The 62,311-nt window shown below is 39.7% G+C and overlaps 2 protein-coding genes across 8 annotated transcripts in view; both read right to left on the bottom strand.

Moving 5' to 3' along the window:
- ogdha (oxoglutarate dehydrogenase a) overlaps positions 1 to 14,832 on the bottom strand; it is a 39,730-nt gene extending 24,898 nt beyond the window's left edge. For 3 of the 4 annotated variants that reach the window (XM_078250438.1, XM_078250436.1, XM_078250439.1), the window contains exons 1-3: positions 14,723 to 14,832; positions 10,831 to 11,227; positions 3,682 to 3,858 (exon numbers count right to left, since the gene is read on the bottom strand). In XM_078250438.1, the coding sequence (XP_078106564.1) occupies positions 3,682 to 3,858; positions 10,831 to 11,070 (417 nt within the window). In that variant the 5' untranslated portion in view covers positions 11,071 to 11,227; positions 14,723 to 14,832. Of the gene's footprint in view, positions 1 to 3,681; positions 3,859 to 10,830; positions 11,228 to 13,749; positions 13,931 to 14,722 lie in introns of those variants that run through there. The other variant, XM_078250437.1, reaches the window with a different exon arrangement.
- Positions 14,833 to 23,372: 8,540 nt separating this feature from the next.
- Positions 23,373 to 60,682, bottom strand: adam9a (ADAM metallopeptidase domain 9a). 4 transcript variants are annotated; one of them, XM_078250441.1, is made up of 25 exons: positions 60,613 to 60,682; positions 60,194 to 60,535; positions 53,301 to 53,401; positions 48,351 to 48,409; positions 46,098 to 46,176; positions 42,923 to 42,999; positions 40,002 to 40,209; positions 39,840 to 39,905; positions 39,019 to 39,090; positions 38,435 to 38,604; positions 38,239 to 38,320; positions 37,849 to 37,982; positions 37,545 to 37,716; positions 36,485 to 36,577; positions 36,228 to 36,332; positions 35,893 to 35,983; positions 35,360 to 35,465; positions 33,842 to 34,025; positions 33,613 to 33,693; positions 33,421 to 33,526; positions 33,109 to 33,256; positions 31,031 to 31,133; positions 30,059 to 30,088; positions 28,820 to 28,878; positions 23,373 to 26,900 (listed from the first exon to the last, which is right to left on the bottom strand). In XM_078250441.1, the coding sequence occupies exons 2-25, from the start codon at positions 60,267 to 60,269 to the stop codon at positions 26,831 to 26,833; spliced, it is 2,472 nt and encodes an 823-aa protein (XP_078106567.1). In that variant the 5' UTR covers positions 60,270 to 60,535; positions 60,613 to 60,682; the 3' UTR covers positions 23,373 to 26,830. The 4 variants fall into 4 exon arrangements, with proteins under 4 accessions (XP_078106567.1, XP_078106568.1, XP_078106569.1 ...); XM_078250442.1 differs by lacking the exon at positions 30,059 to 30,088; XM_078250443.1 differs by lacking the exons at positions 60,194 to 60,535; positions 60,613 to 60,682 and adding an exon at positions 55,372 to 55,497.
- Positions 60,683 to 62,311: the final 1,629 nt, after the last annotated feature.

Genomic DNA, 62,311 nt, shown 5'->3' on the forward strand with positions numbered 1-62,311 from the left:
CTCCTCTGACCTCTAAAATCAACAAGGCATTTTCTCCCACAGGAGAAAACAGGAGTTGGTCTGGCACCAACAACCATGCCACGCTCAAAGTTGCTTAGATCACCTTTCTTTCCCGTTCTGACATTCAGTTTGGAGTTCAGGAGATTGTCTAGACCTGGACGACACCCCTAAATGCATTGAAGCAGAGGCCATGTGATTGGTTGATTAGATAATTGCATTAAGGAGAAATTTAACAGGTGTTCCTAATAATCCTTTAGGTGAGTGTATATCCAGACTAATAAGGTCCAGGAGGGTTCCGGTGTGTTGCATGTTGTGTTTATGAATAGTATAAAGCTTATTAAATAAAGTTTCTTCTTCTAGAGTATGTTATTAGAAATATCTGTTTCCATTGTTTTTTCATTTTACCGACTCAGTTATCGACTAACCTAAGAATATGTCTGATTTGATTCAAAGATTCAGTTTTTTTCTCCTGATTAAAGCTTCACTCGGTGCTCTGAGAGAAGTTAGCGATGTGGAAATGATTAAGTTATCTAAAATATGAATCTAGTGTAGATAAACCAATGCTGAGCTGTTTGTTATGCGGTGTTGTTGATGCCGTGTACACTGCCGTGAGGGTTTTCATTAAATCAGATCTCACATGAGTTTAATCTGACCTAAGGCTGTGCTTTTACCTGCAGGTTAAACTCAGATTTCCTTTAAATAAACCAGACCTGAACCTGAGGAAATCAGACTGACCTGTTTGCAGTCGTGGGGTTTGGGGGAGTCTTCCAGACCAGTCCAACCTTTTTTCCTTGGCGTCCCCCCCTATTCATGTCTAAGAAAAGCTGAGCCCCCCCTGAAACCGAAGTTGAGGTTACTCTCGAGATAGAGCCTTACTTTCTTTTTTGATATAGAGGAGTTATCAGCAACGTTTCTCCACCATGTTTCATTCATAAAATAGTGATGCCGTGGCGGCAGGACAAACGAGGATGATAGCAGCTAGCAGCTGACCTGATGGCAGCAAGGGCCACAGGTTAAGAGGTTTGGCCAACTAAGTAGCCTGCCTCCAATTTTAAGCGAGAACAAAAATATATAGTTTTTATACAGACTTTTGTATTCCTTATATATTCTAGTGTATTATCCTAATTTGTTTAACATGTGCACATTGTTTTTTTTACCTCAACCTCTAACCAGATAAAGACTTGCGCACCCCCTGTGATCTTTGCCGCCCCCCCTAAGGGGTGCCCGGACCCCAGGTTGGGAACCACTATTCCAGACCATAGTTTCAGACCTGTGAAGACCTCCATTACTCAACCTTCTTTAACCAGCAAACGACAACGGAGGTAGGATTTCATGTATATCTGAGCATTTTTGTAATTTCATGTTCAAGGGCACAATGGAAACTTTGCTTTATCACATACAGAAATGTATGCCTTATTTGCAGGCCTTTTAAGTTTGCACGCAAACTAATAACTGAATAATCCTACATTTATTTTAGAAATCTTAGAAAACACATTCTGCTTTCAGGCTGAGAAATTCTAAAACTACTACTTAGAGCTGGGCAATATATCGATATCGTGATATGAGACTAGATGTCATCTTAGATTTTGGATATCATAATATGGTAAGTGTTGCCTTTTCCTGGTTTTAAAGGCTGCGTTAGAGTAAAGTGATGTAATTTTCTGAACATACCAGACTGTTATAGCTGTTCTATTATTTGCTTTTACCCACTCATTGTGTAAATAACATTTTGTTAAAGCACCAATTATCGACCCTACAATAACGTCCCCATTGAGGTATTTGGTCAGAATATCGTGATATTTGAATTTTCTCCATATCGCCCAGCCCTACTACTACTACTATACTATATTAAACAAATCATGAGTTTATAAATAACTTACACATGCTACAACTGTGTTCGAGTATAATTTAAACAGAATGATGAATATATATCAACCTCTAATAATAATAATAATAATAATAATAATAATAATTTAATGATCACCAAACTTATTTGTCCCACATCAACAAATAACGGTAAAATATCAGAAAAAGAACAAAGAACAAACACAGTTTCATTAATCTGTTGGCTTCACTGAGCTTCATGTTACATGAAGTTCTGTGGGGGGGAAAAACACATTAAATATCACATTATACAGTCATGGATCCGGGGTTAATGCTGGTTAAACAATCACCAGAAAATACATTTTGAATACATTTTATTCCATTTAAAACTGTGCAAACTAAAACCTCAATACTGGACATATCAGCAACACAAATTAACTTAATTTAATTGATTTTTAATTCAACTTAAAACTAAACTCAAATGACTTATAGTTAAAGAGCTAAAACATAAAGAGACACCCGTTTGGTCCTTCAATATTTCCCTTTAAAAAGGCCAGTTCACCCAAACTGCAAAGTCTAGACAACATCTCAAAACCTGGACAAATGAAACCAACCATCCAGAAAAAACCTCCATAAATCCACTTGGAATTCATAGGAAAAAAGAGGCTGCAGAACTTGCCTGAGAATCATCATGTTTTATTCAGTATAAAAGTAACTCAGTGATAGCCGTCTGTACGTTCATGGGTACACTGCAAACAGGAGCTGCTGATAGATCGTTCTGCAGACTTTGGGCGTTTTCACACATACCTCATTTGGTCCGGACTTTCAGACTTTTCAGTTTGATCCGAACCAGAATTACAGGTGTGAAACCTCCCCCGGACCACGGTCCGGACCAAAAGACCAAATTTTGGTCCGATAAAAAGACGTGGTCTCGGTCGTTTATAGTGTAAAAGCATTTTTTGGATGGTTCGGTCTTTCGGACTAAAGACAAGAAGCTCTGGCAGGCTGTCCTCGTGTTACAAGACCGGGGAAGCTCCTTTAAGGAATAGCTTGGTGCTTAGTGTGTAGGCTACATGAGAGAGTGACGATGTCAGCGCTCAGAGCAGACAGCTGTCGGCTATCAGAGCTGAGAATACATCAGCAGTTTATTTGTTAAGTGGTATTAAATGTACAGTGTAGGTTTCCGTTTGTCTCTGAATAAATTCTCCAGAAAGAAAAATCCCGTGTCTTGCTTCTCAACAAAACCAAAAGAGCTGCGGCAGTAGGGGAGAGCAGCAGTCAGCTGAAAAACCTCCGACACAGAGAGAGGATACGAGAGGATGGGGAAGCCCGTCTACAAACCAATCAATTATAAGTATCTGGAGACGCAGCTCACGTATGTGATGACAGCAGGACGTAGTTTTGTCACGTATAGATCTTTAGTGCGCTTGCGTAACTGCAGTGTGAAACCAAAAGTTACCGGATCAAACGTATACAACGTAACAAAAACATGAACCTTGGTCCGGACTTTCATGTGTGAAAACGCCCTTTAAATGGAGAAAGTCTGACTGAATGAAAACTAATTCATACATGGGGTTCAAGTTGTAGCCCAAGGCTAACTCACTGAATTCATGGCAACATTATATTTCCTGTTTACATCCCCCAAAGAATTATGGGCACTGTAGTTTCAAACCCTGTGATTTTGGTGAACTGACCCTTTAAGACATATTGGAGTCTGGTACCGTGTCATATCATCCTAGCCTCGCATCCTGCAGTGCGTTATCAGCAGTTACACGAAGGCCATAATCCTGTGAGAATGTGTGTGTGAGTGTGTGCGTCAGTGCGTGTGTGTGTGCGTGTGTGTGCGTTAACGTGTACCTGGTAGGCCCTGATAAGGGACTGGACAGCCAGATGATCCTCCACCAGCTTCTCCACGTTGGGCTGAGCTCCGACCAGAGAGGAGAGCTGAGGAACTGCAGACAGAGCCAGAGGAGACTGGTAGGCTGCACCGGGAGGAGCACCGGCATTGGCGTTCCTGAAAAATACATCCCATGACTGGACAAGAGGAGGAGGAGGAGGAGGATGAGGAGAAGGAGAGAAAAAGGAAGAAGATTTTTAATAAAACGATCAAAGAACCGGTCTATTTGTTATTGTGTGTCTAACTAAGTTTTGCTCAAGAACAAGATTTGTTGCCAGAAGACAACAGTGAGTGAAAGTTGGAGAGAGAGGTGCTGAAAAGAGTTTGTTTTGTTGGAGGACAGAAAGCGTAGCTTAGTGTTATTTAAAATACCTTCAATGTCATGGCTGAATACATGTATTTAGATGATTTCGACAATGTGGACCACCGGCCGCCGCACATTGTGTTCCGTTATTTATTTTTTTTAAATGTTATTTAAAACACGTTCAGCTTCATCTCCTTTCCCTCCTCTCCTCCGTCTCTCTGTCTCACACACACGCACACACACACACACACACACACACACACACACACACTTCCTCCCACCGTGCGGTGTTTGGTGTTTTTAGCCCCCAACGTCGCCTTCCAGGCAGCGCGGCAATGGTTATGTTTAGGGTTAAGGTGAGGGTTAGCTGCCTGGAAGGCGACGCTGGAGGCTTAAAACACCATCGAGCCCACCGTGCACACAGCGTCGGTCTCCATAAAAGGAGAGAAGACAGCTGGCGAAATTCACAAGTTCACGAAAGGTTTTATTTCTATGTCGAGTCCTTTCCATAATCTAGTCAGAAACTTGTAATAACAATCTGAGCATGTCAGTGGCAAAAACAGCACTTTTAGTGGCCGTGCATTAACGTGTTGTAATTCTCCCGAAGAGCCCATTTCGCGGCAGTCGGCTGCAGCACTCTCGCTCAACACTGGACCAAATTCAAACATTGTCACTTAGACACTAAAACATGGGAAAATAGGGTCCAGGCGATATAGTATGCAGACATTTCCCTTTTGAAACCGGTATGCAGGGTCAGTGATTAATACCATGCAGTACCAAAAAAAGGGTGCGGCCATGTGCTGGTACTACCAAATGAGAAAGTTGGTCGTACTAGCGCTACCAGTGAAAAAAGTTATCTGGAGCACTTTGAACCTTTCTCTCTTTTTTTCTAACAACTCACGTAACTTTTTCAATGTAAACTGAGTACAACACCATAACGGACTTCCAGGAGAGACTTCTGAATCATTCATGGTGTCTCAGGCTTTTTAGTGTGGCTTTTCTGAACAGCTGTAGACACTTTTGCCTTCAGATGTGATTGAACATGTATGAACTACTTTTTCTACTATACCCCCGCCCTGAGTGCCCTCTGAAAGTCTGAAACCAGAGGAGGGTTGCCTGAGAGCTGATATACCCCCCGGCTGACCTCCTTCTAAAGAAGAAACAACACAGAAACAAACAGTATTTATGTTCTAGTTAGAAGGCAGTGGTTCTCCCTGCACATACAGCCTGTTTTCTCTGTTACAGCTTCAGCTTTCCACTCTGTGGTTCATTAATCATTCTTGACTCATGAGTCACAGACTCTCTCCGCCCTGCTCGCAAACATTTCATTCCCAGTATCAACTCACTACAACAACAGCAAAACACACTTTACATTTTACTCTCTTGCTGTAGTTCCCAAATGTTCTTTCAACTAGTATCACTTTAGGACATACATGCATTTTTCCCACTTCACATAAAGGAATATTTCACTGGGAGATCATGACAGTATTCAGTACACATCGCAGGTCAATACTGCAAGTGGCACCAAGCAGAAGTCCCGGAGAGTAATCACCCTGCAACTTTCTTGACTTGCAAAATTATCTTTCAAATAGATGAACATCACATGTGTAGTAATTCCATGGCTCAATTCAAAAAGGATCAAAAAAGTATTTCTCTCTCCCCGTTCCCTACAGTACAAATCTTTTCCGAAATAAGGTCCTATGCTGGTCCACCGGAAGGGGAAGGGGAAGGGCTTTGTCTCTCTATTTAAGGGACTTGTTCATGCACCACTCTGCTCGGTTTGACCTTCTCTACACAACTCATGTCTCTACATACAGCCTGTACATGAATCCCTTCAATCTGCAAAAAGACTCCCGTTTAAAGCCGTAAAGTGTCTCTGAAAAACCCTGCACTTAGGAGAATATAAAGAATCACGAGATGGGACATGAACTTTCCTACTGATTCTGATCTGTAATAACTGGACGTACTGTATCTACATGCATGTGTCCAAACAGAGAATGAATACATATATATCTAATACAATATATATCTAAATACAGACGGTCAGTGAACAGGTTCAGACAGACCAGGGAGTTTCTGACGTACGATTGCAGTTAATGCAGACTCATCACTTCCTGCAGCTGCTCGTGTGTCACACTGTCAAAGAACAGTTGAGGGCTACATTGTTTTCATGTTATAGATTTGATGCATATTTATGCAAGTGATACATTTTGTAGTTTTTTGACTCCATCCCTCAGCCCTATAACATTTTAAGATAGTTTTAGGGCTTTTTCCTTTATTAGAGCAGCTAAAGAGAGACAGGAGGCCTCGGGTTGGATTCAAACCTAGGTCACTGTCAAGGACTGAGCTGACATGGGGCGCACGCTCTACCGTGTGAGCTGGAGGTTGTCTCAGCCATACAATTTTAAAACACAGGAAATATGTTTACAATTTAGCCTAACTTGCACTTCTACATTAAAAAGAAAAGAAGCCTGTGATGCTTATTTGTGGAATGAGAAGAAATGTAAGGTCCCAGCCAGGGTCAATTCTGACAAGTGCTTTTATGCAATAATGTCATTTATCTGTTAACTGATATTCATTAACTGAATCATCAAGAATCAAATAGAAACAGGACTTTCGGAATCAAAATCAGAGATCAGAGCCAACATCAGCGGTCAGCAGCACTAATAATAACTTTAACAGCTACAGACTGCTGCTGTCCACCTACTGTCATCTCATCGTGTAACTAAATAGAGCTTACAGGCAACGGTCAGCAATATGACATTATGGTGTATTAGCTCCTGCAGCGTTTTCCCCTGTGTGGTTTCTGCTGTTGCTATGGTAACGCAATTAACATTGTGGGCAAGTTGAAAAAGTATGGCAAGCACTTTACATGGAAACAATAGCAGCGGCGGCGGTGATACATGCTCGCGTTTTGAATGAAAGGATGTGTTTTTGTTGCTCCTAAAGTGTCTTAACACAGTGATGTTTACGGACAATACCTGATATTACCTATATATTTTATTACATTACAATTTCAGCCAAGTTGATCATACTCTGACATTTTCATATAATTATATTCCTGTTGCTATAAAACGACATTATTACTGTGATGTACAGTAAGGGTCGGTGTCAGGTTCAGTCCTGCTGTGGAGGTTCCAGATAGTTTGCTAAGCTGATAACAGCAGGGCACAGTGTCTGATCTTTACATAACAACTGCGACATATAATATGATGCACGTGCGAGCACACACACACACACACGTCAGCCATAGGTTTTACTATGACCTCCACGTTCACCTCCGCAATTAGAAACCACATATTATCAGAAATATTGAACAATTTCACTCACATCTGTGGCAGAAAAATATGCAAACATAACATGGATTCTTCAGTCATTATTCAACAGTCCAGTTGAATAATGGCAATAATTTAATCTCTAATTGCTTTTTAATCTCAGGATGAAGAGGGTTCACCAAACTGCAGCTGCCAGATTACCTTTTATATCAAAATGTTACTGTTTGTTTGGAAGGCTAAGTCCAAACATTTTGATTGAACAACATTAAAAAAAAAGGGGATTATGCTGATCTTTGGTTTTGTTAAATTCAATTAAGATACTTTAAAATCTTTAAAATTTAAAAGAAAATATTTGTTTTTATATATTATCATTAGTTAAACATCATTCAAAGTGACCTTTAATATAAATAAAGGATCTACAAAAGGATCTACAAATGATTAGATGATCAATCATCAACACCACTGATAAAGTCTAATGTGTTTTAGATGAAGTCTGTGATGGAAGGACAATAGACCTATAAAGTCCTTGACACCTGTTCCTATAATGGCAGACTGGTCACAGACCAATCCATCTTATTAATTTATTTTTGTATTCTTTAATAGTAAAGCATCATGTATATTACTCTTCCATGTGCATTTTATTTCTCAGTACACAATTTGTATTTCGTCCAGTAAACTGGGACTATAATTTGGGAGGATTGTACAACTATAAAAACCTATCCTAATTGGACAATCCTACCAAATTATAGTCTTAGTTCACTGGACCAGTAACTATATAGTGTAGACTACTGTACATTAATGAAACAACAGGGAGAGGACACCTCAATGGTTTTTGACCTTATATTTAGCTGGTGGGAAATAACTGATGAATACAGTCATGTTTACAGTGTGCATTGAGTTTATTACTTAATTATAGTCATAGATTCTAGATTTTAGAGTCCTATTTCTTCAGTGTCTTACTTTTCTATGTCCATATATACGAGGAAGCAAAGCATATATGTGAAGAAGCGGACTCGGCCGCTATAATAACAGCGAGAAATTGCGTGGCTGACAATAGCGAACGGACTGACTGAAAATATATACATTTATGAACCACTGCTCTTAACTGAAACCATCCTGCTCACTTTTAAGGCAACATATACAACTGTTAGTGTGCAAATGATTAGTAGCAAGAAGGTAAAGTCTGCGGGGGGAGACATCCATAACCTCCTACTCCAAAAGGGAGACATATTGGATCGACACTCTACGTATGCTACAACCAGGAGGACTAAATGAGGCCTTTGAGATTGTACTTTTCCTTTAAGTACTAACACGCCTTTGATCCTGGCATGGTATTTATATTGATATTAATGATATTTGTATTGAACAATGTCTTTCGATTTTGAGTTATAAGAGGTACAAACACTCATAATCGGCCAATAGAGACATAAGAAATGAGTATAATGCCAATACAGTGAGGCGCTGGCTGGCTGAGCATTAGGGCTTTGGCTTTTGCCCCAAAATCATATTCGAAGTTTGTTAATATATTTGAATATTTATTAATATTATTATTTTGACCATTAAATGCCTTCAGTAAGACCTATATTGGTATAAGTTGTATATGTTCTGTCCACCAGAGGGCAGTGTATCAGTCAATGTCAATAGGCAGACAATTATGTTTTCAGAAGAAAAACACATTGCTGCAACTGTTTTTTTTTTTTTTTTATGAAAAGTCAGACCCTGGATTAAACACAAACAGTAGCCTATGCTTTTGACAGGAATTTCGGAGCTTTCACCGTAGCCTACGTAAGTGGTCTGATGTTCATACTTGTGCGCTGGTGTGTGCATCGAGCCGGCGTGTGTGTGCGTGTGTGTCTGTGTGTGTGTGTGGGGAGTGTGTGTTGTGAGACAGTGATTACCGGTAGCTTCAGAGCGAGTAGCGACTCTAGAGTTATAGTGACAGAAACAAATCGTCTCCCCTGTGTTTTCTGGAGCGGGAAAAGTTAACCCTCTCCTTGATTTTACGTTGTTTATGGAGAAAGAGAACCAGGAAATGAGTCGGGGGGGAAATGCACTACCAAGCCGCGGCCAAGTGACGTGCGTCGCCGCGACGTGTAGTTACATTTTGAAATGTGTGAAAAAGCCTCGGAATCTGAATTGAAAACAAGGTTTACAAGCAAACACATTTACAAAAAATAATGCCCATAACGGGTTCGAAATTCGAATATTAAGGGCTGCCTAATATTCGTTCGAATATCTTTTTTTTTATATTCGAATAAGGAAGTTCGGAGTCAAAGCCCTACTGAGCGTTCATTCACACACACACACTGTGTTGGTCGTCAATCGTCAGACAGTCCGGGGAAAACGCAGGTCTTTCCGTTTGTTTTGAATGCCTGCGGCAAAATGTTAAGTCCAAATCAACTTTGGGAGAAAGGCAACCCGACATCAACTCCATGTTGAGGACCTGCCGTGGACAATCAAACGTTGGCTTTCCCCGCCGCTGCCACCACTGCCGAAGCTTTGAACATTCGCTGTTAAAAAGCACCACAAAAATGGTTTTCGGTACAGCTATTATTCACCTAGTTTGAGGTGAGGGTTGTTGAGAACAGTCATGTCCTCTAGTGTGTTTTAAGACTGGCCTCCCCTGCCTTTACTTTGGAAAGCTCTGTTATGTGACTGAGCTTCAAGCGGCTATTATTAGTCTGGCTGTCCTTTAAGACTCAGTTAAAATGTGTATGTGCCTGAAGACACCATCAGCTTCATTCATTCCCACAGGGGGCGCTACCTCTCACCAACCGTACTGGTAGGCAGTTTAAAATATACCTTGGGAAAACAATAATTGGATTTTGCCTTTTAAATACCTGATACTGATAAGAAAATAGTTTCTACACGAAACTGCTCACAACCAGGTCTGTGAATTGAGCTGAACTTGAGTAACCGGGTCATGGTTTCTGGAAAGAGACATTGCTGTTAAGTTTTCTAAATGTATTTTTGGCGCTTTGAGCACCACAAGCCGAGAGCCATCTAGTTCCGTTATACTGCGGAGATGGCAGACATCTATACGGCCGATATCTCTGACAGTGAGCAACTCACACCAAAACAATATAGATTGATAAATAGCACTATAAGTAAGCGAAAAATTATGTATTTTGGGGTCCCTTTGAGATTTCTGGTAATGTGTCTCTTGTTAACAGGTACTTGTCTCTTGTACATGATTGTACTGCCTGACTTAATTTTTGAGTTAAATACAATGTAACATATTTTAATAATTAGAAGAAAGAAAGAAAAACCTATTGAAAAAATATAATTTAATACAAAGTTGTTGGTAATCCTGAGTTCTAGGATTTAATCTAATGTGAATCATTAAAACCTTTGTATATATTCCTCAAATAATTACTGAAAGGTTTAATCAGTTAACTTGTGATCATCATAGTTATGTTTTATATTTATTTTAGAGGTGCCTTTGTAACCTGTAAACCCTAATGACAGATCTTGGTATGTAGTCGTCCCCCCCCCCCTCCAGACCAGCAGCGGGCTCTACTGCTCCTTACCTTGTGAACACTCTTGGGGTTCTCTAGCCAGGCAAAGTACATCTCCTCCACGTAGTTGGAGCTCGTCCCGTTCAGGAACGGCTCCGAGGCCACAGGTGCCGTGTAGCACCTGATTGGCTGAAACGTCCTTGTGCTACCCGTGGAGGCAACTGTTAGTGGCCGCTGCGGGCCGACAGTCTGAGCTGCCTGTGAGGCAGTGAGCGGGCGCAATCGCGCCGCACAAGTCCTTAAACGATGCATCAGCAGTCCTTAATATGTGGTGGTCAGGCCGACGGGCCAGACGTCCTCAACCTCAAAACGACAACGGGATTAAAAAAAAACTCACTCCACCGAGGTTAGTCCCAGGACAGAGAGGGATAAATGACTTGCTTCCACTGCCCACTGTTCTGTTTGTCCACTGAGAGAGAGAGAGAGAGACACACATTGTTTTCAAACACCACTAACAGGAACAGGAAACTAAACAAGCTCATCACCAACATGAATTTTTCACTGTTCTTGTTTTATATTTTAACTTGAGAGAAACATTTGCAGTTATCTCAAACTGTAGGACTTCACTATCATTACTGTTCTACTATCATAGAAAAGTGTTAAGAACAGACTGGTGTAACAGCAGAGGGGTTTACAGTGTGAACGCAACACAACAAGAGGCAAAAAAAAAAAAAAAAGTGTTCGAGAAATAAAAAAGAAGGGCAGAGGGGTGTTATCAACAGAAGGAAATAAATGCACGGTGCATAGAGTGAAGTGACACTTATACCTTAAAGGGTAACTTGGTTTTTTTCAACCTGGACCCTATTTTCCTACGTTTTTGTGTGTAAGTGACTGATGGGAACAACAATCTTTGATATTAGTCCACTATTTAGTGAGAACGCTGTGACCAGGTTAGCAATGTAATCCTATAGGGCAAATGTGCATCGTCAATTTTTGTCTACTAAAAGAGCTGTTTTTTCAGTAATATGTTTTTATTTCAACCACACCAGAGTAGTGATTGTTGGAAAGACGAACCAAAATGGCTTTTCAATCCGTTGACTTTGGATAAATTGTATTTTACAATGATACAATTACTGTTTATTTACATGGAGTCTGGTGGGTTTAGGGATAGCAATTTTGCGGACGTTTTTATGTTTAAAAAAGGGATCTTACTCTTTAACAGAAAGGTCGACCTCTGTACGAATCCTTTCCATAATGTTGTCAGACAGACAATAATAATCTGGCAAAACAAGCACTTTTGTGGACATAAATTGAAGGTGCGCAATTGCCCAATAACTTAAATTGTAGCTTGTTTCGCCGAATGCAGCGATCTTGCTTAATACTGGACCAATGTCAAAGATTGTTGTTCCCATCAGACACAAAAACAAAGAAAACAAAAACATGGGATCCTGACACTAAGCTGACGTTATGTCTGACGTTAGGTTTGCAGCAAACATTTTGTTGCCAAGTCAAATATCCAAATGTCATTTTTAGGCTAACCATGTGTCTGTAAGTTAAGCTAAAGGCAGCTACATACAGAGCCGACGGCCGACCGTTGGCAGAAAAGGCAGTTGGACTGATCAGTCTCCCCGAGTTGGTCAAAAAAATGCCTCGGAACACACCAAAGCGATGAGATGCAATACGTCTCCATAACAGCAGGCGGCGCTAATCTGTATTGTCGCCCAAAAAAATTAGAACTGGCAGCTGATTGGACGAACACGTCACCTGGGTCTGGCTGCTGCTTCTGGATTTTTCAACCGGCCATTAATGGCGATTCATTCAGAACACAATCTCATATTGTACTAAAATATTTCACCGAAACATGTTTCTGAAAACATTTTAAGCGAGAAATAGGCCATGCAGTTGCTGAATCTGTCTTCATTTCAGATCAACAAAGGTCCGTTTAAAATATTTTCGTCAGATTTTGAGAGGCTTAGTCACAGTCATCCCGCTCGCCATTTCCGGGTGAGTCCAAACTGCCCTGTCTCCGACTGAGCATGTCAGGTCGGCCAAAACGAAGGTCGACAGCTCCTCCAACAGACGACGGCACGGAACACACCGAACAGACTTGAGTCACTGACCTCGCCAGACTGTCCCAACGGCCGATTATCGGCCCGGTGCGTAACTGCCTTAACACACGTAACATCGGACATATCGTTAGCTTAGTATCAGGATCCCCACAGTCTTTCCACTCTTCCTGCTGATTCCTCACGTCTGTGTCCACTTTTGTCTTCATAAATGCTCAGTTTTTCGGTTCGGCAGCTTAAACAAAACTTAAGTTATGGGTTCTTCACATTGTTTGTAGTGAATATCACCACACAGAGCAGCTTTTAGGCATTTTTCTGTTTTTGCTAGCTGACAGAATTGACGAGGAGGAAACCTTGTTCTTGCTTTTACATGTCTGCATGCCCATGATAGCTACCCCGCAAAGCCTGCTTTCCTTCAGCGTTCAGGGGGGTGACTTCTGTATTTTAATTTGTCAGGGTTTTTTTTCAATACAGCTTGCCTTCAATATCAAGTATTGTGTTTGTATATATATATATATATATATATATATATATATATACACACACATACATATATACACACACACACACACACACACACACACACACACACATATATATATAAAAAATATCAAGTTTTGGCATTGGTACCATAACTCACACTAGCACCAAGATCGAAAATGTTCAAACAATACGCATTCCTACTGGAATTAAGAGTTTGCCAATCATAACTCATAACCCAGTAATGGATTTGGCGTGGATACCATCACATAGTAATGCTTGTGACCTGAGTGTGATATACTTTTTATATACACATTTATGGGCGTCACGGGGGCTCAGTGGTTAGCGCTGTTGTCAGCAAGAAGTCGTACCGGATTGTGCATACATGTATGGCATAATAAAAATATTTATTTATAGAATATATATAGAATATTTAAACACACACCTGAGGTCATATTAAGAATACCAGTGTTTCCCTGCGGCCTGAGAACCTGTACTGCCAACTTCCTGATCTACATTCCACACACAGCCAGAAGCAATAAAAACCTTCAGATTACTTCATTCCCAAAAACAGAAATGTAACTTTAGTTATTTCCAGTCTGTCAGAGCTGAGCAACCTCCGCTCCGTGTTCATGTGTTCCCCCAGTTGGAGTTTCCCCGTCTGTGTTTTGACCTTGTTGGGTCTCCACTCCCTGCCTTCATTCTCCTTCCCTCACCCAGGCCTGGACGCGCCCACCACCTGCCTACCCGGCCTCTTCATTGGCTGTCTGCGATAACACCCGCCCAAAATAGGACTCCAAAGGTTTAACTATTTGCTACACCAGCTGTCGGTCACTTTGTCCTTCCACGAGTCATGAGTTCCCGAAAATTACAGCTTTATCAAAACATTGTAAAATGATCTACTCTGAATGCAGCTAAACCATACAGACTGGAAGCTAAATAGAGCTGATTAACAACGTTAATCTGCACAAATTGGCTACATGATTAGCTTGAGAGCTAACGTGTTAGGTTATGTAATTAGCTGGTTAGCTTCTACTTTCTCTATTAATTGCCAATAGCACGTTTGGCTAGCGGCTAGAGTAGTGATAATGGATTAAGCGGTTAGGAAGCGAACTTCAAGGTTAATATCCTTTTTTCTTCTATTGAGTGAACCATAACGTTCACCAGCACCGACAGTTTCAGCGAGTATTTTGACAGATGATCTAACGTCCACGGTAACATTAGTATCCCTAGTGTGTGTGTGTGTTAGCTAGCACGCAGCTAACATGCTAACAGGTTTTGTCTTTCTCAGAATCCTCAGGACGGATTTTAGTTTTCTGTAAACTGAACCCGGGTCCCGTGTGTGTTTAAAGACCAGATCAGATAATCGTCCTGGCAAGTCCCACACCTCCTTAAAGTCTTAAATCTCGGTTACTGACCTCGAGAAACGAGTTTCAGTGGCTACCCTCTCGTTCGGTATCCCGGATGCCCTTCGCCTCAGTCTCGGCCTCTCCCGGTGAAATGATGACAGCTCGATGCGCGGACCATGGAAGCGACGCCCGTGTGGAGGTGACGTAACGTGACGCAGGGGGCGGGGCGGGGCGGGGCGGGGCGTGTCTCTTTCTTTCTTTTCTACGTTTAATAGCGGATCGCAACCAACTTGTTTAGGTGCATACCGCCACCTACTGTACCGGAGTGTGTAATATCAAGGTTTTAGTACTTCAGGTTACATTTTAATAATAATAAAAAAAATAAAACTAGACTTTACGATCTAATCCTGTAGACTTAAGAAAACTAAATAGCGCTTTGCAGCACTCCCTTGAGTCCTTACCCATCCCTAAAATCCCTGCTAAATTCCATCCCCGTTCTAATTCATATATCTTGTCACGCAAGATGTCCCTCTCTAAATCATATTTACTACACTTCAGGATGACATGCTCAACATTTTCAGGAACATTACAGACCTCACACTTATCAGACATACATTTTGCCATTAAAAAGAGCGTAGCTTTTAAGCCAGTATGTCCAAACCTTAATCTTGAAAAGACCACTTCATCTCTTCTACATTTCCATTTGAAACCCTTCGCCTTAATTAATTTCTGTTTGCTGTAATAGTGTCTCCCTTTAGTGTCTGTGTCCCACTTATTCTGCCATACATCACTCACTGCTTTTCTAATCAATGACTTGGCCTCTCCTTTACCAAAGGGAACATTCAGTATTTCACCATCCTTTAATGTCAACGCTGTCTTTGCAATCCCATCTGCTGTTTCATTCCCCTCAACACCAACATGAGCAGGGACCCAAACAAATCTCACATCAACTCCAACTCTTTGTATTCTCAACATTATTGTACACATTTCAGTCAATAGATCATCTCTCACCGTTTGTTTGGAATTCAAACTATGCAGGGCTGCAGTAGAATCCGAACGAATGACAACTCTGTCTGACCTCACCTCCTCTCTCCACTGTAGCCCTAAAATAATAGCAACCATTTCTGCTGTATATAACTACATATAACTACATTAAACTCAGGTATATACACCCCCGAACCTACATGTTCACTCCCTGGATCTTTAGATCCATCTGTAAAAATTAGCATATAGTTGTAATAGTAACTCCTCACATAATCTTGAACCAAATATCCAATATTAGCCACATTACTTTCACTCCATTCTTTCTTCTTCTCTAGTAGCTTCAAGTCCACAATGGGCACAGGAAATATCCACGGAGGAACATTATCCCATACAATAGCTGGTCCATATTCTACGCTATTTAATCCGTACTCTTCTGCAACTGCATTAATAGTCCAACCAAATCCTTTACCTTTCCGTTGTTGTTCATATTCCCAACAATCACACACAACCTTTGTTGTAGGTTGTTCCTCTCCAGATCCTTTTAACTTGACCAAATATGCCAGTGACAACGTAGACCGTCTTAAATATAGTGGCAATTCATCAGCTTCCACCAGTAGCGCATTAGTAGGGGTCGTTTTCACTGCACCTATACTGAGTTGCAAAGCTCTGAACTGTATTCTGTCCAGTTTTTCTAAAATAGTCTTGGCTGCTGCTCCATAAACCATGCATCCATAATCAATACACGGTCGTATTAAGGCTCTATGAAGGTCAAGCAGAGAGTGTTTATTTGCTCCCCAATGATAACCGGAAATGGACCTCATGAGATTCAGTACCTTTTTGCATTTTGTTTCAACCTGTTTAACATGATTCCTCCATACACATTTCTCATCAAGCCACAATCCAAGATACTTGAACTCTTTCACTCTTACCATATTTTGTCCATACAATGTAAGCTGAACATCATTAATCCTTTTCTTTCTGGTAAAGAACATATAACATGACTTTGCAACCGACATCTTAAATCCCCAATTATATGACCATCTTTCAACTTCTAATATAGCACTTTGTATTCTATTAGTCACATGTCTAACGTTTTTCCCTCTTTTCCATATAGCCCCATCATCAGCATAAAGTGATGACCCAATATCTCTACCAACACTTACAAAAATATCGTTTATCATGATATTAAACAGAATAGGGCTTATAGCACTAACTTGAGGAACACCATTTACTATACTGAAGTCATCCGACACAGCATCTCCAACTTTAACACGGAATGTTCGGTTAGACAGGAAGTCCAAAACCCAGTTATATAGCCTTCCACCAATACCCATTTTATGCAATTCTATCAACAAACCTTCTCTCCACATTGAATCATAAGCTTTCTCAATATCAAAAAACACTATAGCCATGACCTCTTTTATACTAACCACCTTTTCTGCCTCATTGCTAACTTTAACTAAAGCGTCCACCGTAGATCTTCCTTTACGGAATCCACTTTGATATTTATTTAAGAGTCCCCTTTGCTCTAAATAAAATGTCAATCTATATACAATCATCTTTTCCATCCATTTACACATATGCGAAGTCAAGGCTATAGGCCTGTAGTTTCCTGCATTAGTCATGTCTTTACCAGGTTTACCAAAAGGCAGTATCAAAGCACTTTTCCAACTATCTGGCAGAACACCTTCTCTCCATATCTTATTAAACAGTTTCAGTATAATTGCTAAGACTTCATCTGGAAATTGTCTAAACATAGCATAGCATAGTTGATCTTGTCCAGGAGCAGTATATCCACTTTCTTCCAGGACCATTTTTAACTCATTCAATGAAAAGTCCATATCAATTGCCGTCCCAGTATTATCTTTTTTCTTTGTTACATCACTATTTGATCTTAAAATATCCCTTTTCCGTTGTTTATGTATTTCATCCAACTGACTCCCACTATGTACACTCGCAAACGTCTTACCTAATAGTACAGCTTTGTCCTTATTTGAAATTGCCAGGAATTCTCCATCAATCAACACTGGGATTTTAGCAGGTTTTCTTTTCCCACTCATCTTTTTGATCATTGCCCAAATGTCACCCAATTTAACCTCTCTACCAATGGAGGAACAGAATTGCCTCCATGCATTCTTCTTAGATGACTTAATTATTTTCCGTGCCATAGCTCTCTTTCTTTGATAGTCAATCAGATTATCTTGTCTTTTACAGCATTTTTACACTCAATGTTCCACCAGGGAACTACTTTCTTTCCCCACTCACTGTGCTCTTAGGGATGCATGATGTTGCTGCACTAATAATCATAGGAGTCACTGCTACTGCGCAGTTATTTACCTCTCCCTCTATCGATATACGTTCAGCATACTCAATACAAAGTTCTCTGAATTTTACCCAGTTAGCTTTAGGAAAAAGCCATCTCTCTATTACATAACCCTCCTGAACACACATATCAAAGTTCATGGAACACAATATTGGAAAGTGATTACTCCCTATGTTGGTATCATTCCTCACATTCCATTCACATAGGTCACTCATATGTACAGAGACTAAAGTAAGATCTAAACAGGAAACCAAATTTCTTGTAACATTAACCCTGGTACCCCTTCCATCATTAAGGCAAATAAGTGACCTCTCCTCAAGTAATTCTTCAACTACTTCCCCATTAGTGTCGGTATGATCACTTCCCCACAGAGAATTGTGAGCATTAAAATCTCTACGGCAAACTTCTCTTCTATCAACACGAGAGATCATGAGATCTCATGAAAAGTTTGCATTGACTCTGGGACTACACATTTCTACTATTACACATTCGTACTCATTTGGAACAGTTATTCTCCTATATGCTAAAGTATCCTTAATAAATGTCACACATCCTCCACCTTGTTTTCCAATTCTATCACATCTAACCAAACTGTAACTGTAGGACAAAGTCCAAATGTGGTTTCAACCAAGATTCTTGGATACACACAACATCCGTCCTAACTTCCATATCTGTTACAACCTTCTTGAACTCTTGTCCATTTGCAATCAAACTTCTGGCATTCCAGTGTAGGATGTGAAACACCATAAGGAGGCTGTTCACCTTGAGACACTCCATCATAATTAATCGGGTTCAACATCCCATGAATCAGTTCAGCTGTAACTTCTGTGATCCCCAGAATCTCTATAGCTGCCTCTACAATTGTCTTGATACTATCACTTTTTTTCTTTTGCTGTATTGCCACATTCACAGTCTTACAGATGAATGCAACAAAGTTGGTTTTACCCACAATCAGCGTATCTTCATTAATCTTCTTCATCCACGGATTTATTTCTGATTCCCTCTGACTCGACGGCGGAGATAAAGCCTCAACCATCCGGTTATTCACAGACTTTTTTGCTCTAGTTGTTACTTGTGAAGCACCGGGTCTGCACAGGTCACTTTCCTTCACTTTTCTTGCTGCATCAGCATAAGAAACCTGATTAATCAACTTATATTTCTGTACCTCTCTAGCTTGCCTTTGAACAGGGCATCCTCCAAAAGCAGCACTATGTATATTGCAACATTTAACTTTCATATCCTGACCACATTCACCATATTCATGGTCACCTCCACATCTAGCACATCATTGTTTTCCTTTACATTGTCCAGCATTGTGTCCCAGCCTTTGACATTTGAAACATCTAAACGGTGCTGGAATAAACATTCTTACATCATAACTCATATATCCCATTCTTACTCTCTTTGGCATAACTTTTTCAAACTCAAGGACTACTGATAGGCTATCAGTTTTCACCCCTTTCCTTTGTGATTGCAGTCTCGTGGCTTTCGCCACCTGCCCTCCTTTTAATCCTGAATTAACTCTGCCATTGTCATTGCCAAAGGTACGTCTGAAATAACACCTCTAAGCTTTGCTGCATTCCCTGGGATATGAGCACTGATTCTTTCATCATTAAGTTTCTGCTCTGAGAAATCTCTCGCTTTGCTGGCGGTCTGTAGCAACGACCAACAGCCTCCTATTACTCAAATATTTGGCTTACCCATTTCTTTCTCAATTGTTTTCGTTACTTTCAACGGATGAAAATGCCCCCCCCCCTCTTTTTTGAACGTCATCATCACTTTCCATTCAGTGTGTTCATCCTCCTGTCTCACATTCAACATTGCAGACCTCACTTTTTTGGACACGTCGCCTACCTCTACATCACAGTTTGAACTTCCAGAGCTATCGCGCCTATCCTTCCTCTTATTATTTACATCCTGCCATGTCATGCTATCACCATCCGTACTTTTACCCATGATTATTACAGTCACGGTACAGTTGTCACTAGATCGCCCGACCAAAGCTCACGTCTATCTCCCTGCTTGACTTCCGAATCCTGATAGATTCTGCTTTGCCGCAGCTTTTTTAAGCTGGAACGTTCTCCAGTCAAATATATTTTGAGCCGAGCACGTTGTTAACGGGGAATCCCCACCGCTTCGTGTCTTCGTACCTGCTACGAAATAAACAGTCCCCGACGGGGCGTGTCTCACGATTTATTTTATTTTAAAGAATAATGCTAACAAATAAATACAAATTCAATAGTTTAATTACTATTTTATATATATCATTACATATACATTTAAATCATGTTGTTAAATCATGTTGTTATATATATATATAAAAAAATAAAAACATTAATTAAAATGTTACCAAATCAACACAACTATTTTCTGTTTTAATCAAGTTTATTAAATTATCACATGAAGCTGCAGGATGTCATGTTTATTGTCCCAGGATGAATGTATCCCAGCAAACAGCACTTTAAAATGCAGCACAGGTTTGGGGCTCTATGGTTCTGCTCCATGGCCGTTGCTATAGTAACCTAAAACTTGTCAAACTGTACAATAAACCATGACAAAAACAAAAAGGTCCAGAGTGGAGCATCGTCGTTTTCAACTCCAACGGGCTAGAGATAAAAGTTTAACATCATTGACTGTTTTGAACATAAAAATCAATCACAGGTTTCCTTGTGACACAGCAATATTTAATAATGAAATAAAACGTATTACCACAGATAACATGTTGACATTTGCAAAGAGAAAAAGACAAACAAAATCCTATATAAAATCATTTATTATAATAATAGAAAAACGTGACGAGATTCTCTGCCATGGTGATATCAGTGTTTACTGGGAGATGACACCTGCCAATCAGTCATACTGTCCCCCTTTTTAGTACAAGCATTTTGTGAGAAACAAAATGGGTGAGTCTTCCACAAATTGCAACAGAAAATCAGACAAAACGTTTATTACTCATAAAAGTCTGCTCTATAACATATAAAAAGTCCTAAGAGATCAAATGGTGGAAAGTATGGAAAAATACTGAAATCGGTATAACAGATATATCACCATGAAACTCCCCCAAATGAGGCATTGTCGTATTAAATATGTGCTAATTTGCATACATATAGGTGTATCTTAACCATACCCTTGCTCCACTTTTTTGCTTCCTAAAATAATATTTTAAAGGGTAACTTAGTTGGGTTTTTTTTTCCAACCTGGACCCTATTTTTTGGGACGGACATTGACATGGATAGTGTGCATTTTCCATTACAGCCCAGTTCGTGGCTGCCGGTTGGAGCGTTCTCACTCAATACTGGTCTCAAGATTTCAAAGATTTTGTTCACATTAGTCACTTAGACACCAATGCATGGGAAAATAGGGTCCAAGTTTAAAAATACCGAAACAGCTTTATTTATGCAAATTAGCACATATTTAATAAGATAATGCATTATTTGCATAATTACACATAAAAGTTCAGAAAACGTTGGGAGATTGTGGCATCACCAATTTCTGTATTTTTCAATACGTTCCACCACTTGGCTCTCTTAGGACTTTGTATATGTTATAGAGGAGACTTTTATGAGACTAGATCAGTTGAAAGAGTTTCTGTTGCAATGTGTGTGGGGTCATGTTGCATAATGCCGGTACTATTTACCTGCTGTGGTACAACTCACACATACAGTATACACAGGTTTAGCATAAATATACTGTAACTGCACCATGAGACTCTCTTGTCCTGAGTTTTATCTCTCAGGCTGCCTACCCCCTACTTTTGAAGAAGAGACTTAAGTTAGTAACAAGTAAGATTTAAGCGTTACTGTAAGCCTACGGCCCTGCTTAGTTTGGAAGGAATCTCTGCTTCAAGGACCAAACTCAGGGCAAAACTCCGCAACATTTTTCTTGATTCTGTTATTACACAAACTGTCATCCACATCCAAACTACTGTCTCGATACGTCAGAATCTACCATTTAAAGGACCAGTCTGGTGTTAACACATATATCAAGTGTGTGTGTATATATATATATATATATATATATATATATATATATATCAAGTGTGTGTATATATATATATATATATATATATATATATATATATATATACACACACACACACATACACATACATACATAACATACACACACACATATATATATTAAACAAATCATGTTTGGACTCAAACCAACAATGTGTCAAACAACCATTAGTTCCTACTGAAGACTTTAAAAACGCCTCAAATATGGGGTGACCTCTAGCTCACCCAGTAAGAGCGTTCGCCCCATGTTTGCTGAGTCCTGCAGCGGCGCGGGTTCGAATCTGACCTGCTGCCCTTTGCTGCGTGTCGTCCCCCATCTTCTCCACCTTTCATGTCTATCCACCATCACTATCTAATAAAGGGAAAAGCCCCAAAAAAATAATCTTAAAAAAACAACACTTCAAAATATATAGTTTCATTTATTATTTTTAAACAACAATACACTACCATTTTAAGCAAATGTTACTCAAACAGGTCGGAGCAGTCTTCACTGAGGGCCCGGCGCTAAATGTTTGCCTTCTTCCATAGATTTTAAAAGATTGTAAATGTATATTTTAATCTACATAATACTTTAAAATAAATTACAGCAGATATTTGAGATTCGTATGATATAAAATCAAAGTAATTAAGTAGTTAAAAGAATGAAATATTACAAAAGCATTTACCCAGTGGTTGTTTGCACCCTTAAACTGCAAAGGTTGGCCCAGTGTGGCCCATTGATATGTTTTTAACAACAATGCAGCTCTATTGCACAGAGGAAGGAAATATATAAGGCTGTGATACACACACATAATACTTGTTAGAAGATACATTCACTGCTGGTTTGAGTCTAAACATGAGATTTGTTGATTTTAAGAAAAATGTGGAATATCACCAGACTTATTTTAACTTGAAAGCGATCGTCAGCAGCAGCAGCAGAAGTAGTAGTTTACTGACTGTAATTTGATGCTTTTGTAAACTTCAGCTTCAGCTGCTCTCACGTCTCTAAATAACTTCAGTCTGAACGGGTTGTTCTCAAGACTTTCTTTTTCTTTTCCTCAGGAATAACATTCTGGAGGAACTGATTATGCTTACATCTTTTTTTGGCATGAATACGATCAAATGGCACAATATTAGCCCTATGAGTGTCTTCTTTTAATCATCAGTCCATTCACACCGACTTCTGTGCAAAAACACTCGAGACAGCAAATTAGAAATATACTAAAGCAGATAAAAACATCAACACAATGTTCTCCTCACACAGTGCATCCAGGTTCATTAATTGCAGTGTGCGGCTAACTGGCTAACAATGCTAACTGTCAGTTAACAGCAGATGTGGCCGGTCAGACAGACAAACAGAAACATTTGGTTTATTGGTGGTGTAAAAATCCCTGGTTAGAATGAAACCTGTGATGGGGGGGCAGGGATCCCTCCCTCGGGTGTTAAGTGACTGTGATGGTTGCTGCCGAGCATTCTCACAACACGAGAGAAACTAAAACGTCCTGAATGTTTTTAAATCAGTCTGCAGTCAGGAGTCTGATTGTGTTTCGGTTAGTTTCTCACATCCAGGTGATGTTGGTGTTAAAGACGGGGCGGACAACGCGTTTGGATACTTTTTAGGACTTAGGACTTTAGGAAAGCAGGTGTTCCAGTGGTGTGAGCTGTGAGTCTAACGGATCATCTTCACCTTTAGACAATTCAACACTGTTAACCACCTTCAATCTGTGATGTTCAGTAGATTTAACAGAACATGAACTGTTGTAATTTATACCTCTTAGCACTTAGAGTGTGTCATTTCCTGTCATCTCTCTACTGTCATAAAGGCATAAGATATACAATAAATCTGTTCTTCTTCCTCCTCTTTTAGATGTCAAACAACAACAACACAGTGCATTAGAGCCAACAGGCTTACATCACTTTTTTTTCTAAAAGTTCAATTTTCCTGGTCCACACTAAAACATGAGAGCAGTGTTGTTCCACATTAATCTATTCTGAAGTACCGTTTTTGAAAATAAAAGCACTGACTGATCAGACTCCACTGGAGCTGCTGGAAATATCAGGATGTCTCCTGGTGAACATTTAGTTTTCCACAGGAGATACTGAAAATCTGATATTATTTAACAGTGCTGAAGTGTTTCAGGGGAGATTTGCTTTGTCATAAAACTAATCGAGGTGAGCGTTCTTTCCTCGCAGAACGTCACAAACATCAACGTACCGCGCAGATCCAAATGCAGAGAAGGGGAAGTAAAACTCAAAAGAGCTTTGCACTCAAGACAGTGTTGCATACTGAGATTTTACAATTCTGGAGAGAGAGCGAACGCCAGGCGAACCGGGTGGTGGAGACCAAGCACGCCCGCGCACAGCAGCAGGGGTGCGTTACTGTACATTCCTATGACAGTGCTGAGGAGAGGGGAAGTGCAAACAGACGGCACCAGTGCGTTCATTCAGAGAAAGAAAAAAAAAAAGAATCAGTTTCCAGTGATGTCTGCGTCTTCAAACCAGCCAATCAAAGTGAAGCACTTCTCAGTACATGTAATTGACCCTTATCTAAACCTCATAGTTGAATTAAAATTAACAATTTTAACAATAGAAAACACAATCAATTTCAGCCAGAGACTTTTCTATTGTGGAGTTTTTGAGGGCGCTTAATAGTGGTTACATTTTCACATTCAGAATTCGGCACTGAATGATGAAATGAAATGGTGGGCAGTAAATATAGTGATAGAGATAATGGTAATTAGCTTACCAAGGTGCTACAAAGCTGCCATTTCAGCAAAACCATCAGTTATAAAAGAGAAGCTGCTCCTGTCTGAATTAAAGAACCCATTGTTTAAAAAAATACTTTTCAATTTTAATGGTAAATCTGGCATTAGTTAACATTATAAGCTATGTGCCATTCTCAAATACAAAGCCTGAGAAGGCCATCACGTATCATTACATTTAGGACACACTGTAGATAACTAAACTTAACTAATGCCCCTAAACTTATGCTTTTTGGGGATTTTTCCCGTCTTTTAGTATGTTATATCATGTTTTGTGTATGTAATAGATGTATAAAGTACAAAAAAAACACAGTATGAGAAACATGTTTTTTGAACAACAAAGCATGTAAATCTATTCTAGTAGTAGGAGTACAAATAATACTCTGAAAAGGAGTATAATAGGGGCTCTTTAAGTTTGCTCTTAGCAAGCAAACATTCGTTAGCAAGCTGGCTAGCTTACTATATAGTAAATACTTAATAGTGTTAACATGGTGAAATGTGGAATATACTGTAGCTAATAACTTGTCAGTTTGAAGCTAGCAAATGTCAGTTAAAAAGCCAGCTCACTGATGGCATTCATTTATTGGTTGTCTGGTGAAGTACCTAATGTCGATAATTATTAATAAATGTAGGGAAGTGATAGCCTGGTCCTACCAGACTCTCGTACATTTCATTTGTACAGAGAGTCTGGCCACTCTCCATTGACAAGTGTTAACTTCCTTGAAGGCGGGTACTCTGTTGAAGTTTAAAACTATTGGATCTGCCCAGAGCCACTCTGGATCTGCCATATCCAATCGCTAACGTCTGGTTGTGACATCGGCTTAGCATCGCTAGCGTTAGCCTTAGCCAACTCCTTCACCACTAACTGAGCGAGCTGGAAAATCAAACTTTTCTTGAACCCCGTAGGGAGGAGGGCCACAACATCATGGCCACCAACACAACTCAGCGAATATTGTTCTTGCTCGGGCTTTAAACTTATTATATTATATTCGTCAGCGTTGCCACAATGGCCCAAATGGCTTCGCTCGCATCTTTCTCCGCCATTATGGAACTCCCCAAAGGTTACCGAACCTCAACGTCATCGTTCTCAGCCACTCCCTCCATTTGCTGATTGGACCGGTAAAGATTTGACTGGAGAAAACCCAAGAATATACCGTAAACCCAGACGGAGTACTGAAGGAAAATGAAAATTGAACGGAAGTTCGTAGGAGAGCGGAGCCAGGCTAGGGTAGTGACTGGGAAGCTACTGGTCTAGTGGCATTAGCTCACAAACATGTAAGCCTGCTAGCACTGCTAGCAGTTAAACATTACCAAACTGGCTAGCTTAATATACAGTGAATATTTTATAACGCTAGCAGTAGCATGAAATTTGGGACACACTGTTGCTATGTAGCACTTTCTCACAACATTGTAAGCGTGCTAGTGTTGTTGAGTACAAAATGTTGATGATGATGAATAAACATTTGATGACTCAGCAGTGCCAACTGTTTAACTGGTAACAAGGCCAATTAGCATTAGCTCATGAACTTGTAAGCTTAGCTATCAAACATTAGTTAACAAACTGGCTAGCTAACTACATATATTTTGTAATGCTAGCAGTAGTATAACATTTGGGAAACACTGCAGCTAACTAGCATTAATTGTAACCTTGGAACCCTAACTCACAATTGTTTGTAAGTTAGCCAGCATGCTAAATAACTTCATTTAAATAATGCTTTAACAGCAGGAATACAAAATGTGATGCATACATTTTTGATTGGGTAAGAACAAGTTTATCTAGTATTTGGCTTGTTGATGTCACAGGTAAAATTGATTGGCTGGTTTGGTGACAGAGCAGACAATGCGTCACAAAAGAAAGAATGAATGTCTGTAAGGAACAGTAGCTGCTTCAGTTCAGTCCCGATATCTGACTGGGTTTAGTTTCCTGGTCAGGCGGCCCCGTTCCTGGTCCAGTTCGTAATCCAGGACCGAATGTCTGCCATCTTGTCTCCAGAATCCTTACCTGGCTGTTGCTAGGTAACCAGCTTTGAGTGTTGGGTGAAAGGGGTTGTAGAGCAGGAGAAAACGAGGCGGTGCCATCCAGATGAGGTGGGCAAGGCCCCCTGACTGGTTAAACAGGTGGAGCGGGGGCAGGTCTTTGAGGCACCAGAGGCTGAGATGCAGCAAAAGGTTTCGGTTTTCTGAGAGAGAAATACATAATAAAAAAGAGAAGTCAACAACCCTTGGTGCTGCTAGAACCACAATGTCTCCTTTTCACATTTCTATTTCTACACTTGTTCAAAACAACATACAAAATGTTATTTAGACAGATTGGTGCTGTTGGAAGATGTTTTTAGGACCAGTTAGCTAAGCGTTAGCTTACACTGCTCACAGTCTTCATCAGCGGGTGGAGTTTGCTCAGTTGTCATGGAGATATCTCAGGTGTCCTTACATCACATTACTCCTGAGCAAGACTTTTAGATGCAGTTAAAATGTCCGTAAAAAGCTAGTAAGAGGTAACCTAATGGTACGTTACACTGAACCATCTGAGAAGTCGTCATTGGAAACTGTTTGGAAAAGGGCAAGCCTTTTAAAAAAATACCTGGAAGGTGATTGGATGTATCAACAGTCTATCAAACTCATGCTAAAGTCAGTCGGGAGAAGAGCAAAAACATTTTTTCCCATCAAGAAAAGCCTTCAGTGCTGTTCTTTGCTCTTCCTTCAATTAGGAAATACTCTCCAGTTCTGATATAACTGATGCTTTTGCAGCATCTATGCTAACCTCTTTAGGAGCTGCCATTGTTGTTTTGAACGAGCAGTCGCCTCTCCGTATCGTCACCCAGACCTAAACCACGCCTGTAGCTGCCAGTAGCAGCTCACAGGACGCTGATTGAGCCACCGTGATTCAGACACATATGCATTATTACTTAAAGCCTGACAAGATGGATTCTCGCAATATCACGACAGCACGCGAGAATCCAGCATCTGTGCAAGATAAAGTAAGACGACTTTTTGTTGAGATTTTTGGCTTTGAATTTGTGTGTTGTGTTCCAAAAGCTGATATATATATATATATATATATATATATATATATATATATATTAATTAGCGATGCACCGATTGACCGGCTAGTGACCGGAATTGGCCGATTTTCACATCATCGGCCATGACCGGCGACCGGCTGGTCAGTCTGACATATGTCGATTTTATGCCGGTCAAATTCACTCAGGAGGCGCATGATTTACATCGCGCAACATCAGCACCACACGTGCACATGCAGGGTTTCCGCTATATGCAGGTAGCAGCGGCGCACTGCTGCTCAATCAGCTGTTTATGAAATGTCATAAAGTCGTAATTATACACGGCTCTGCAGAGCCGTCTGCTCTACTGATCTCAGGCGAACAGTCAGCCGCTGGCCTCTGTATAAAAAATTCCTCCGACACGCTGTATTAATGTTACTGTTTAAAACGCTTTCCAGGTTAGTGGGGATGCATACCGCTCAAAACCAACATTAAAAACCTACCGCCAGTAGCTAATGTTAGCAGCAGATAAGCCTGTTGACAGCAACGGTATTGTTCATATTTATGCACAATGACAAATAAATAAAGCAAACTTGCTAAAAAAGGAACTACACGCTGTTTTCAGGTAACGTTACTGTTGACGTTCAAAAGGCCTGTGTGTGTTTTGAGAAATATCTTTATACTGCAAGGCTATATTTATTTTATTATTATTTATTATTTATATATTATTTTATTGCCTTTACCGGTTTTCATACATACAGAAGTTTAGTTTGCTAAATATATCACGTTTTTAGTTGGATATTGGATGTGAAAAGAAGGAAATGGTTCTTCCATAACATTGCACTTTAGATATGTGTGAATTTCCCCCACCAGTAGTAATTTATATAGTTCTATTTTATAGTGATCGATTATCTATTAAAATTTTTTTCTATGTTCTATGAAAAATGGTAAATTTTCTATTAAAGAAAAGATAGAAAATAAATATTTGTGTGTGCTGTAAAGTGGTTAGAAAAAAATGAAATCGGAATCAGCCTAAAAATTGTAATCCGTGCATCTCTAATATATTATATATATAATATATATAACAGTTGGGATCTTACAGAGGGGGAGGAGGAGGCCTCGGAGCGTAGGAGGAAGCTGTCCTGTTGGTCTCCACCACCTGATCAAACACACACAGTGGAAAATTTCCCATTAGTTTAAATTTCTTACACATTTTCTTTGTCAATTTTAGATGTTCAGTTTGATCTCTGTACATGTTTATCTCGCTGCAAAGTGCTATTTCAAAGCCAGGGTGTAACTTGATAAATACAAACCACCTTTTATTATATTGAATTTGAAATTTGAAAGAGATTTAGTCTAAAAAATGTCTGAAACACCCTTCAAAACCGTATAATGTATGTGCAATTGTAGAACAGAAACTCCTCTTCAGGTTATTAAACCTCTCCTAGAAACAGAACTGATGACAGTTTCATGTCCACAGAGGTTGGCTTTCTTTTTATTCTTCTGTAGTATTTCATTTGATGATGGACAGTAGAGAGGAGACAGGAACCCTTTATCACGTTTCCTTCAAGAGCAACAGTCACAACAGGAAAACTAAAGTTGCAGTGGTGAAAAGTAACTAAGTACTTTTACATAAGTACTATACTTGTACTAGTACGATTTTGAGGTACTTTCCATTTTCTCCTACTTTATACTTCTACTTCATTACATTTATCTGACATCTTTAGTTTTTACAGATACTGATTAATAATAAAACACAATCAACTAATAAATTATGATTTATTATTATTATTATTATTATTATTATTATTGGTGAAGATACAAATGTATTGATCTCAAATTCACAACAAACTACCGTGTATAAAGTAATTCAAATGAGCTCCACCTTTACCAGCTGCAACATTAAAGTGATGAACACATTAAAGCAGCAATAATAATAGTAATACAATAAATATTCTGCATAATGAGTACTTTTGGTACCTTAAGTGTATGTATATATATATATATATATATATATATATATATATATATATATATATATATATATATGATGCTTACACTTTTGTACTTTTATTATGTAACATTTTAAATGCAGGACTTTTCCTTGTAGAGTATTTCTAAACTGTGGTATAACTACTTTTACTGAAGTAAAATGTCAGTAAATGTTTTAAAACAACTTGAAAACAAACCGAATGTAAAATAACTCTTACAACAAAGAATATTCACTAAAAGCAGCAGCAGCAAGCAGATAAAGTTCAGAGCACTACAGTAGCAGCATTAGAGATTACAGTAGTAGTATTGCAGTGTTAGTATTACAGTGTGAGTAGTAAGTATTTTACCTCCTGCGGTGGCAGTAGCTGAGCGTGGTGCTTTTCATGGAGAGAGCAGAGGAAGTTAGGACTCATGAACTCAATCATTTTAATTAGTTGAAATGGAAACATACAGACAAACAAACACACATTGACTTACTATTCTACAGATTTACTGGAGTATCCACCGATTAGTACATTTACTAGCCAGCTATTCCAAAAGGTCTTCACTAATAAGCATCTTATATGTATGAAATAATTGATTAGACTCTAATTTAAATCTATTAATTTATACAGAATAAATAGAAAAAGTTATTTTCTAGTCACAAGTTGAACTATGAGGAGCTAGAGGAGGATGGAGGTGTGGTCGTCATACCAACATAGTGATACCTACATGTACTGATGGCTAACATAGTAATCTAAACCTGAGGCTTACTGGGAGCACAGTGATATGATCACCATCATCATTGGGCTCCTGATCAGCAGAGTCACAGGCAGGTTTATAACATTAACATGTTTATGAGGTCATTGTGTCTGTGCTTACTGTCTGTATGGGGTCAATAAAAACATGAAGGCACAACACTAATTATCAGGGGTGTTTCTATGGTGATTCATTGGAAATGTGACTAACTGATCTGTTGGATGAGGTCATAACTTCTTAAAATGCTTTTTTGTTACACCTTCATGAAAAGGGTGAGCAGAAAACACATTTAAAGGTTGGCGAGGTTAAAGATAAATATAAAGTGTCATGAATGACAGCTAAAGAAATTTATAAAACTACATAATAACAAAGGACAAATAATCGCATTTTGTTGCAAACCTTTTTTGGACAAATTATGATATTATAAAACAGATGATCACAAGAGGACTTTTGGAAATAATGATTGTTTTAGTACTTTAGTCTAAAACACACACACACACACACACACACACACACACACACAGTCCATCATTAGTCAGGTCCTACAGAGTGTCCTGTCAGTGAGGAGGTGGTAAACTCACCCCGTCTCTAACAATGTTGTTGCCATTGCCCCGGGCAACAGATGGAGGCTGCGCTCTGGGAGGCGGTCCTCTGCTGGGATTGGCTGAAGCTGCACCATCAGCCCTGAAGACAGGAAATGACATCAGCTCAGTGAGTGGAGTCAGGAGGCTTTCACTCTAAAAGTTCAAGTCTGACATGGATTTTCTAACATTAATGCAGCAAAGCGTCAGTTTTTAAACGTTGGAGTGGCTTTAAAAGCAGCACAGAGCACAGTTTTGGAGCGGTTGTCAGTGTCCTTGACCGCAGCACAGAGGACAGCTGTCAAAGTGTCTTTGAACGCAGCACAGAGGACAGTTGTCCTCCATTATTAATAGAAACAACAGCTGAGTCGTCCTCCTCTGTCAGCTGCTGTCGACTGTAAGCTGAAACCTTCAGGATGTGGAAGCCTGGCGACAGGAAGTGATCAGCAGTCACCTGTCCTTTGTCTGGAGTCTGTTACAGAACATTTTCTTGCCAGGTTTTATAGCCTGTAAATCTTCAGTCAAACCTCTTAGAGATTTTGGATTTGAGTCAGAGGAGACCACATGTCACAGTAAAGGGGGACGGAGAACTCGCCTTAAAGTTAATGAGGTTTGTGTTTTACTGAAGAGAAAAAAAAATGTTTAAATCATGTTTTTTTTTTTGTTTGTTTTTTTATAAAAAATGAAAAATCTGTCAGAGAAAATTATAACATTGTAACTCTTAAGTCATAATTATGATCTCTCTCTTAAGACTTCTGTGTAGATGATGCTGTATTTTCTTGAGGCGGAGACAATGGAATTTGTGGTCGAGATGACATTAGTTAGCCATGGAGACGACGAGTGTCACAGCATTTCGTCGGAAAATTTGCGTGTCCACCACAAGTGTACTGTTTCCATCACTGCCGACTGGAGCTGGAGCCGATAAATACCCGTACCCGTTTTGAACATGAGCAGAAATCTTGCTCAAACACATCTGAAATATTAAAGTACAGGGGTTTATTAAGCCATTAAAATAAATTCATGTATCATTGAGGTGAATAATTGTCATATGCACATTTAAGGAGGTTACTTCCCCAACAAAATATCCAAAAGAGGAGGGAAGAGTAAATGATGCTACGCTACATGTGTGCTGACTCAGATATAATTAGAAAGGTCGATCTACAGGAGCATAAATAGATGAAAGCAATACAGAATGCCTGAGAGCCTTATTGTAATATATTCCATTATATTTGGATTGTAATCTATGCATAATTGCTAAATTATGCATAGATTACAACTTTGACTGTGTAGTTATTACTGGTGATTTCAACGTTCATGTTGACAACCCCCAGGATAGAGGAACCAAAGAACTGTGTTGTATTTTTGAGAACTATGGACTGACTCGGCATGTGACGGAGCCCACACACAACAAGGGGCACACTCTGGACTTGATTATCTCGAAGGGTTTGAACATTTCCAAGGTTGTGGTGACTGATGCTGCTCTCTCTGATCATTCCTGTGTTTTCTTTAAAGGCACTATCTCTGTGCACAAAAGTGTCCAAACAAAGTTAATAAGAAAACGGTATATCACTGACAACACCAGTGAAACATTCATTCAGCTTTTCTCGTCCACACCCGCCCTCTCAGGGGTCTCAGTCACTGAGCTTGTAGACAATTTCAATTGTAAAATTACAAATGTTATTGATGCCATTGCTCCCATTAAGGTAAAAACTGTCTCTGATGAGAAAAGATCTCCATGGAGAAATGCCATACTGGTAAGAACAGAAAAAATGAAAGTGTCGAAAGCAGAACACAGGTGGCGAAAAACTAATCTCCAGGTCCACTACAACACCTATAAAGAGAGACTTCGCATTTATAATTTGGAACTGAGGAATGCAAGGCGGTGCTTCTTCTCGGACATTATCGCCAAAAACAATAATAACTCACGTGCTTTGTTTGCTACTGTCGATAGGTTAACAAACCCTCTGTATAGAAGCAACATTTGTGATATTCTGATGATTGTACAACCATGATGGAGACCCTCTATTTTATAAACTAATAAACTTCCTGTGCGTGTGTTTGTACATATTCAGACTCACTGGTATCCCTGCGACCTCTTCCTGCGGCCCAGCCCGAGTTGTCGCAGCAGCTCGTTCCTGCGCAGGAAAACAAACACACCCAGAGCGAGAAGAGGAAGAACGAGGAAGAAGAAGACCAGCACACCATCTCGGACAGACGTGTCTTTATCTGAGGAGGACATAAGAACAAGAGTTTCGATCTCAATGTGGAGCTTTTAATTGTGAAACATTTGTGCAGGAAGTGCTGAGTTTCACTGACAGTGATCAAAATACAGCAAAGTAGAAGCATCTGGAGTTAGCGTTAATATTCCAACAATCAGGTTTAAAAGCTACCGTTCCAGGTGGGGCCGCTGTCCACGCTGCCTCCGTAACCTTTGACCTCACAGAAAGGTGCAGCCCAGCCGTCCTCACAGTGACAGTTCCTGTTACTGTTACACACCTGACAGACAGACAGACAGACAGGTTAGTGTGTGATACACCTGGCTGACAGACAGGTACACAGACAGACAGGTGGACGTTTCTCACTCCGTGTCCGTGACATTTCTTCTCCACGTCACAGTCGTAGTTCAGGATGTCGGTGCTGCGACACTCAAAGTTTATGCAGACCTGAACACCACAGAAGAAGAAACAAGAATCAACATCTCCTCTTCTTATTTGTTTCTTCCTCCTCTCCTCTCCTCCTCCTCCTCCTCTCCTCCTCCTCCTCTCCCTCTCCTCCTCCTCCTCCTCCTCTCCCTCTCCTCCTCCTCCTCACCTTGTTGTCTCCACACTTGCTCCCTTCGTTCACCATGCCTGGATCTGGGACGTCTGATCCCAACATGAAGTCGACTCCGTAACATTTGGCTCCTCCGATCGGCGTGCTGATGATCGACGGCTCAATGCCAAACACTGTCACAGTCTGAACGTTAGAGCACTGCAGCTTCCCGCACAGAGCGTTTCTATGGAGACGGTGAAAAACATATTTCAGTTAGCATCCTGTGACTTGGAAATCTGATCAGATTTCACACTTGCAAACTGTATAGTTGAAACTGGGCAACTCCAGCTCTGGAGTTTGAACTCCTGAGGACGCAGTCCAATCAGTTTGTACAGCAGCCACCAGCTCCACTCAGCTCTGATGATCACCCCCTGCACCCATATATCTATGCCTGTACCTGTCTGTACTGTGACAACTCAAAGCTCCGCTAATGGCGCTTTACACTGCTAATACCAGCTCGGCTATGTTCGGCCGCTGTGCCCCGTCCTCCTTTTTCCATTGCAGATTTAGTACCGCCTCATGCGTGAGGCGAGCGTGGCTGGTCGCCATAGCGCCGCCGCAGGAAACTGCCGTGACCTAACGCGACACACACACACAGAACGTCGAATGTGTGTTGTTTTTGATTCTCGGCATGTGGCTGTTTGCCACAGCCAGAAGACAAATTTCTAAACAGTTTCAAAAGAAGCTGGAGGCAGCAAAAAAAACAGCTGGTTTAACTATTTAAAAATGGCGGGTTTGTTCAGGACACCCCCGTCTGTCGCTAGCAATGATGACGATTCTCTCCGACCAATCAGTAGTCTGCAGGTTTTCACGTCACCTTTTGCTATCGCCTCAGCTCGCCTGGAACCTCGACGGAGGTGACACTAAAAAAAAGTACCCGTTGGCAGGTACCAGGGACTTTTTTTTTTCGTAATGGAAAACCAAAAAAGACGAGTAGAGTCGAGGCGAGTCGAGCAGGTACCATGTAATGGAAAAACGCCTTAACAGACTCTTCAGTTAGAAAAAAGAACCACATTGATGGTGAGATGCAGTCGAAAGACACGCCTGTTATAGAATCTGAAATGTATATTAAAAAACTGAAATGAAACCTAATATAGACCTTTTCTTTTACATTTGTATATATTTATTAGGTTTATTAAACCGTGTTGATATCTTCACATATAACAAGCTAAAAGTCCACAGGGCAGTGCTGTTGTTAAACTGTCCAATTAAAACATGGAGCTACACTTTACCTTCAGACAAACTAAATATTAGATTTACACTCTGAGACCAAAGACAGAATTGTGTTTATATGTATTAGACTGTTCTCTCTGGGAGAGAGACCTCTTCAGGTCATCCGGACTCAACTTGGTAATGTTTCACAAGAACAGACAACAGACCTATGAAGATGTCTCACTCTCGGCCCAAATGTTGGGTCTGTCTGGACCGCACTGACAACACTGAAACTCTAACGTATGTGTGTGTGTGTGTGTGTGTGTGTGTGTGCGTGCGTGCGTGCGTGCGCGTTGTGTTTGTTACCTGCTTTCACACTTTTTGTAGCCGTAGTTGTGGTAGCCACAGTTGCCGAAGCGATCTCCTTTACTGTTGACGTCTTTAAAACAGATTTCAGGAGCCACCTTTGCCTCTGAGGAGGAGAGATGAAGATATAAGAGAACTTCAGAACTGAAAAGTCACACAACAAACACTTTTGAACAGTGAGTCCCCACCGTAATGTTTTCTATACTGATTAACAGAGTTAAAATAAACTTTAACAATCAACAACATGGGCCTCATAAAAATGTAAAAAAAAAAAATCTGTTCAATGGTTTCTAACAAATATTAAAAACATGTCAATAGAAAAGAAAAAAACATTTTTTTTGGTCCCAATTCCGTCCTAAACACTGTGTACTAATGCTGGCACTCTAGTTTAGAGTGCTACACAGCACTAACATTTAATTTAACAGTAAATGTAGCATCATCCCCACAAACAGACATTATTTCATTCTTCATCATTTGTCACCTCAGAACCACAGATAAAGTCAGTGAACATATAAACAGGCAGAAGGACGTACTGGATCCAAATATGGCCTGACACTGTCCGTCGTAGTATTGGCACTTCCCGTTATAACAGTAGGCCTGCTGGTTCCTGCAAGGCTGCCCATTCTGAAACACAAAGTTGAAAAAGATAATAAAATAATAAGATAAAGTTCAGACTGCTGGGGGCTGACAGACAGGATGTAGATCGAGCCAGTCAGCAAGGATGCAAATTCAGACTTGCCGCCTGTAAAGTTTCTGTGTCAGCAGAGCAAACATCTCTGTACAGCATGGTGGGTCTAATGTAAATCTGTAAATCCGAAGGACAGAGTTGGGGTGGTTCAGGTAAAAGCTGAAATATATCAGGTCTTACCTGAACAAAGACATCGCTCTGGCAAAGGGACGAGGAGCCGTTACAGTACTCAGGTAGATCACACTCATCTGTACTGGACCGACACACTGTTCCACCTGGTAGGTACTGAGCACACACACACTTTTTTTTTAATAAATGTATTTAAAATATTAATTCCCAAAATATGACCTCATATCGTCTAATAATAAACAGTGACTTGCATCTCTGTGTGGAGAATTGTTTGCCAACTGAGTATTGTGAAAGCTGGTTGTGTTTACCTGACACTTGTAGCAGCATTCTCCATATGCACACTGAGCTCCCGACTTGAGTTTACAGGTCTGATACTCACAGCAGGGGTCCTCCTCACACTCCTGTACAATACACACATACAATATGATATAATATGTTTATTATACATATATTTATTTCCAAGAGATGCTGCTTGTATGATGGCGGAGTGCAGGGATGCAGCGGCTCTGAGCTCTTTCTTTCAGTGCATTATTGTCACAACTCACTAAACATAAGAGCTCTCCAAATTCCGTTGTATGTAACCATGTACAATGACAATAAAAGGCTATATATCTTATACAGATTTATTATGTGTTTCTGAGCCACCAACACTGGACTGTGTGATTTTTCTTCTCCAGTGTTTGTTGGAGCACATTTTAGTCTGTGATATCTAATAAATATTACCTATTAAATCCAAACTATATAAATTGGCTTCTGCCCAGGAGGTTAGCAGCAGAACAACAACAAGTTAGTTAGTTATAGTGCTATGACTGCTGTTTTGACCAATCAGCTGATTAAAGTACTTTGAAACACCTAGAGACAGATTGCTGCAGTTTGTTTAAAAATTAAACTCCTTAGAGTCGTAACACAGTAAAGTCCGAACACAGACACGATGCACATATTTTTAGATTTAGTGTGACTTACACTTTCCAATGTTTAACACAAATACATTTCAATAAAAACCCTAAAAAGACACTCCTTATGATGTCAGAACTTGCCTGAGAATCGTCTTAAGTCGTATTCTTAAGTCTGTATATCCATGGTCAAGTTACAGCTAACTCACTGAATCCCTGGCAATGTTATATTTCCTGTTTTATAGCCCCTGAAGCATTATGGGAACTGTGGTTCCAAAACTTAGAGCATGATTAGATGCCATATTGTCAGACTTAGAAAGCCTCTGATGTAAGACCATTAAATCATTTTTTACATTTTATTTATGCACCTTTACAAATATATATATATATATATATATATATATATATATATATAAATAAAACATTAGTGGGACTGTTTAAGTTTAATTTATCATTGAAAAAATGATCCACAGACCTTCTGTGATCCACAGTCGCACTCCTCTCCCATGTCCACCAGTTTGTTTCCACAGTAGGGGGCACTGTAGGCCTCGTCAGGCCGAGGGACGTTCAGGAGACAGGTTCCCCCCGTCAACAAGATCATCTTCTCAAAGTCGTCAGCACTACAGCTGCTGAAGTTTCTGGATCCTCTGCAGAGAGGAGGAGGAGGAGGAGGAGGAGATGACATATTTTGTAAATGTTTTCTTACATTTTTGGGTGAAAATGTGTGTGTAGGTGTGTATATGATAGTGTGTGTGTATGTGTGTGTGTGTGTGTCTTACGTGGCTCCAGAGTTCATGATGCAGGCAGAGGTGGCGCAAGTACAGGAACGTCCGTCGTCGTGGTTCATCCCAAGGTTGTGACCAAGTTCATGAGCCACGATGGAGGCGAACGAGGGAATGTTGTTATTGGTGAACTGGAGAGAGAGAGATAGACAGGTAGAGAGTCAAATGAAAGACAGTATAATGGTCCCTGTTAGTCCTCTTCAGTCTTTATTCCTTCTTCTTCGGCATAAACGATCACACTCATTCTCAGAGTCATAACCTTTGTAAATGTTGCCCCTGGAGTTTAAATTTAACAATGTTTCTGTATGATTTGAATGCAGCATTATTTGTGAAGAGAAAGACAAGGTTAGTCAGCCAATAAAAAGAGAGCAGTAAGCAGCAGCATACCGCGTTGATCCCGCCCCCGTGGCTCCGGGAGCAGACGGTGGAGACGAACGCCATTCCAGCTGTTCCCCCAAAACTCTTTTTCCTGAAACATCATCATCATCATAAATATTAAGAATAATGACTTGCACGTGTGTGTGTGTGTGTGTGTGTGTGTGTGTGTGTGTGTGTGTGTGTGTGTGTGTGTGTGTGTACTGACAGGATGAGTTGTGCTGAGTCATGGCGGCGACGGGGAACCAGATCTTTCTCTCTCCACTGAGTAAAGCGACTCAGCACCTCTCCGGCTCCTCCGTCGGTGTTGATCAGGTTCTGCTGAGTCCAGATCTCCAGGCCAACCAGCACCACCCGAACATTTATCTGTACGTAAATCTGAAAAACACACACACACACACACACACACACACACACACACACACACTTAATTACTTACGTGTGTGTAAGTAAACAACCCAAGGTGTGCGGGTACTTAAGTAAGGTACAATTATGAAGTACTTTTACTGAGTATTTACACACAAAACATATGAATAGTTTATAAAACATAATGTTTTGTTATAAATTAAACTCCAACAGGAAACCATTAGTCCATCAATGAGTCGATTGACAGAACATTTATTTGAAACTATTTTGATGGTTGAAGTCATTTTTCATATAAAAACATTTCCTTTTCTGTTCCTTGTTTGTGAAACTTCTTCTCTCTTTTTGTGTGTGTGTGTGTGTGTGTGTGTATATATATGTGTGTGTGTGTGTGTGTGTGTGTGTGTGTGTGTGTGTGTGTGTACTCACGCTGTCTATAAAGTTGGCCAGATGAACCATCTCTTCCCTCACTGCTGTCTCGTTCTTGTTCATATAATTATACTGAAAGAACAAAAATCTTTAGACCAAACATTAAGTACATGATTATGTATTTAAAGGAACATTCCAACATTTTCAATAGATCTCAGTTTTTATCTTGGTTTGCCCTGGATGTGTTAAGTCTAGGTCTAGGAAAAAATGAACCTTTTAATAACTCCAAAGCACTTGCTAGCATTTTATTTAATGCTAACAACAGTACAGTAGTCTAAATCCACGACGTTCCACTACTGGGATCGCTCCGGTGCCGCCGGAAATTTACGGAGATGTACGTTACCTTCCGCTTTCTTTGTGTTGCAATTTTAAACTAGGTGGATTTCTGAGGACTGTGGTTAACGGCTCCTCAGATTTCTGCAGGATAAATCCAGACAGCTAGCTAGACTATCTGTCCAATCTGAGTTTTCTGTTGCACGACTAAAATAACCTTTGAACAAGCACATGTTCCACCAAAACAAGTTTCTTCCCGAGGCTATTTTGCAGCGGCACCGTGGCTCCGTCCGGGGTTTAGCACCCCCCAAGACGATTGTGACTGGTTTAAAGAAATACCGCCAGTGGCTGTGTGAAATTAGTTCAAGCTTCACACTATTAGCTTAACACAGCAGAGTTCAGACTCAGTAAGCCCCACAGTTACTAGACATTTTTTAATTCAATTGTCGAGTGAATTTTAAACGAACTTTTGAAATGTTCCAAAAAAGAAATTAGTGAATTATGTGTGTGTGTGTGTGTGTGTGTGTGTGTGTGTGTGTGTAGGTTACCCTGTCGTTGTCGACTACCAGCAGCAGCTCCACGTAGTGAGTCTGATGGAGAACAGCTCGCTTCATCTGCAACATACAACAAGAAGTTACTCTATATGCACACATTAATTATTTGTGTGTGTGTGTGTGTGTGTGTGTGTGTGTGTGTGTGTGTGTACCCACCCTGCTGTGCTGTCTATGGTGGATTTCCTCTGGTTTGTACTGAGCGTGCTCCGTGGCGTTGTTGTCATGATCACGCTCATCATTGTGGGGCGTGCCACACCCCCGGGGCTGTGATGTCACATCCTGCAGGCGGTACACCAGGTGCTGGTCAGGGGCGAAGACTGAAGGCTCGATGCCATAACTGTCGTCAGCGAGATGCAACACTCCTCTGATGAAAAGAAAGACAAGTAGATAGATATTTGTTTTTTCATTCAGAGTGAGACATCAAAAACTGTAATTTTGTGCTATTGTGTGACTTGGTGTTTTAAAGGGTTAGGAACTATCAAAACTAACTAACTAACCAATCGAGGCAGCAGTAGACCAACAACTCCCTTGTTTTGTGATTGATTTTTGTAGGTGGTCCTTTTTTAGGTGTCTAAAATACGTTTAGCTGCTGCCCCCGTTCACAGCAGTACATTGCTTACTCCTGCCAGCTTCTCCAAACTGGGGGTGTGCCAATGCCATCTACTGACTATAGATACCTATAAGTACCTCATACAACCCCACTTCAAAAGAACTATCCCTGTGTGTGTGTGTGTGTGTGTGTGTGTGTGTGTGTGTGTGTGTGTATCTGTGTGTGTTTGTGTGTGTGTGTTTAAGTTTTACAATGATAATTAATTAAGCCAGAGTGAGTGTGTATGTGTGAAGTCCACCATATTAACTACTGAGAAATCACACAGATTGAAACAGCAGGGTGGACCGCACACACGCACACGCACACACACACATACACACACACATCTGGGAGGAGAATATAAATAGGAAACTAACTTTGTCCTTGAGAGAGAGGGGAGTGTGTACAGTGTGTGTGTGTGTGTGTGTGTGTGTGTGTGTGTGTGTGTGTGTGTGTGTGTGTGTGTGTGTGTGCGTCAGTTCTCTTTAAAGACGACATTGTATGACGGTAAAATTTCTGCTGAAATCAAACAAAATCTATGAACCAGAGAAATAATGTGAACACTTAATGAAGTTGAATACAGAATATATTTATTACCCAGCCTTGTTAAACACTTTCTGATCAATCATGACATTCTACTTTTCTACTACGATATTTCTTTTTTCTGTTGCTAAGTGTAGATCACAGGCAATAGCTCCCGCTGTCTAGCTAATTGCTGCTGCTCTGCACTGCTCACTACCCAGGTCGGGCTTCCATGGGAGATCCATGGATGTATAAAAGGAACTAGATGCAGCGTTCGAGGCGGGGCCCTGTTCATTCCTATGAGAGTTGCTCACTGGAGCAAGAATCCATCATGGAGCCAGAAATTACCCGAATGATCGACACAACTGCCGCATTAAAGACCTCCGCTGACCGAGCCGGCTACTTCCAGTTTGGTGCTCCGCTAACTTGAATAGGGATTAAATGATTTAAATGTGCGACTCTTCTAGACTTTCCAAAAGTTTTCGGGCCGAATGGATTAAATTCTGATAGTGAAACGAGTCATTTTACGGGAGTTGTGACGCCCAAAAAAAAAAAAAGGTATCCACTGATTTACAGACATCTTTTTCACCATGTACGTCTATATGAAAGAGCGTTTTTGGGCCAGAGGGCATCACTTGATGGACCAGGAGTTGTAATGCCACTGTTTGGCCACTATGTTAAATTTGCTTCAAAGCCCGGCATAGCTTCTGGGGACCTGGGGAGATTGCTGCTCATATGAAGGTTACCGCTAATCAGCGGATCACAAATGGAGAGAGAGGGTGGGATGGAAAAGGGGAGCGAATGGCAAGAATGGCATCAGTGCAATCAGTTAATTAGTTAGCTCCATGGTTAGCTCACACTCACCGGGGCAACCTGGCTTCTGCCCAAGAGCGGGAAAGTTAACTGACCAGGATGCAGGCGTTATCAGCGCGTAACCTCTGTATGAGTAGCTGTGTAAAAAAGCGTGATATTGTGCGAGCCAGTCATTACGAATAGAACCCTGATGCAAAGCTCTCCCTGTGATCAGAGGTAAATAAACTTGTTGGTGTAAAATATGGCCAAAAGTTGTAGACAGCCTATCTGCCTATGTCTGCTTTTTCTGGATTTTAGTTCCAACGAAGTGAAATGTTAATGCTGCAGCTGCAGCATACAGTGATATTTTGGTGTTCTTCCCACTTTGTGTAAGAAAATACAGAACAAAAGAACAAAGGCACAACGCTAGAGCTGAAATGATTTGGATAAGTGATTGTTCATTTACGTTCTTTTAAAATGTGTAGATTTATGTTTTTCTCTTTTTCAAAATAAACTGAATGTCTTTGGGTTTTGGACTGTTGGTCGGACACAACAAGACATTTGAAGACATCTCAATGGACTCTGGAAACCTTTGATAGGATTTATATTTATATAATAATTCTTATTTGTTAAGTCTTTAAGTTACAGTTTAAGTTTATATACATAAAAAGTGCAAGTCATGTGTTAAAACAATCAAATGTTGTAGAGTAATTTCTACAAATAAAAAAACTAATGTAAAAAAAATTTTTTTTTAAAAATCAATGTGTAGAGGTGTGACTCTTCACTGATCTCCCGATTTGATTACGATTATCATGTCAGCGATTCGATATCACGATGCATCACGATGCGTCAAATCATTTTTCTATTAAAGCCATATAGGATATTTAATTCATAGCTTTTCAAGCTTCAAAAACAAAACATTCTGCAGTGCTCTAATACTAAATAAATTGGATATATAAAACTACAGCACTGAGCACATGGCACTTCCTGAATGTGCAAAACATAACAGAATATGTAAACAGAAAGGTTGCTAGGCATACATTAAATTGTAAACGGAAATAATCGATTATGGCCCGGCCGATTATCGATGCAGCATCGTCCATGTCCACGATTGGATGCATCGATTATTTGATTAACTTCAACACCTCTAATAATGTGTGTGTCTGTGTGTTACCTGAGGCCGTTGCAGATGCTCATAGCAACAGAAGAACCCTTCATGTCCTGAACGAAGCCCTGATAGTGACAGTGGTCCTGAAACAGAGAGAGAGAGAGAGAGAGAGAGAGAGAGAGAGAGAGAGAGAGAGACATTATACAGTGATATACAGGCTGCAGTGTCTCTGAGACACCAGCAGGGGGCAGACATCAGCTGTGTTCTACTAAACATCAGGTAGCATTGCCACTGTGAGCATGTTAGCATTCTGATGTTAGCATTTAGCTCAAAGCACCGCTATTTCTAAGTACAGCCCATAGACTGTAAATATTCTATGTCTATGGCAGGGGTTGTCAAACTTTTTGTGTGTGTGGACCACTATTTGACCACCTCATAATACACGTAATAAAATATGTCTACACACAGTCCTACTTGAATTAATCTGCACCTCTTAATAGATCTACTAGCACTAAAACTATAACTGGTCATCGCATCAGTACAGGCGTGTTAAAAGAAAAGTTTAAAGAAAGTTTACTAGACACAACGGCTACCACATATTTAATTTATTTATTTACCCAAGTGCCCGAGCGGGCACTTATCACACAATAAATTATTATTATAAAATTAATTAAAAATAATGTATATCATAGTGTATGGCACAGCTTAAATACACAACATAAATGTGTACTTAAGATAAACGTAAGCAGTGGTGGAAGAAGTACTGAGATATTTCATTTAAGTAAAAGTAGCAGTACCACAGTGTAAAAATACTCTCTTACAAGTAAAAGTCATGCATTCAAAATATTACTCAAGAAAAAGTAATTAGCAATACAATTGTTTTGTTATAAATAAGCTGTTAAAAGTAAGAAGTTAATTTGCCTCTAGTCTTAATGAGTTCTCTATTTACGATGCTGTCACTTTAAGACTCTCAGCTGGTAACCGCTATGTCGCGTGAGCCGTAGTTAGGAAGGAAACGAACGCAACGCTACAAACAAACGGTTCAGTGATTTATGGTTGTAGTGTAGCAAGCCAACTACAGTTACATTTGCCTACATTTATGCCTAGATTAGGATCGTTGGTATGTATTCATTCACTGTTTTTAAATAATTGCATAGGTTCATAGATCATTAGTTTGATGTCAGTGTTATTTTGTGTTAAGTTTATATGAGAAATGTCCGTGATCGCTGGCATTGGTGCTGTGACTAACGTTGCACGGTTGCTAGGCAACTATAAGTCATAGGACAGGCTACACTCGTATGAATGAGTATGAATGACCGTAATATTGTTTACATGTAAAAATGTCTTTGTACAGCATAATCACACTCATTATCAGTTTAACAGTCATGAATTATATGGTGTAACGGTAGAAAGGAAATATTTAAATTGATGAAATTACATTCTGAACATTAGGCTATATTGTATGTTAAAAGCTAGCATAGAATTGATTAGTCTGTCTTTGTATGTTACAGTTTCACACTTTCCTTGCAACGTCATTAAACCTGTGGACGTGGGAACGACTGTCTTTAGAGTCTTGATGTTAGAAGAGAGTTTAGCTGGCTGTCAGTGTATAGAGCAATACCGAAGACGGCACAACAACATAGTACTCATTATGCAGAATGTCCCATTTTAGAAAAATGTCTATTTATAGTGTGTACATCATTTTAATGTAGGCCGTATGCTATGCGTGTGATGTGATCATGACAACATTCTTTGCCTCTGGCCCTATACACATTTAATAAAAACACAGTAGGCCTACTCCTGGTTAAAAATTAAAAAAAAGTTGTTTATGGGAATTTACTGGTAAAATGAAGGTTAAAAAAAACTATCATTTTATATTTTATTTTGCTTTTCCACGGACCACCTGCAGTACCCTCACGGACCACTAGTGGTCCGCAGACCACAGTTTGGGAATGACTGGTCTTTGGTACAGCCCCACAGAGCTGCTAGCATGTTAGACTGTAACTCTCTTTATATGATGCCAATAAAGTCATTTGGATTTAAATTAGCAACTGACTGACTCAGACTTTACAGAGTCACAGTCCAGCAGCTGTAGATCATTAATGTGTCATCAAATATCATACACTGAAGACAGAGAGAGAGAGAGAGAGAGAGAGAGAGAGAGAGAGAGAGAGAGAGAGAGAGAGAGAGAGAGAGAGAGAGAGAGAGAGAGAGAGAGAGAGAGAGAGAGAGAGAGAGAGAGGGAGAACCTCTAGATAAAGAGTGCAGTAGGTCAGCAGACGGGAAATATCAATGCATTTAACTAAACACACACACACACACACACACACACACACACACACACACACACACAGAAGTCCCAGGATGCCTCTCTCTCTGGGAAAAATCTTATTTCAATAAACCAGCGTCAGACACACTGAGCAGTGTGCAGCAGTTTTTTAGAGAAGTGGGATGAGCTTTATAGTTTGGAGACATTTTGGTTTCTTATTATTGCATTTATATTATAAGTTGTAATTATTACTGAATGTTTTAGCCTGAAAATCGATTTTATCTCAATTATTGGAATAATCAAGTGTGGATTTCCAACATTGGTTTGTTACGTAAACGTCTGCAATATTAAAGCACCAACTCTGCTTAAAATGACATTTAGGTTCTTAGATAACATTGTATTCACGTCTTTATTAAAAAAGACTGAGAAGTTCTTTACTGTTTAATCTTTAACTGTCTGGCTGTTATTATTACTGCGGTGGGGCTATGTGCACCTGAATGCAGCTTTAGTCAAAATCTATAAGAAATAAAAATAAATGCATTTTTGCCCATCTTTTTTTCTCTGTTAGTTCTGCTTCAGTCCAGTTTATGTACGACTTCACTGACTCACCCTATCTCCTGATCCCAGCTTCCTGTTCTAGTTTATTATCTGAAGCTTTGATTGGTCACATCAAAAAGGTCCCGTCACTTCCTGGCTGCTCAGAATTTTTTTCAAAATGTTGTCGACAGTAAAGTGACTCACATTACCGTCGACAAACCTCAATGTGGCCTCATTTTGACTGTTAAACACCCAAGAAAGGCCACAAATCCTCAGTAAATAGATAGATAGATGTAGTCCACCGCTGACTTCTTTTCCTAATTCACCTCAAACACAACCTGCCTGTGTGTGTGTGTGTGTGTGTGTGTGTGTGTGTGTGTATGTGTGTGTGTGTGTGTGTGTGTGTGTGTGTGTGTGTGTGTGTGTGTGAGATACCTGTACAGGTGGTCTGGATGTGATGAGTGATCCGTTCTGACTGTAGGAGAAAACAGTGAAGTCTGCAGGAAGCAGCAGTCTGAAAACAACATGTGTTTTAAATGATTGTAGCTGTGATTTAAACAGATAATTCAAAATCAATTATCTTCATCATCACCACCAACATGTAAACAACAATAACAACACCAGATGCAGGAAGGTGTCAGGTTGTTTCCTCCAGGTAAAGACTGTGCAGAATGATTTACATCAAAAAATTAAGGAAGTGTTGTTAATGTAAGCACACAACTTAACAAAATATATAACGGATTATCAGAGTTTTTATGCTGAATGTTAATATTTTTTACTTAATATTTATAGTTTACTTAATATATCGTTAATTAAAATAATTTATGTGCTAATTTTACATTCATCAAAACTGAATTCTTTTAAAAAGTAAAAAAAGTATGTACTACTAAGTATGTAATACCAGTATGGAGTCAGCAAATGACAAATATGTAAATCGTTCTATTTCTTTTCTACTTGTCTTTCTTTTTATTGTGTTCTATGCCGTGTCTGTATGTTAGTTATTGTTGGTATTTTATAATTTGTATATATTCATGTATCTGTTATTTAAAGCAGTAGAAAACAACTGATGATTCTCTTAGATTAACCTGTAGTGTCTTGAACATTAAAAATGAAAGATTATCAGCTGTGTTTCTACTTAGTTTTTTGCTGCTGACATCATTAACTGATGGATATGACTGGCCAATCAGCTGTGTCTGATATGATGTCATCAGACTAGAACATAATGTGCCCTGGATCAAACTGCACACTAAAATTGCATTAATGAAGGGATTCAGTGATATAAAGTACAAACAACGAATGTGTTTTAAATGAATGTGTTTGTATTATTTTTGTTCTGATTGTGTGTTGTGTGTCTGACATTTGAATACAAAACAGAATAAATTGGATCAGAAGACAAAAACAAAAATGTATATAGCTGTTATATTCCAGGTACTAGTTACCAGGTACTAAATGTACTTCTTGGAAATACGGTTACATTTCTGTCAAATAATCATCTTTACAGGGTTTTCATGTCTTTATCAATGTGACATGCAGTTGAAAGTTTTAGTAAAACTAGCAAGAGGAGTTAAAGGGATAGTTGTATATAGGAAGTGGGGTTGTATGAGGTATTATCCACAGTCAGTGTATAATCTACAGTAGATGGCGGTCAGCACGCCCCCAGTTTGGAGAAGCCAAACTGACACAAAAGCAAATAGCATGTACTGTATCGGTTATTTAAAGCAGTAACAAACAACTGATGATCCTCTTAAGTTGCCATGTTTCTGCAGACTCGTCCTTCAGATGAACATCAGCAGCCTGTTTTCATGTAGCTTTCCAATTTAGACATTGAGGTTTATCAGTTTGTTCACAACGGAGAGACAGTGAGAGAGAGGAGAGCTGAGTGTCAGCACTGTTGATGGAAACACAGTCGGCGAGCTGGATAAATACCTCATACAACCCCACTTCAAAAGATCTGAAGCAGACAGGAGTACCGACCCGGAAGCTAAGCAATGTACTGCTGTGGACGGTGTCAGCAGCTAAACGTATTTTAGACACCTAAAAAAAAAAAAATCAATATCAGTTTAAGTATACGTTATATTTAGAATATTTTCACTGCTTTACCTTGCTGTCAGACAGGCGTTAACGACTGAGGCAGCAGTAGACCAGCAACTCTCGTGTTGTGTGAGGTAAAATGACTGTTTTTGTCAAAGGAGTCTGGTGGCTTTGAAGAGAGCATAGATAACGGCTTGAGTTTCCCGTTGTAAAGCGCTGTTTGACAGCAAGGTAAAGCAGTGAAAATAGTCTATATAGCGTACACTTAAACTGACATTGATTTTTTTAGGTGTTTAAAATTCATTTAGCTGCTGCCCCTGTCCACAGCAGTACAATGCTTAGCTTCCATGTCGGATTCTGCATCTCCAAACTGGGGGCGTGCCGACCGCCATCTACTGTAGCTAATGCACTATGAGACTATGAGTAAGTACCTCATCCTACCCACTTCAAAACATCTGAACTATCCTTTTCAGACTATTTTGTTTTTACTACTTATTCTAAGGTGAAGAATGAACTCGCTGCTGATCAGTAAAGTATGTTGCGGTAACAGTGAGGTTACATGAACCTGCAACAGTTTACAGATCAGGAGTCAGTGTGTACACATAGAACAGCAGGCCTACAGTACTCTGGATCATAATATCATATCACATAACTTACTCATTTCTCTCCAGATGAACAACATGATCTTTTCCATCCACACTGATGACATAAGAGACCTGAAGACAAACAGAAAGGACTCAGTTTAATATAAATGTACGATACACAAATACTGGCCTTCATTAATGAACACAGTTAAATGAGCTTTAACAGTAATACTGAGCACCAGATCCAACTTACCCCCCCCCCACACACACACTCTTATTTAAAACCACACAGAAATCAAATGGTTTATAAACTTTGAAAAGAAATGTGTGGTCAATGGACTCTCACAAAGTGAGTGAAAGAAGCAGAGGTGGTAAAACATGATTTAAATCAATTGTGTGGCAGCAGGTGCGGCCATCACACACGCACACACACACACACACACACACACACACACACACACACACACACATAGCTATCACTGGTGACTGTATTGAAGTTGGAAATTAATTTAAAAATCAGGATAAAAAATAGGTAATAATGTTTAGTGTCATTTACTCAAATAATCAAATCTTTAAGCTTTCTGCAAGTGATAAAGTTAAAGTTACTGACTAAACATTTATAATAGAGTGAACATTTTAAAAGTCTGTGTGTTTGTGTGACAATATCACAGCATCATGTACACGTAACATTATTATATATCTATAATATCACAATCCAAATCTTATCCATGACATTAACTACGCAGGGAGCGCAGAGCAACGATTTTGGTGAGCAGGCATGTGGAAGATGCGGGACGGATTTAAAAGTCACTCGGGCTGATTTACGGGGCTCAGTGGGCAGACATGGCGCTCCACCAGAAACAGTAGGGCGCAGATTCTAAAGATTATTTTATTCTATAACATCTTCTTTCTCATAGTGAGTTAGTTTAACTTAACTTAATATCGGCGTAAGAAAAAAACAACTATCGATATATGATTCGATCTGATCATGGTTCTGATACAGGGAAGATCAGGGTTTGTTGTGTGAACAGGAAGCTTCAGAAAAGCTGGAAAAAAAACTCCCAAAAACTAAATTAAACTCCAAGGTCATATGAGCCTCTGACTCACCTGGCAGATATCCTCTCTGTGTGTGTGTGTGTGTGTGTGTGTGTGTGTGTGTGTGTTTTCACCCCTGCAGTAATCACATACCTGCTGGTAGCTGCAGCAGCTGTCTGTGTCTGTGTGTGTCTGTGTGTGTGTGTGTGTGTGTCTGTGTGTGTGTGTGTGGGTGTGTTTAAGGTGAATTAGGACAGGAAGTCAGCAGTGGACTACATCACCCAGCTGCCAAAAGCAGCTCCTCTGTGCTCTGAACACAGTGGGGGGCAAAGGTCAACAGAGGACCACACACACCTGCTCTGATTAATCCAACACTCACCATGACAACAAAGATTTACTCAGCTTCTCATCATAATGAGAATGTTCTACTTTTAACTAGATCCTTTTCACTTTTAAAACATGAATATCTTTTTATGTTATTATGACATATTTATTGTTATTACAACACCCCATATTATTCAGTTTTTACAGGTAACTGTTTTCTTATATCATAAAACGTTCTGCACAAAATCCCATTAAGACAAGACACAATTTTCATTATAACGGACAACAGCATTAAAACATTTTAATGAAATATTCTAACAACAATTCTAATAACATATCTTATCTTTGACTGGGTGTTTTAAAGAGTTAATACTGAATTACCAAAGTCACAAAATAAGAAGAACTAACTAACTGATCAAGGAAGCGGTACACCAGCAACTCCCGTGCTCTGCGAGGTACAATTAATGTTTGTTTTTTTACGTTTAGCTGCTGCCCCCGTCCACAGCAGTACATTGCGCCCTGTCGGACTCGGTATTCCTGCCTGCTTCTCCAAAGTGGGGGCATGCCGACTGCCATCTACTGTAGGGAATGCGCTGACTATGGATAATACCTCATACAACCCTACTTCAGAAGATTCAAACTATCCCTTTAACTTGCTAATGTTAGCATTGACTTTATAGTCCAGCTTAAAGTCTGACCAAAGTTGAGCGCCAGTGTGACAGATGTGCCTGACAAGCTGAGATGTCCTATACAGGCCACCATACAGAGGATAAACCTTTTAATTTAGATAACAGCATGATATTTTTACATCTTGCAACTGATTTGAATATCAGGATTTCAATGATTTATTATTATTATTACACTACCTGCTTTGAAGACGCTACATTTTTTTTGTTGAGTACCTACATTATTTTTACGACAGAGCATTCTATTTAAAAATGTCCACAATGACTAAAAAGAGTCTAATTGAACAACATTCATATAACATTTTGATATCCATGTAAGCTTTTAATAGCACTCGCAGTTTATCTTCTCCTACAGAGCGATGTGTCCTGCAGGCAGATCAGTGGGTGGATTATTGTTACAGATACCAATGTACTGACACACATAAAATGTTGTGTTGTTGTGGAGTAAATTGTACTGTATAATGTTTATTTTCATCACTGTCAGGTCCTCAAACTGTACAGGACTACATTTTAGCCTTCATGTTTACCATTTATAAGCAGCATCAACACTTAATAAATTGTTTATTACATTATTATTACATAATTATTGTAATTAAGAGAAAAAAGGGTGTTTTGTGTTGTTTACTGTCTTTATGCTAAGCTAACCAGCTGCTGGCTGTAGCTTCATGAGAGTGGTATCAATCTGAACATCTGACTCTCAGGCTACATCTACACTACTACGTTTTCATTTTAAAACAGCGTTTTAAAACTTAAACAATCTATTAGCCCCCTTTCAGAACCAGTCTCCGTCCATACTAACATGTCTTTAACGCATACCGAAGACCATTCACGTACACTGGGTATTGTGCCGAGTTTTGCATCCCTGACAGCAAGGAAATGCTACTTCTACTGAATCTAATAAAACATTGGTGACTAAAAGTTCTTATCATCATTGATAAAAAATGACAAAGAAGATTATATCAATTTTAAACAGTACTTTACCTTAAAAATCATTAGTTTCCCTTGTGGATGCAAATTTCAGCAGAGATGCACAACACCTGTAACAACCCTGGACACGCGAATTGCCGCAAATCGCTCAAATATTAGCCATTAACCACCGGTAGTCAAGACTGATGTTGTTTGTTTTCTTGTCATGTGATATGGGCATGACAAATCCCAGAAGGGCAAGTCGGGCTCGATAAGACAATCAGGAAGACACCGTGGCTGTCTGTGTCATCGTTTCCAAAGGTCTGTTTCTGCCCGTCCAGACTACAAAGGATTTAAAACTGGGTCAGCAGTGTTTCCAAATGTCTCCGTAAAAGAGCTCGGAAACGCTGGAGTGGTGTGGACGCCAGGCATAAACGTAGCAAAAGTTTTGAAACAAAAACATAGTATAGTGGATGTGGCCTCAGAGAGTAAGAGAAGAAGAGGATTTACTTAAATGTCTTTAAAACGGCTCCTTTACATGTTGTGTTTCTAACTACATTATAGAGTATGATAAACTGTTTATTAAGTGTTTATCACTGTTAATAAATGCTAAATAATGAGTTACAGATGAAAAGATTAAGTGTTTTTAGATTCTGGACTCTTGCAGAGAATAAAAACACATCAGACAGCAGGAGAGAATGGCTGCAGGCTGAACACACACACACACACACACACCCTAACATCATACTTTCACACAGCGTCACTTTCTCCGATCATGCTCCTATTTCACCAGTGTGTTAGTGTGTGTGCGTGCGTGCGCGTGTGTGTGTGTGTGTGTGTGTGTGTGTGTTTTAAGGTGGTCCTGCGACATAAACTGTGTTCATACTGAACTGTTAGTTAGTAGAGAAAGTGCAGTTCCACCTTATCAGCCGAATCATTTCTTATTAGTCTCATGTTCTTCTTACGTGGAACCATTCTTCACTGCTGCAGCTCTATTGAGGACACTTTCAGCTGCGCACCCACCCACCGTGCATTAAGCCACTGACACACCAACCCGACAGCCGACTGTTGGCAGAAAAGGCAGTCGGTCTGATCAGTCGGCTCCCCGAGATCCAAAAAGTCAGAACACACCGAAGCGACGCCAACTTAGCGTACGTTCTGTGCGTGCGCGAGACGTAATACGTCTCCATAACACCAGGTGGCGCTAATCTGTATTGTCGCCCAAAAGATGAAAACAGGCAGCTGGGTGTGCTCCCGGATTTTTCAACCGGGCATAATGGCGGCTTTGTTCGGAATACGATCTCATATTTTACGAAGATAGTTCACCGAAACGTGTTTATGAAAACATTTTAAGCGAGAAACAGGCCATGCAGTTGCTGAATCTGTCTTCATTTCAGATCAACAAAGGTCAGTTTAAAAGATTTTCGTCAGATTTTGAGAGGCTTAGTCATGGTCATCCCGCTCTTCATTTCCGGGTTAGCACTCCACCAATCAGATTGGTCATTGAGTCCAACTGCCCGCCCTCCGACCCAGCAAATCAGGTCGGCCAACACACCGAACAGACTCGAGTCACTGACCTCGCCAGACTGTCCGACAGCCGGTTATCGGGTTGGTGTGTCAGCGCCGTTAAGCTCACTTTCTGTCTGCAGCCTGATATGCTGCTGTTAGTGAGAATGTATTTATGTTAGATATTTATTGTTGAAGATGTGTATTTGTATATGTTTACAATTGCACGGTGGTCCTGAGTGCTCAACGTACTGCAGATTCAATGGTGGAAAATCGTAACCGTATGATGTGAGGGGCTGAGGACAGAGAGGGGATAGCTGGATATTCGCAAACTGTGAAGCCGTTTGTTTTGCCTTTTGTAGAAAACTAGCTTTAAAATAAAGAGATAAGGAGCTGCTGGCACAGCGATGATGAGGTGAGGTCACACAGACAGGAAGTGGACCTGACTGGTCAGCTGATTCTCTGCGGAGTTTGTTTCCTAAAGGTTAAAGGTCACACAGCAACCACAGAGAGGATAACACAAACCAGAACAACACACTTTAACTAGAGTACTAAAAGCTCAGTACCTGATTGGGGAGTCTCCCGTCCACGTCCCGCCTCAGCCTGCCTCCTATTGGTCGAGGGACAGTCATCTGATAGGAGGAGAGGTGTTCTGTCTGCTGAGAGTCTGCAGAAGGAAACAGACCGTTGACACAGCTGAGAAACATTGAAACTAATCTGACTGAGCACAAAACAGACAGTTGTCAGACAAATCTAATGCAGTAAAGTGACGCAAGACATGAATAATCTTACTGAAAAAAATCACACATCCTGAGGAAGTTTGTCACCTCTCGATAAGGTCAGACACCCCTCCACCAATCAGAAGGCTTACTTATATATATATATATATATATACTGGATACATTTCAACACACACACATATACACACTACCGGTCAAAAGTTTGGGGTCACATTTCCATTCCACTCCATTATAGACAGAATACCAGCTGACCTGAGTGGGTGGCTGGTCTTTAATGCAATATCTACCTTGCCCATTATCAGCAACCATTCATCCAATGTTCCAAAGGCACATTCTGTTTACTAATCCGATATAATTTTAAAGAACTAACTGAGAAAACATTGGAGAACCCTTTTGCAATTATGTAAGGACATAATGTAATCTGAAAACTGCTGCCCTGGTTAAAAAAAAACAACGCAACTGATCTCAGCTGGTATTCTGTCTATAATGGAGTAGAATGGAAATTTCAAAGTGACCCCAAACTTTTGACCGGTAGAGTGTGTGTGCATGTGTGTGTGTGTGTGTGTGTGTATATATAAAAAAATTGAGCGAGAGCCCTGCAGCCAGCAGCCGCGAAATTGGCTGCAATGTAATCATTCAGGGCAATTATCGCCGTCAATCCACTAAAGTGCTGTTTTTGCCAATGTTTGTCAGTCTCAGATTATTATCATAAGTGTATATTATAAGTGACTATATTATGGAAAGATGGAGAAGTCTTGTTCTGAAATCTTGAGAGGTGACTTGTTGCCGTGGGACAGAGGTACTGTGAGATACTGTAGCTGTGGCGCTAAATGCTAACATGCTAGTGCTGGTCAGTCAAAATAGCTCAGGCCATTATACTTCAGTTATATTTGCGTGAAAACGGATGGATGGAAACACGCTTACTGCTGATGTTGAGTTTGACACAGCAAGAGTTAGTGGATTAAAATAAAATGTGTGTTTATACTTTTGTGAGAAAAATAAAACATGAAGTAACAAGACAGATGCCCCCTCTCCCTGTTCTTCTTCTTCTCTCGGTTACATAAAGTCTTTGTGTACGCATCACTGCCGGCTTAGCTGTGTTAGTTTGTCTCATTTCATGGGGTGAATAAACCCTTTGTGATTGGGTATATGCGCGTTTCTGTGTGGCCCTTTATGTAGAAGTATTTCTGTATGTGATGATCATTTAGCTCTCAGTAACACCTGTCTGTCTGTCTGTCTGTCTGTCTGTCTACAGTCTGTAGAGAAATCCAAAGAGTAAACTTTATGGAAATCTAAAGAAATGGTGGCAAAATCCTAAAGCAAATCAACTGATATCTTTAAGAAAACTAACATTAAGAAAATGTAAAAACAAATTCAAAAGAAAACTTGTTTTTAAGTTTTTTTTAAGAAGAGAAATCTAATCTGCTCTCAGTAACGGATGTCTGTCTGTTTGTCCGTCCGTCCGTCCGTCCATCTGTCACAAAGCGCAATGGATTCTTGCACAAAATGTTCCTATGACCATGTACAATTTGAAGTAGTTTCACTGCACAATTACTTTACAGGGAAAGTCAGCTCAAATGATATTGTAAATGTCCACATTAAATCTTTTCATTCCGAGGTTTGCAGTAATGTTAAATGTAATCCTGTTCAGGATGACCCTGACTATGACCATGTAACATTTGAAGTTATTGTACAGTTTAAGAAAATGAGTTGCTGCATGCCATTTTAAAAGTTACACGCACCAGTGCATGTACACGTATTTTGCGGCCTGAATAGATATTTATCTAACAGCTGATGCCAGTTATTTCACATTGAAATCATATTTCAAGGAATAGTTCAACATTTTCTGTCTGAGTGTGAGGTTAAGACCAAGAAAAAGTTCCAGCACGTAGCTCACCTACAAACCGTTCTGTTACTGACAGACTCCACCCACTGAATCACATCCTGTTTCCTTCCAACGGCTCCTTCCTACTTTTTCTCTCAGTTCTTCCTACAGAGGTCACTTTGGGTCATTCTGAGGCTTCACACCACTGATCTCAAACTCACACACCAGCAACGAAACCTGCAGTCAGAGACACTGAACACTAGTCCGAACTAATGTTAATGCCCAAAGTCAGATCGTTTGGTTTGATATTATAATCAACAGGTTATATTTGCATTTTATGAGACGTTCCTGTATATTTATTCTAACGTTTTTACAGATTAGAAGATAATCTGATTATTTTCTGCATCAGTGTGTAAATGAAAAAGAAATACTGCTCACTTTGTTTGATTGTTATATGAATGTATTTGTTGTACAATTGTATCCTGATCCTGCTCTCTGCTGGTCTGACACCCAGTTAACCCCTGGTGATCAGAGATCCGTCTAATCTAATCTAATCTAATTAACTCTCGCTTCATCTGTGGACTTTCTTTTCTACCAACAAACCAGACAAGAGCTAGTCAAAAACACCCGTTCAGGAGGAAATTAGCCAACTCGGCGTCCTTTTGGGCTCTAAGCTGTGTCCATCTTTCAAATACATCTCCGATATTTACCCAGGGTTAGTTACGTCTCTGGTTAGAAACATGCAGATTTTTTACGTCTGGTAGAATCTATCTCCGTTGATCCTGTTCGTTTGTTTGCTGCTTTCATGGCTGTACTAACGTTACAGCTGTAGCACGCTGGGTTTATGTTTTTTACAGGTATATCTGGCAACCCGGCCTGGCTTTCAAACTGGGCAGTTGATAACAACACACAGGCCAAAACACAGACAGAAATTCCGTCACGGAACGGAAATTTCAAAAGGAGAAAATACTGGCTCATTGTTTCCTTAAAATAGGATGATGCATTGGGGTCATTTTTAGATTTATTACAGTAAATATATTACATATTGGACCTTTAACTAAATCTGTATAAATACAAAAGTGAAAACTTAAAAAAAAAAAAAAAAAATCAGGAGAAATCTAAATAAATCTTAAAAAGAACCGAAATGGAAATCAGGGAGAAAATCTACATAAAACTTTAAGAAAGGTTTCCGAAATCTTAAAGGAAATCGAGAAAGAGCTTAAAAAGAAGGGAAAAAAAAGAAAATGCATAAGAAAATCATGATAAAATTTTGAAAGAACTTTAAAGAAAAAACAGAGTCTCTAAGAAAAGCAAGATGAATCTGGAAAACAGTTTAGAGAAATCTAAAAGTAAGTCTAAAGAAATCTTACAGAAAACTTGCAAAACTAGGACACCCTTTCTAATCCTAGCGCTTGAATGCTACAAAGAAAAGCAGTTGGGATTCATAATAGCATGTTACTGATGCCTACGTTTTTACAACAGCAACCCATGCAGATAGGTTGGTGATGAATGGACACACATATCTGATCTGACAGTGCAGACAGCCTTTCTTAAAGATCTGATTTGAGAAATAAATTGGATTTGCCGGCAGTCGGAACGTAGCCAAAGACAATCTACAGAAACAGAAAGTATAACAATCTTTTTTCCACTTTCCATCCTGAAACAGAGATCTGGATGTGAATCAGCCGAGTGGGTTAATTTATTCTGAACCACAGAAACTTGACCTGACTTTCACACATACACTGACTGAACCGACACCTAACGACCAGCCAATCAGAAGACAACTGAAACCAACATCTGACATCTTTAACTTTAAGGTTGTTTGTTATCAAAACCAACGGAGCCCTCAAAACATCATTGCGGTTTAGCTCTTAAAAAAGAGAATGTAAAAACTGAGCTCCTGGGAAGATTTTATCTTCAGTCCAAACATTTGGTTAACTTTCTTGAAAATGATAAACTATATTCAACATATTCCAGTCAGTAACTCAGCAAAAGTGCACTTCTGTAAAGGAAAGGTGTGCGGCTGGATTTATAACACATTTGCTCAATTGATATAAATGTATAAGCTCAGGAGAACTGCTCCTGTCTGGCTGACGATTTAGGGTCCTAAAGGCCAGCACCGGACACAGAGTGACTGCATCATTTTATAAAATGTGCTCTCTTTTATTATTTATATACTTATTTGCTGCTTCCTGCACATTTGTACTATTGTATATTTGTATGTTTTTTTTTAATGGTGTGCCGTGTTATGTATATTGTACGTACCTAGCTGTACTTGGGATAAGCCAAAGACAAATTTCCAATGAGGTCTACCACATTGTCATGAGATTTGTTGACAATAAGTAAAAGTAAAAAATATAGAATAACTCTGGACAATCCTTTAACAGAGAACAGTTCTGGTCGAAGCTTTAAGTGTGAAAGCAGATTGTGTGCCTCAGAGCTGCAGATTTGTTCATGTTCAGTCTGGAGAGAGAAAACAGAGTGAGTCATCATTCAGGGAAACAGGGAGTGCTGCTCTAACAGAGTGAGTGTGTGTGTGCAATCACTCAGACTCATTCAGACTCTCTGGATGTTTCTGTCAGTGAATCCACACACACACACACACACACACACACACACACACACACACACACACAGTCAGACTGAAGTGTAAAACAAGGTTTACTTCCTGTAAGAGTCGGAGCTGCTGAAGGACTCGGCTGAGAGCCTGGCGGCCAGCAACGCTAAGCTGCTTAACGCTCAACCTGCCTGAACGTGACGCCAGAACACACACACACACTTTTTTCACACAGACACACACATATTTTTTTTCTCTTTGTGCACACACTGTATGTCCACCACACATGGAAGTACCATGCAAACACACACCTGGAGTGCTTCACACAGGCATCTGTAGTTCTACAAAAAAAAAAGCGAACATACCGGACTGCATCCGACCACCATAATAACACACACAATATTCACAATTCATGCATCATGCACACACTTGCACATTTAAATATATTACATATACGCCGCTGCTATCCCGTTCTCTCGCACTGCGTATTTGCCACTGACTATTTCACCACCAGCTCACACACACACAATTTAAACGCACGCACGCACGCATGTTTTTCTTATCCTTAAACAAACGTAAACCTATTTTACAAATAAATGAACCCAACTGGAATAAATGTCACTCACATAATATACACTCACCTAGCTCAACTAAATCCTCCTTCATAAGGTTAAGATGTTCAGTTAGTGTTGATTCAACATTAGGACCATTTTGGATGTCGTAGTTTGTGCTGCAGTTGAACTGTATTAAGTTATACTGAGAGGGGTTCCTAATATTTTGTCCACCCCTATTTATATGAAAGACAGAATAACAGAGACATACAAAAAGGCGTGTTAGGACCATTGTAGGTAAAAAAATTAATTAATTACGTAGCCGGAGAGGCACTATTCAGTGAAAACATTATTCGTGCGGGCCGTCCACAAAGTCTTGTCTGGCTCTGTGACATGGCAAAACTCACCAAATGTTACAAAATAAAGTTTCCACTCCAGTTACTGTCATACGTCTATGATGTTGTCTATGAAAAAAATCTGCTGATACACCATAAAGGTTTGATCATTTATGTGGATAATGTTTCACATCAAAAGGCCAAAACCCAAAAGGGAAATGCTATTCATTATAATTTGTAGTCTACCTTATAACTTCTGTCAAGCTAAAACTAAAATTCAGTCACCCTTTGTATATAGCTACTGTATATTGTGCGCACTCCGGATTATTTTCCACAGACGAAATATCTTACTTACTGTGCAACAACAAGATTGGCACGGAAAAATGCAATTGTCTCTGAATGTCTGTACAGATCCCACGAATCCATCTCCCCTGTAAGAATTGCAGTGCCGGTTGGGCAAACTCACGTGTGATGCGTAATTGATCCCATGGATGATGTGTAAGTGAACAAGTTGTAGTAGGAAATGAACCCGACCCAGGGAGATGGGAGAAGGCAAGGCTTTGATTGTGATGTATAAAAGGAAACGTGCGCAGAATATACATGTGAAAACTTCTGTGCGTACATACTTATCACATTTAAAGCGTACACCATCTTTTAGTTGGAAAGCATCACATTTAAAGCGTACACCATCTTTTAGTTGGAAAGCTGCACATCTTTAATACCAGCGGCCCCTGGAGATTGGGCCTATTTAGACAAAAACAACACACTGATTTGGATGGGTGTGCTTTTGTGCATCAGGAACTACTTTGTGTGACTATAATCTCAGGGAATTTCAGTGTTTCTTCTTGCAAATATAACACTTTATAATATTCAAGTAGTACAGTGTAATGTAGTACAGCACAGTACCGTACACTACAGAGTAGAACAGTCAGAGTCCAATGGAGTACAATATAGTACAGTGTACAAACACACACACACACACACACACACACGATTTAAATGCACGCACGCACGTTTTTCTTATCCTTAAACAAACCAGAACAAATGTAAACCTATTTTACAAATAAATTAATAATAATAATTGGAATAAATGTCACTCACATATATACACTCACCTAGCTCAACTAACTCCTCCTTCATCACACACACACCTCTGTCCTTTCCATCCTTTCCACCCTCCTCACCCTCAGTGTACTCATCCCCACCCTCAGTTTTTACCCTCACCCAGTCACCCTCCTCACCCTCACTGTCCACCCGTCTCACCCTCCCTGTACTCATCCTCACCCTCAGTGTATTTACCCTCACTGTATTCACCCACACCTTCCTCACCTTCAGAGTATTTATCCCATAGACTGTTAATATTAATGGACAGAGCAATGATTGACCCTCGTGTATTTACCCTCACTGTACTCATCCCCACCCTCAGTGTATTTACCCTCACCCTCACTCACCTCTGCAGTGTGAGTTTCCGCTGAGCCACAGCAGCAGCAGGCAGCAGACCTCCAGCAGCTCCACCATCCCTCCCATCTTCTTCTTCTTCTTTTAAATGTCACCGGGCACGTTTCACACAGATAGCCCTTCTCCTCCTTTGTTTCTTCTTAATATTACTATTATTGTAGTTTTTACTGTTGTCTTCCAGCCGTTTCCCCCCGCGGAGCCTCATGCTAAATACCCCGGAGTGGTTTTCTTCCTCGGCCGAGCCATATTCCTGTCCCAGCTGATGATCCTCAGTCACAGTCGTTAGCTAACACTCGGACCCAAAATGTCTCCCGCTGATGTTTCAGTTGTTCAACCTGTGAGTTAAAACACAAAGTGTGAGTGTGAATGTTTTTTTCTTTTGAGTCATGTTTCAATAAAGTCTTATCCTCACCGTGTGGAGCAGCTATTTCTCTCCTTGTAAACTCGACTGGAATCTAAAACAAGTTAGCGGAAATACTCGCTGCTTCCTGTGACGCACTTCAAAATAAGACTTATAATAATACAATAACTTTTATTAAAATAACTAAATCATCGATGTTACCTGGTTAGGGCCTTCTTTGTCAAATTCAAAAATTAGATTGATTTAGGCTGTGCCTGATTTGATTCCCAAACTAAAACTATTGCCCATCTGTCCTGAAAATGTATACATGCCCGTTAACTGTAGCAAGATATTTGTAGATTTATCTTGGATAGGACTATATAATCAGCAATTTTGAACTTTTACAAAAAATGTTTATTTTAATTTTTTGTGTGGCAAGGTCCCATGAGATACAAGATTTCCTCTTCCAGGGAGTCCTAGGCGGTTTTCTAAGATTCAACACAATATAGGCCTATGGTTGTGTTTTCTAATCAATTTCATTATATTTTTTGCAAAGTTTTACATTCATAAATGCTTACGTAAAACCTCACTTTAACGTTTTCAAGAAAGAAATGGAGCTATACTAAGACAATAACGTTAGCAAAACAAAGGCTATTAAAACTGCGAGACTGTGCTCCCAGTTTTATGTTTTCATTTCAGTTACTAGTTTTATTAATGTAGACCCTTGGAATGTTTTGTGTTTTCCTTTTTTTTTTTCTATATTTACTTTTGTATCTGTTTTAAAAGTATTACTGTTTATTTGTATAATTGTATTGTTAATATTGTATTGTTGAGGTACTTGTCCTTCACTTGTGCATTTCCATTTTAAGATACTTTGGTACTTCACCACACTTCAAAGGGAAATATTGAACTTAGCCCTGTTGAGCTTATAGTTATAATTGCTAAAGACTGAACTACCCAACAGTTCAAAGTAGATACAATTTACACCACCTCGACCAAATACATAATAAAATGCTGCTCACAATTGTGCATCAGAAATAATATTCTAATATTTATAAATGAGTATATTTTGCTGATAATACTTCTTTACCTTTACTTAAGATATTAAATGCAGGACATTTACTTGTAATTCTTTGTGCATTGATGTCGGTGTTGGTTATTTTATATATTTGTGATTTGGGCTACCATGCTCAAGCCTGTACAGCACTTTGATCAACGTGGGTTCTTTTTAAATGAGCTCAATAAATAGATTTGACTTGTTGAAGTATTTTTATTTATTATTTACTGTAACGCATACATCTTACAGCTTTGTTTCATTACATTTCAGAGCTGGAGCAAAACGGACCTCTATTTTGAAGTCAAACTAAATAAACCAGAAGTCATTGGCTATTAGTTTCTGCTTACGTCACTAATCCACATCGATGCACTCCGGCTGAAAAAAAAAAAAAAAGCTTCAACAGCGCATGCGCCACTCATCGGACTGTACAGTGAAGCAAACCGAGCGCCCCATTGTTCACATCATAACTTTATTATAATTTGATCAGGAGGAAGGTTAAAGTGTTCAAAGTTCGACCTTCACAAAAAAAAAAAAAACACCGGGAGGTCTCGACATTTTTTTCAAACGCACTGGTAAACCTTTTTGAGCCCTTAGCCAATAAAAGGGAAGAGTTTGTAACAGTGGTCGCTGATTGGCTAAAATTTAAAGCGATAAAGAGATTGTGGTGCGTTCAGGTCCCATAACCTATACTTTCTTTAAATCTTTCAATTGAAT

Source organism: Sander vitreus, chromosome 5 (assembly GCF_031162955.1).
Source record: "Sander vitreus isolate 19-12246 chromosome 5, sanVit1, whole genome shotgun sequence".
In the NCBI taxonomy this organism is placed as follows: Eukaryota; Metazoa; Chordata; class Actinopteri; order Perciformes; family Percidae; genus Sander; species Sander vitreus.

Bases quoted from the DNA above. Each gene is read 5' to 3' on its own strand.
- adam9a (XM_078250441.1), bottom strand. From the start codon at position 60,269: ATGGGAGGGATGGTGGAGCTGCTGGAGGTCTGCTGCCTGCTGCTGCTG. The intron at 39,091-39,839 runs GTAACCTACACA...TTGTTCTTTCAG, and splicing joins TGGTAGTCGACAACGACAGG to TATAATTATATGAACAAGAA. The intron at 33,257-33,420 runs GTAGCTTTTAAA...TGTCCTCCTCAG, and splicing joins CAGCGGCCCCACCTGGAACG to ATAAAGACACGTCTGTCCGA.